Source organism: Amblyomma americanum, chromosome 1, assembly GCF_052857255.1.
Source record: "Amblyomma americanum isolate KBUSLIRL-KWMA chromosome 1, ASM5285725v1, whole genome shotgun sequence".
Lineage (NCBI taxonomy): Eukaryota > Metazoa > Arthropoda > Arachnida > Ixodida > Ixodidae > Amblyomma > Amblyomma americanum.
This window is the reverse complement of record NC_135497.1, coordinates 393,589,474-393,661,562: the sequence shown is the minus strand read 5'-3', so window position 1 is coordinate 393,661,562 and position 72,089 is coordinate 393,589,474. Positions and strand designations below refer to the sequence as shown.

Sequence of the window (72,089 nt, the reverse complement as noted above, 5' to 3'; positions counted from 1 at the left end):
TGTGTGTGTGTGTGTGTGTGCGTGCGTGCGTGCGTGTGCGTTGTGCGTGCGTGTGTGTGTGTGTGCGTGTGTGTGTGTGTGTGTGTGTGTGTGTGTGTGTGTGTGTGTGTGTGTGTGTGTGTGTGTGTGTGTGTGTGTGTGTGTGTGTGTGTGTGTGTGTGTGTGTGTGTGTGTGTGTGTGTGTGTGTGTGTGTGTGGGGGGGGGGGGGGGGCCAGAACGACGTTTGGCCAGCACATGCTTGCACATACTCTGCCCACTCTGTTTAACTATTATCGCGAAAATAAAGTTAATATTGAAAATGTAAATAAGAAAAGAATACATTCATTCCTTCTTTCACAAATGTAATTTTTCTGCTTTTCGTGTTGTGTGTTTCTCCTGTGTTTTTTGGATTTTTTGAGGGTTTGTTGCTATGTAAAATTGCTATTATTCGCTGATCATGTTTGTCATTCATATTGTGCCTTTACCTTTAACAACAAAAAGACTGAACTATGCGTAGTAAGACTAAAATGTCTGTAAATGTACTGGGATGTACTGCCTAAATTGTAAGTGCACCAAATGTTACTACCGACACCTCGCTGTTTTTGCCATGTAATGGGGCCCGAGCGCCGTCAAGTGAATTAACGTTCACTTTTTGTCTCGGGTCCCTCATTTCTTACTGAACTGAAAATAAACATCAAACTTCGAAATTCAAACACTTCACGTATAGCTCCACACTTAGAGAGAGCTGAAGTGTCGGAAAGTAATGAGATTAGAATCGAAAGTAGAAGCGATGTTTCTTCTCTAGCAGAGGCGTTTCTTGGAAGAGGTGACACGCATCTCATACGCGAGAAAACTGAAGGCGCCGCGTCGTGGTTCAGCCGTGTCTTATTGACAGAAAGCCCTAAAGAGCTCGCATGAGGGACAGGTTCTGCATGCAGCCGCTCTGGCGAAAGTGCTTCGACTACAGTGCGCCTGCTTTGATCGGCTTGAAACCAGGTGGCAATTGTTAATATGCGATAAAAATAGTAAATTGTATATTAGCACTTTAAAGGCTTGTGGCAAAAGGATGCGTAATCTCGTTATTACGCCAACACCTCTCGCAATTTTTTTAGAAATGAATTCGACGTGATTACTCCATGTTAAGTGTTCATGAAATAAAGCTCCAAGGCTCTTTGTGCAGGGAACAAGTTCGATTTTCGAAATGACAATGACGAAAGTCACCATTAATTTTGGCACTCTCAATTTTTGCTTGAAATAACATGGCCTAAGTTTTAGTGCTACTAATGGTAAGTGCGTTGAATGTTCCCCATTTATGTCATTTATTTAAGACATGATTGCAGAGCAGTACCAGCTCATTAGTATTAGGAGATGTAAAAAAACAGGCTAGCATCGTCAGCATAAATAATGAACTTAACAGTAACGTCAATGATATTGATGTCAGTGATATAAAGATTAAACCGCGAGGGCCCAAGAACACTTTTTAATTTCCATGATGTTAAAGGTATAAGCGTTGATGATAACCCTCGGGCGGCGATATTGTAGATACGTTTTGAGACGATCTAGAAATATTTCCCTAAATGCCATCAACTTTAAGTTGCTTCAATCATGTTTCATGAAAAATGCTACTGAATGCTTTATAAAAGTCAACGAAAATACCTAGGGTTAAGATCTTGTTTTCTATGCCCTTCGAGAATAGTTCTTTTGGGGTTAAAAGTGCCAACTCTGCCGAGCGACATTTACGGCATCCAAATTGACAATTTGTGAGTATGTTACTCTTGTCACAAAAAGTAGCCATTCTGTCGTTAATTAATTTTATTTGCAATTTGGAAACACTGGAAGTATAGATATTGGTCAATAGTTCAACATGTTTTTGCTATCGCTACATTTATAAGGAGCCCTCACTTTCGCTGCTTGCATTACTTCAGGAAATTTCCCTTCTACAAAGCAGATATTATGCATATGCTCAAGGACAAATGCAATGATATGAATCACGTATTTAGATTGTCCAATTTGTATATCATCGGGACCTCGGGGTCTGCTATTTCAGAATAATAGAAACGTGTCTTAGATTTCATCAGCACAATTTGCTTCTCTTATGCTGGAGTGTTAAACGTGTCTGGGACTTAAATCCCTAAACTTATGTACAGGTAGCACAAAACGTAAATGCAGGTGTTTTTGTCAAACTGCATTTACTCACATTGCGGTTGAAGTTAACTAGTGGGTGAAATGCACGGTGAAATGCGCACAGCATTTCGACACGAGATTTTTACTGTGTGTGTGTGTGTGTGTGTGTGTGTGTGTGTGTGTGTGTGTGTGTGTGTGTGTGTGTGTGTGTGTGTGTGTGTGTGTGTGTGTGTGTGTGTGTGTGTGTGTGTGTGTGTGTGTGTGTGTGTGTGTGTGTGTGCGTGTGTGTGTGTGTGCGTGTGCGTGTGCGTGTGCGTGTGCGTGTGTGTGTGTGTGTGTGTGTGTGTGTGTGTGTGTGTGTGTGTGTGTGTGTGTGTGTGTGTGTGTGTGTGTGTGTTTGTGTGTGTGTGTGTGTGTGTGTGGGGGGGGGGGGGGGGCCAGAACGACGTTTGGCCAGCACATGCTTGCACATTCTCTGCCCACTCTGTTTAACTATTATCGCGAAAATAAAGTTAATATTGAAAATGTAAATAAGAAAAGAATACATTCATTCCTTCTCTCACAAATGTACTTTTTCTGCTTTTCGTTTTGTGTGTTTCTCCTGTGTTTTTTGGATTTTTTGAGGGTTTGTTGCTATGTAAAATTGCTATTATTCGCTGATCATGTTTGTCACTCATATTGTGCGTTTACCTTTAACAACAAAAAGACTGAACTATGCGTAGTAAGACTAAAATGTCTGTAAATGTACTGGGATGTACTGCCTAAATTGTAAGTGCACCAAATGTTACTACCGACACCTCGCTGTTTTTGCCATGTAATGGGGCCCGAGCGCCGTCAAGTGAATTAACGTTCACTTTTTGTCTCGGGTCCCTCATTTCTTACTGAACTGAAAATAAACATCAAACTTCGAAATTCAAACACTTCACGTATAGCTCCACACTAAGAGAGAGCTGACGTGTCGGAAAGTAATGAGATTAGAATCGAAAGTAGAAGCGATGTTTCTTCTCTAGCAGAGGCGTTTCTTGGAAGAGGTGACACGAATCTCATACGCGAGAAAACTGAAGGCGCCGCGTCGTGGTTCAGCCGTGTCTTATTGACAGAAAGCCCTAAAGAGCTCGCATTAGGGACAGGTTCTGCATGCAGCCGCTCTGGCGAAAGTGCTTCGACTACAGTGCGCCTGCATTGATCGGCTTGAAATTCTCCCTCTTCACAGCAGCGGCCCTCCGAGCTGCGAGCTTTTGATCTCGTGAGTATCTGTGGAAGACGACGCAGTCGCTGCCGTCGTTGTTCGTACACCTAAACGCAGAGCAGTGCCGCGTGTTGAACCTTGTGCTCAAACTGAGCTAACCTGTTTTGAACGTCCACAAAGCCCGTAACACATAACGCACGCAGCACGAGAAATAACGCTCGCTGAAAGTTATTTCAGGTAGCTCGATGAATCCCCGGCTCCTCAGTGTGACGTAACGTGAGCCTCTCCGCTGTTCCCTCTCTGCTGTTTTCCTCTCTTGCGCTCGCGCGGGACGCGGGAGATTTAAACGCCATGCTTTTAATTGGTGATTGCGCCTGTGTTTTAGCCAAATTATCAAAAATGCCTTCACAAGCCTGATCTACAACGATTCCACTTCAAAACCCTAGTAGGTTAGTAGATTCGAAAACCACCCCAGCATCCCTTTAAGCGAGAGCAAGAGTTTTCGAAAAATGTACGTCTTTGCTAAATATACGCAAGGAAATTGCCCATGCCCAAATTAACTGAAATAAATGTCGTGCTATAGGGACGAGCAGGCGCTCTAACAGGATGCAAACGAATGCAAAAGAGGTATTTAAGTAATTCGCATATTTCTGACGTATCAGACCATTCTGTTTTGTTATTTAATGCACAACCGTGTGGACACCGTTGCGACGCTCCATTTTTCCGATCCCAACGTTTCGGACGATCCATGTCAAGAGGAAGCCTCCTCTTTAGTGTACACGCCCGCAAGCTGCTCCTTCAAATGTATCGGGGGCCGGCGTAGTATGAATGCTTCGGTGCTTTGTATATCATTTCGTTTCAACCTCAATGGTGAACCAAGAGTGCACCAAGTTTCATTCTTGGAAAGGGCATTTCCTTTTTCCAACTCGCCCTGTTCCTTCTTTTACAGCTAATTGAACTCCGCATGTCAATCCTAGAGCGGCAGGGCTTGGGCGAGCTGAAACGCACAGCGTGCCCATTATGTCCAACATTCTCGGACAAAAATTTTGAATTTTGAAAATTTGTAAGACACTCTTATGGAAATATTTAATGTAATGTTCCATTCTTCTGATGTGTAACAAACTCGTTCTTTTAACTTGTTTCTATCGATCGCATCGAGCAGTTAAGGCTACCTTAGAAAACCAATGGGAAACGCTTTTGACAATGGCAAAAACACTAATAGCAAAAAAAAATTCAACACTGCAGTCGGGTGGTGTGCAGGTATATTGATTGTTATACTGAATTCTTATATTACATGAAAAATGCGTTCATAAACTGGTTCCCGCTTATAGTTTTTTTTTTTTCAGAATTGATGGGTATGTCTGCTTCCTCATCTTCTCGATCTGTTACATATTACCTGCGTCAATCCCACCCGTCGACCGAGCAGGTAAAAAAAGGGTAACCTGCCGGATATACCTCTATGAGCTGCAGTGCCGTATTCTGTGCACTCAGATTCTTCCCGCTATGCCGACACAGTTTCCAACACCACTAATTAGCCATCTGCGCCGAGCCATTAGGCTTGCCTTACCCTCCCTTCGCATCAACCGCGACAACCGCGACCACCGTCGTGCGCGCTGGGTAAGCCGACGACACCGAGCCATGACTAATAATGGCTCCTGCTGACTTTCCCTGCCGCCAGACGCGTACCGATAGGCCAGCGGGGACCCGAACACAGCGAGTTAGTGACCTGCCACTTTCGTCATTTGCCCGGCGATCGGCGCCTTCCGGCACACATTCATCGCGCATCGGGGGCGAACACATCGCGCGTCTGCGTGCAGGGCCCGGCTGAGGCCCCTTCTTCATCTTTCCGAGGAGAACAACCAGCGGGAGGGGGGCGTTCAACCCTTCCGCTCGCGGAGCCCAATCGCCTTGCGGCGCCGGCCACCGTCCGCGGAAGAAGCTGGCAGAATCGGCATCATCGTCCGCGCGCCAAATTGCGGCGGCACGCCCTAACGAGAGTGCCCGTCGCCTGTTGGACTGCGGCGACCATTTATGTTCGGGGTGCAGATGGGAGCGTAGCGTCTCTGCGTTCTGTGCGCGTTCTCAAGAGCATCCCGAGCATACCGGCGGGGCTGTCATGCCTCTTGTTATCTCATAACTTGAAGAGCGCGTGGATTGTCTACGCCGCCCCTCGCCTTCTTGCGTGGCGTCCATAGCTACGTGCTCCTGCGTGCGAGTTCCGAGAGGCTCCAATAAAAAAGGCAGTTCCCGAGCATGCAACTGAAGAACAATGAAATGATTTTAGTCATCTTCTCTTTACGATGTGGCGGAGAGAAATGTGTGGGCGAGAAAAAAAAAGAAGCTACTATATCTCTGCTTTACTGACCTCCAGGAACTCGTCAGCACTCGTGAATTGGTGTAGCGACATAAATAGTACAGCAGTACAAATCCCGTAAATACTTAGCCCAACCAACAAAACTACTTTTTCGTGGAGCAATGTCGGCATGCATAAAGTATTTCAATAGCATTGTCAAAATATCCCATCTACACTGAATGCACTGCGCGAGGGAAACGCCAGTCAGTAGGATATGCAACTTGCAGGAGCATTCTCAAGAGCAGCCTGATGATGCCAATCTCACGACGCACAGCATAGTTCAAGTTCTTGGTTTATGGGTTTATGGGTGTATAACGTCCCAAAGCTATGAGGGACGCCGTAGTGAAGGGCTCCGGGAATTTCGACCACCTGGGGTTCTTTAACGTGCGCTGACATTGCACCGTACACGGGCCTCTAGCATTTCGCCTCCAACGAAATTCGACCGCACGGTCCTTGATCGAACCCGCGTCTTTCGGATCAGCAGACGAGCGCCATGACCACTGAGCCACCGCGGCGCTCGACTGATACGTATGTTTTGCGTTGGTGCATGCGCGTGCTTATCTTTTGTGTAGGTGCATGGGCAAATGGCAATAAAAAAACGGAAATTGCGTCGAAACGTTGTTGTGTTCAGCTTCGCATAAAATCCTGGCCACCAAATTCTTGTAACGCCTGTAAACATGATCGAATTCAGATCACTGGCATGCTGACACGAGTCGCACAAGGTAAAGCAACTGTTTGTTCATTTATTTATAGTGACGTGCCTAATTACACCCGTTGGCCTCTTAGCACTAGAATGCCAAACTGGATGAGTTGGAGTGGGTTCACTGCTGTACTGCAGCGCAAAGAGACGAGACGACGGAGGAAGCTCTCGTGTGCGCTATTCCTTTTGACGCATGATCGGGCTACAGTTAAACCACGAAACTTCTGCACTTATTCCCGTACGTTTTTTTTTTCGCATGCTGAACACGCTTTTGAACAAAAGTTATGGCTGCGTTTTGGAGCTCGCTGTGCTGCTCATCAAAACTAGTGTTTACTGGTGTTGTTACTGGTGTTACTGGTGTTGTGTATCGAGATAACCAGCACAATTACTTGCGGCAGATATATGCCTACCGCGGTATATATCAAATTTGCATGAAGGACAACTTTGCATGAATTTGGCGGCACTGTCGACCGTTAGGCACAGCGAAGCGTTTATGAATGCAAATGTTTGCATTGCTCAAGTATATTAGGTTGATATAATGGATTTTTTGTTCAATTAGGTGCAGCTGTATGTGCTGTGCGCTGGTAAAAGATTAAGAGGATTGCTTGTGCTGCCAGAAAATGCAAGAAATCAGTCAAAAGCATAAAGGCACACAGCACGTAACGAGCTCAAAAGAGTTCAAGGATGTGTGCCTTAGTAAGGCAGTGCTGGAAGTGGCTTCAGATCAGCATGGATGTGAACCAGCTGGAAAAGGCAAAGAGTTTACGAACAGGCACGAAAGTAATAAAACGAAAATAGAAATATTGATGCATTAAACACATTTTGTACAGGAAGTTTTGTTATGCTGTGTACTGCCAGTTTGCCTGGTTAACGTGGAAGAGGCTGAAGGAGAACAACCAACGGATTCTACCAAGCTGGGTGCTGAGCGCAGTTCCAAAGGAGTACCATGCCAAAACTAGTTTTTATACATGCTGCAAGCATTAAATAGAACGCCTAAACTAGACAAAGCAAACAGCACTGGTAGTAGATAGCGTTGTTCACAAAAGCGGGGGCCGCAGCGGAGCTAGCAAGACAGGACGGCCGGCCGACTCTCTCTGAATGGCGTCACTTCCGCCAGTTCTCCCTTTTTCCCGTCCCCCCACCCGGCGCTTCTGGCAGCGAAGAGGGTGTGTCTGAGGCAGATTTTTAAGAAGCGATTGCAGCTCCTTTTTGAGGACAGAATCGAGAAAAAATTCGCACACGAGATTTTCAAGGTCCCTTCTTCCCAACCAATGCATTTCATGCGATTTGAAAACCGTTTCAGCTTCCCTCAATTTAAATTAGGCAAAGAGTGAAAAAGCTGCAGGGGGCACTGAAGCTCCGCCTTAAGGCTATGACGCGATAGCATAATGGACTAATTCCCGTATATGCTGAAGGACATTCTCTACTTTACATTCATAGATTTCTGGGAGTCCTCACATCCCTCCTGGCGCATTGGTGCAGCGGTTAAGCGATGTGCCACTGCCCTGCGGTGACAGGTACTGCGAGCGGTGGACCTTGTGCGGCCCAGGTTGTTTTTCCCGAGCGACCAATAGTAAATTTAACTACCGTCCGCCAAGGTGAGGAGTTTGCTCACTATCAGGTGGCCAGGTTGTGATGACGCCTCAAGGTTGCATGACCTAGGTGGCCCACATGACTCCTAGGTTGCTTGCTCTCTAGGCACCACCTGCCAGAGCCATGCCCGCGATTTTTCGCTCACAACGCCGACGCCGACACCGGATTTTCTGCGCTATGTTGTTAAAATGTTACTAGGCAACAGCGTGCCCTGTTTACTTTTCTCCGCTCCTGTATACCCCCATCAAAAGTTTATGCAGGGCTGCTCTATCAAACAAATCATATTTATTTGCATTCACGATGCAATGCTCGAAATTTAATGCGAAACTTTTAAGGACACAACTAGAGAGCAAGACCAGGGACATAGAACGAGAAACAGACCACACTAAAGGCGGTGTCTTTTCTGCTTCTTTTTCCATGTGTCGGTACATACACGATAGTTATTATGTCCAATCACGCCAAACGCCAACAGGCCTTGCTTTCTGCTTTAAGGGCACTGCGTAATTTGGAAAATTACAGTTAGGCTTCAAGTCTCATTTCAAGGATTCATGGAAAGGAGAAACGGCGACGAAATTAATTTTTGTTTCGCTAATATTGCCTTCCGTAAACTTTTTACGGCGAGTGCACATAGGCTCGGGTGCCTAATGTTTGTTTTTTGTTAACACCCGTTTTCAAAAACAGGAAAAAAATGGACACTACGCTGGCCATCCTTTCTCGTAGAGCAACGAGCATGTAGTGACTTGAGACTGTAGTAATAGCTCACGTCAGTGTGCAACAACGCCGATAAGAACTAAAATGGTGTCGTAAAAGAAGTTTTTCAGGAAAGAAAAAGGAGGCAGAGGGGGGGGGGGGGGGGGGCAAGTTTCGCTTTTCTGCATACTGCGTCTGCTGTCGAAAAGCCCTTAGCAACCCTCGTTAGGCAGGAAGGACCAGTGGGTGAGAGGCGGATGTACAGTGGCGGCAGATTTTTTTTTTTTTCCGGTTCAGGTATGCGGGGGTCCGATAAGCTTGACAGGTTGCCGTATTGACCGCGCTTCGTTGCCGTTGGGGCCACGCTGCGCACCAAGCACTATTATCCTTATCTCCGGCGTCCCTGAAGACTACTCTGAGGAGTTCTCCTGACAGGGGTCTTGGTAAGTTTTGGGTGGCTTGTGGCTTTCAGCGTTTCGTTTACTTTTGCGGGCGAGATAGAAATCGGCCCCGAGACAGCGGACGGGACGCCGTAGTGTCGCTTGGGAAATGCCGGAGACCGCAACTGCAATATATGCGGCAGCACCCTGCCATTGTCTTCTGTGATAATGATTCCCAACATCAACATGCATGTCGTTTGACAAAATGTTTGAGGAACACGTTAGTTTGCGGTCACTTTTAATAAACAAGGTCATAAATACACAACCTAGGAAGGCATAAGGGTTTCTCGTGACCAGAAAAACAGGCAGGACCCACCCTTTTGCTTAAATGGGCTAGAAATTGCGCAGCCAAGGCCGGAGAATCTGAAGTAGGTGGGATGGGAATAAAAGCAGCCACAAGGCAACGCACCTGCTCAGTGCGTTCAAAGGATATAGTGACCGTGTCAGCTGGTGTAATGCCACTATCACAACAAAGAAGGGCAAAAGGAAAAATTGAATACCCAGAAATTTCATAATTTTGCCTTAGCAGACTCATTTCGTCACTTTTGTTTTTGATTATTTCAGGCCAAATGAAAACCGGGGTGACCAATATTTTCTTTCGAGAGACAGGCGGTAAGCATTTTGGCCTGCTTGCCACTCAAAGGGCCGTGCAGCAATTTTTGATGCAGCACCACGACTCTAGACCACAAACAAATATCGGAACTCAATTAGACAAATATGGGGGGCTTATTGTTGGAGACAAGTCATTCCTCCCTCCTCCTTTCTTTTCCGTGCGAACAGGGCACAGTGCGAAGTCAAACGAACGAAAATAAGGTGCTAAGCATTAATGCTTTATTTGAAGTCACGAAAAATTCGCAAGGCAAGTATGCCTCTATAGCTGATGCAAATGGCGGTCTGACGTGCATCCTTGTCGGCGAAAAAGAAGGCTCTAGCAATGACGGCTGAATAAAATAATGTAGACCGATACAAAGCGTGACTGAGGAGCACCTTTTCGAGCCACGCTTTTCACATGCGTTCTCTACTTTAATACAGAGAAACGGGATAAGTTTGCGGCACTGAAAAATCGACGAATATATTTGTGGCGTCTGCGGAACTGAGGAAATGAGCGCAATAGTGCAGTACAGGGGACATTAAATAATGATCGTTGGCGTAGACAGAGAAGGGGTACTGGTTCCAAGACAGCCATCGAGGTCTATCTACCATGCTTCTTAGTCGTTCCTTGGAACCGCTAAACAGTGGGTGCGTTCTCAAAGTTTTAGCAACTACCAGTTGCACGCAAATAGAAGCACGGCCAAGATTTACCAATTTCCCCCCTCTGCTACCAACGTTACGAAACCTGAAACAGGCGCGAATTCAAAGGTGGGGGAGGGGGGTAGTTAAATTAATAATTGGCCCCCCGGGAAGAGCAACCTGGGCCTCACAACGCCTACGACTGGGAACACGTGATATCACAGGGCAGTGGCGCATCGCTTTAACCGCTGCACCACTGCGCCAGGATGGGTATGAGTACTCCCACGGATCTACGAATCTAAAGTAGAGAATGACCCCCTGCATATATGGCAATTAACCTATTAGGCTATCGCGTCCCACTCTTAGGCGGAGCTTAAGTGCCTGGTGCAAATTTTCTGCGGCATCGAGCTTGAAAATTCATTAAGGAAACCACGCGCTCAGATAAATGCTTGTATAGGATATACTGGGGAGTTATTGTTCAGTGCGCTCTAATGAAATATTTCCTATTATGTTACCACCTGTAATAAGTATGCTTCGTTTTATTTTTACATATTACACGCTCATAATGATCTTTTTTTCACCGAAGGGGTGGGGGTTATGACGCTGACATGGGGTTTCGATGCCAACATTCTCGTCTCCTGAGTGTATGTTCTTCCCGGGGATTTCCCTGGGTAGTAGTTTGCGAGAGAACCCTTCGACGGTTCACAATTGGCACCGGGAACAAGAGTCACGCACTTTTCGTGGAAGGAGGGCAAACTGGAGCGCGCAACGACGGGCGTTGCTTGCGCAAGTGCACGCACCGGCAAAGAACGCGGACGCGTCGGTCAGGGCGGCTGATCGGGCTTTCCCGGACGGAGTAAGCTGTCGTAGGCGCGCGTGCTCCCCACGCAACACATTATTCCCCCGGATGCGTCGCACTTTTTCCCAACCACTGACGAAGAAAGGAAAAAAAAAACTCAGGCTTTTTTTTTATGAGGATCCTTTCCTTTCGCAGGAACCACCGCATCTTCGAACTTAGCCGTGCGCATGTAGATCCACATAATTTTGGACAAGCACATTTTGCAACCGGAAGTTGTTTACGCTTCTAGTTTTCTACTATATGTTATCAAAAGTTCACCTCACTGGTTTTTTACGGCAGTCTTAAATACTGGGTGAAAGCGCAGGACTAACTTTAAAAGCAAGATTTGGCACTCATCAGACGGTTAGGCCAGTCCGTCGATATGTTCACTACACTATCTCACAATATTCCAAAGTTGCCTCACAATTAAAAGGGATGTCGAAGAAAGTTGGACTCGGTTACATCTCCACACCGTTATAAACAAATGAAACGAGACACTGAGTGAACATGATCTTCGGTACATTTAGTGGTATGGAGAAACGCATGTTTCAGGAGACCGGTGAAATGCCTGTGAGCGGCTGGCAGAATAGCAGCCAAGGATCTCCTTCTTTACATTCAAAATCCTCCTAAAAAGAACTACAGAGTGCTAAATACACTCCAGGCCACGCGCCTGGAGGATAGTACTTCGTTCAGTCGGTTTAGTTACCTATACCCTTGCGGAACTCTACGGCGCGCATACGGACCTTGCAGCGACCGCAATGTTTGTCACGCAGTGTGCGTTCTTCGTAATACGTGCAGGTGACTAGGGTCGCTCTCATTCTTCCTTCACCACCAATGAGCTTCTCCGCTTCCTTTTTTTAATCGATCTACCCACCTCTGTTACATTACCTCTCTTCTCCTGTCTTCTTTTTCGGCTGCGTTATATTTCACGAGCTCACCGTTGAGTGATGCAGTTACTGCACCCGCGGCAATTCCTCTCCCTTCTTGCATTCATCAACCGCCGCTCTTTCTACTCCCTGATGACTGTTAATAACAGGACACGTCACTGACTACACCACTTCTCACGCAGTAATATTTCGAGGCGATGCAGGTTAATATAGGTGCACTTCTCTCTTTACATCCCACGGAGCACAAAAGCTGCATGTTTTTATTTTTTTGCCACTCTTTATCTTCAAAAATGCTTTAACCTTTGTTTATGTGCCGACATAAATGACAACAAACAGGTCATTTCATCACTCTTCTGCGCATCTTTGGATTTCTGTGTGCCATCGGTCCACAATTATCGAGCTCTCAACATGCTCCGTACTGCCCTTTGTCTTTGCACATCAGCCTATTATTAGCCAGGCTACGTCAAGAGCAAGAAAATGGCATGCTCCAGTTATCTCCTTTGCCAGTGCCTTGTGTCAGTCGATGCCACCTCATGCTGGCAAACCTGCCAAACCAAGTGTTACATCTAAGGCTCTGTCGCCTGCGACTGCTTTTTCCCTCCTTTGTCGTTTGCTCTGTCGCTAGAGACCACTGGTAACGTGCTACTTGAGTTAAATTCTTTTCCCGACTCCGATTCCCCTAAACCTCTTCTATAAGCTCCCCTACTCCTTGGTCGTGTTACAGTTCTCATAACTTTCCCTCAATTATTTTGCCTGCCATCGTTCGCTGCGTAGTCCTTAGTCTCATTCAGAGCTCTGTTTTTTTTTTTACCTTCCAACTTTCACTACTATACGTATGTACCCGCCGGATACGCTGTTCTAATACCTCTCTTTTTAGGGATATCGTAAGCTGGCGATGACAGCTTTGAAGTGTCTGCCAAGCGGATTCCAGCTCATTTTTAATCTTACTAGCCACGGCAGCTCAGTGACTATTCCGCTCGCCTGGTCCCCCTCCCCCCAGGTCCGCGGGATCGAATCTTGCTTTCAGTGCCCGTGCTTTGATGTAGGCGAAATTAAAGCGCCTGTGTGCTGTGCGATGGCAGTGCAGGAAGCACCAGGTCGTGAAATTCAATCCTGAGCCTTTCACTACGGCGGCTCTCCTAGTCCATGAGCAGCTTCGAAGCGTTAAACCCCATATGCCACCGTTATATTTCTTGCAAGAATAACCTTTCCATGCCATGCGTGTCACTTATATAGTCCGCACCAAATGGACAAGAGTGGTGCTCATCGTGCTATGGCTGCCAGCAGCAGGACACATAGTGCGCGATTCTCGACTATAACACACGCCGCTTCTTTCTTTTTTGTTCTGCGACCTGTGGGCAACGCTCGCAAAATTCCGCGTCAGATGAATTTTGTCGAACCTTGAAAGACTCGCACCATTGCACCGCTGTTCTGACGTGTTCATGCAGATGTGACTTGGTGGCGACTTAGCAATGTATAAGTTTAAGCTTCCTGCCGAATCTTGTGTGGAGCATAGAGGTCAGTCGAGCAGATGATCACAGCACTACAAATTAGCTCGCGACATAGTAATCAAGAGGCCAGTTCAGCCGGTACCCGCAGAACCGTTAGGGTAGATCGAGTACGCTTTCCCTAGGTGCGTTGTCTTCTCTATGGCTCACCTACTGCTTTGAATCTCGAATTTGAGTGATCATGCTTCTTGATTTTTCTTAACACGTCGATAGCTGTCAGGTGCTACAGCAAGGAAGCAAAGAAGTCGGGGGGGGGGGGGGGGGGGGGAGACAGGGGACGGTCGTATATTGCCACTATTTAACCCCCCCCCCCCCTTGCTGTAGCTTATGAGAGCTATCAGTGTGTGGTTTTCCGTGTGTGGCCGCATTCATCACAGCCAACTCGACCAGCTTGGGCAACGGCCACTCATGTGAGCCCGGTGGCACGAGAACCATTCCCGCGCGCTCGCTCGGACACTCCTTCGCGCTTGTTTCTTTTATCCCGCTATTGCAGTCGTTTGCGACACCTCACCAGGGCGTCTGCAACGGCGGAGCCAAGAACAACGGCACAAAGACCAAAGAAACGGAAGGATGCTCCCTCGAGGGTGAGGAGGGGCAAGGGCACGCGAAACAAGCGCACGCGCCGGTCGCGGGGACGGCACCACCGCCGGAGGCGGCGTATCGTCGCCGCGGCAGAAGCAGCCCGGCCAGCCAGCCAGCCCAGCGAGCCAGTCGCTTCCTCGGCCCGCTGCAGTGTGGACGTCGCGGCACAAGCAGCGCGGATGCGCGTTCCTTGTACGGCCCTCAAGTCGTGTACTACGTGCTGGCGACTGACAGACGGCGCCCACAGCGAACCATGGTAACGGCACCGACGAGCACGAAGGCGACAGCAGTCCGCTTCACTCCAGGCCCCGTCACCCTCCTCCTGTTGCTTTTGGCGCAGACCGGGCGCGTCGCATCCTATCCAGGTGAGGCGTCGCTGCGCGCGGCGGCGGTGAGAGTTACGGCTGCCTCAGAGCTGTTTGTTACCCACGGCACCCCTAACCGTACAGCTCTTTCTTACCATGTATCGTTTGTTGAAGCAGGCAGAACTACGAAGGCTGGTGAAGTACGTATGTTTACTGACAGCCCATTCTACTGGACGGGAAATGGCTCTGTTTCCCTTCGCAGTAAAATTGGTTGTCGGCGATGAAATGGACTCGGTGCCATCGCGCTCGCTTAACTTGGCTATTTTATTACGAAGTTGATTCTTGGTTCAGCTATTCCTTTTCTTCAGCCTCTGCCTGACACTTGCCAACCGGTGCGAGCGCGTGCGGCCACCGGCCTTCGCGGCCTAATAAAGACGTGCTCAACTAGCTGTCGGCGCCGGGTATCGCGAGCGCACCCAGACAGTACATCAGTCTGACAAACAGCGAGGTAGTATTTGTATGGCTTACACGAGCCTCAGGAAGAACGCAGAAGTTATGTAAGTACATGCGAGACTGCGAGAGGCGATTGACCCGGGGGGGGGGGGGGGGGGGGGGGGGCTTCAGATGGCATTGCAAAAAATGTTTTACCAACTAGCCCCTGTCTGCGGTTTATTGCCAGATGGTTGCGTGCGTCAAAATTCTTTAATGCGCCTGTAATTGAATGCCAGCTGGTAATATATTTGGTCAGAAATTCCCCCATCCTGCAAATTTACCTCATTTTTTAAGTGGAAACCTCAGACTTAAAGAAAGATTAAAAATTAAGCTATCGGCAAAGGGCATGAAGGAGAATCTGACGATTACTAGCAGCAGATAAAAGACCTAAGGTCCGCTTTTACTTTTTCCTACAATTTTTTTTCGTGTTTCTTTTGCGTTCCTTTTGGTTGTCTTCCAAATGTTATATTTCATGACAAATTGCCTTCTTTTTTTTTCTTGCCCTTTTGTGAGCCTAGTAACAAGCGAAAGCGGCGTTCAGAGACACCCTCATGGGTACAGCTTACGTATGGAGCAAACTATCAGCAGAAAACTACGCTTCCTAACGGTCGCTGTGCGCTCCCGGTCACTGCATCCACACTGCCGGTGCTGAAGGTCTTGTTCTCCACGTGCCGCGTCCACTCGCTGCGCGACCTTGCGGTGCGACGCTAGTTTTGCGCAAGCGCGTCAGGGTCAGGGCTGCGACCCACGATGGGCAACAACGGTGGCACTGACGGGCGCATGGTCCCTTCTATCCTTCCACTCATTAAGTTGCTCGACTGTACAGCGCCACAGTAGCGCGCCAGTATAGCGGACCACCGGTTGCGTAGTTTTTGTTACGCCGGTGGGCATGAAGCGACAGCGACGTGTCCTCTCTTTTTCTCGTTCAGTCCTTGGCTCTGTCCGGAACAATTATGAAGTAACAGCTACCTGAGAGTTGTCTATCGCACTGACGAGTTTGCACGGGCCAGCCTTGTGAAGCGGAGGACGCAATGAGCGAAAAGACGCCTCAAATGCGCGAACTGGTGTGCGTGGCTTCACAGTAGGACGCCCCATTTTGCTCCTTACTGTACCTGAGGGGGTGCAGACAAATGGCTGCGTTCTCAAAAGAAACGCCGTAGGGTGAGGCACGGACGGCGCACCCAGAACATTTGCTGCAAACCCAGCGAAATGCTTGTTCTGCTCCATGATGGCATTTCTGCCGAGAATATCGTTTGGGTGGGTGATAATGCCGCATACTCGCCAGTGGCACTTAAAGCTATCGACCTGATTTATCTAACACTACAGCTGCTCCTTCAGTGCTGTCGACGTACACAGAAACGCGGAAAGCAATTACGAACCAGAATGCACATTATTCGGCTTTCCTACGCTCGTCAACGCAGGCGTTTCTGTGAGGAGTCGTTCTTACGCATAGCGCACAAATCCACTCATCGATGCCATGACTTAAACACCGGTAACAGTTTGTTTACTTTGCTTTTTTGTTCACGTTTCAGTCTGTGCTAAATGTGCCCGTTTATTCTTGCGGTAGTACTTTCATATCGCGCGGTGCTAGTTAGCTTCTCGCCGGCGTAAACCTGGCGAGCATTTTTAGAAGGTCGTTTTCATGATTGGGAGCGCACGTTGCCTATTTGCCCAGCATCTGCAGCAGTGAACAAAAAGATATGATATTTAGGTTTCTCGAATTTAACTTTCTTTACCGCACTAAAACATCCGCACCAGGCTAGTGGGAAAACAATATCGGACTTTTTACAAAATAGCAACCAATATTTATCTCCACATTAAGACGCAATTTCTTTCGGCGTCAAATTTACTAAAGGACTGCTTTCTGCGCTGCGTGAAGGTATCGGCTGTAATGTATGTTTTTATTACAAAATTAGGCAACATTTTCAAGAATGCCCTTTCACAATAACCTAATGCCGTGTGCACTTCGCACGCAAACCTTTTCTGTCGATCGCTGCTTGGTACCGCCGCAGCGTGGAGTCCAGGAAGCTGTCAGTGAACGTCTATGTTTTATTTATTATTTAATTTATTTATTTGATACCTCAAAGGCCGTTGTCACGGGGCGCTCTTGCAGCCGCTGGTGGACTTTTTGCTCGACGCTTCTGGCTTTTTTGCCCCTCAGACTACGCACTACGCTTAACTGAAGATGTTCAATTGAAATAATATCAGCAGACCGGCTTGGCCACTCCATGAGGTCCACCGTCCTCTTCATCTATTTTCTAACCAGCGTAGAAGAGTGCTTCTGGTCGTAATTCCGTTGAAACACTTATCCAAATCCCAGAATCTCATATTCCTTCGTGCCTATTGGAGCATAACGTTCTGCAAGAATGCCCTGATAAATCTCTTTGATCATGGTACCTTGAATTCAGTTAGGAGACAAACTGGATCGACGCATACAACGAATCCCATCATTTCCGCTCTTCAGGAATTTCGATTCCTCTAAATTAAAAACACTCTTTTCATGGGTCACTTATACACATCAGGTATTCGTTTACCTACATTTTCCTGTAAATCGTATGTTTTCACAGATGTTCGAGTTTTGACCTGGGCTCCTGTCGTTTAGATCAGCACATTTTACATGACGTCACACAGTTCATAGAGTCACTGTTGGGTCTTATACTAGGGCCAAATCTTCGTATATGTCGATACCTGCCAGTGTAGAGTTTCTTTAGGCTTGCGCGAACAATATTCTTCTCGACAGCTCGGTTGTTCTTTCTGGCGTGTCTACTGAGAATATCCAAAAAACTTAAGCTCCTCTGAATTTATATCTCTTAAAAACTTGAAAAGGCGTGGACCGCGCTGCTCTTAGATCCATTGAAAACTGCTGATGTTTCATCGCATAATTGTGGACGCGGACAGTGGCCATATGAGCAGTCGTTATGACCTTGTGTTACCCTCACTCTCCAACCCACTGCTTATAAAAAGCGAGGCAATACATGTAACCGCAGCATATGCCACTCGAAAATGGCAGCAAGTGAATAATATTTTAGAACAGACGGAAAATGAACGCAATGGGAAGCGCCCATGAAAGGACAAATTTGAAAAACGAACTGAAGGCAAACAGTTACGCCCCCAGCAACTCCTGGCGAAAGTAGAGTGACTGGGACACCCCGGCGCCACTACGTCTACCTTTACAAAGAAAAATTAAATAGAAGAATCTCCGAAAGAACGTTCGTGTGCATGCGACTGTCCTGAGCTTACCGCTGCCTGTTTACGTCGTCAAGGGTACTTTCGCTACTTTCTATCTTTCCCGAGCGCTCTAAAAATTCCTCGGGGTTTTTCCCCTTGGACGTTTGGCAGGGTATCTTGCTAAAGGCGTGTATTCCATTGATGTTCGCGTCATTAATCGCATACACTTTCGCGCGAATATCAGAACGCGACGGTTTACCAGCTACAACGAAGATTATGACCGGCCGAGCACGGTGCGTTATAGTGTGGCCTGCTGTCCACGTTATTTTTAATCCCTTACCAAACAGTATATTAACTCGTAACATTGTGCAATGAAAATTTCCATCCCAGCTGTAAATCAAGTACATGCGTAAATATTTTAGGAAAAATTTCAGATGCCGCTAATCGCTTCTAGCAGCGATAGTGGTTCGGTCAAGGCTAATCCTGCCGTATACTCCAAACTGTAGCATTTGGGTTAGTTTTGAGCCGTCAATGCCTTCTATTCAGACACGGCCCACTGCCTCTTGAATGTAGCTTCCACCTGTTCATTCAAATATTTCACCTTGGTCAGCTTATTGTAAAGCAGCGGAAATTGTAAGCGGCAGCGATTATCGGAAAACTTTTCCACCAGCCTCTTACTCTATTGTGTCTTAACGCTTCGCTTGCCTATCCATTAAAGCGAACAGCATAAGATCTTCAAAGCAGAGCGAAGGGCTACCCAACCATTTTCTAACCGCTCCTTTCCCAAGTTGACCTCTTTCAGTGCATTGCTCCAGAAGTTATCAAAATCTTCCGTATGACCCTCTACCGACCTAAGGCCACAGTTCCACAAAAATCGTGTCCGGCAAGGGCATTAAGTTTTTTTGTTTATTTTAAGCCAGGAGCAATATGCTTTGCTATAGCAGGCAAGCGAGAAACCCGATACGGGGAATTTTGAAAAAGGAAGAAGACTATTTTCCAGGTCACCTCACGCGGAAGCGGTTTTCAGCAGACAACGGTCTTAGGAAGGACAACCAGCCCTAACCTCTTTCACTGCTGGAGCAGTGCGGACCAGAAGGGTTCAGTGAACCCTCGCCAGTACTTCCGCAATCCGGATTGTCGTGGGCGCGTGGATCTCATTTTCCTGCCTCTGCCTTTTTTCATTTGTCATTTTCTGTTTGTCGTACTCACTCTCAGGAGGGGAGAGCACCTTGACCTTGGCTTTTCTCCTCGTGTCCATTTCCGTCTTTGTTCGCGCAGCAGCGATGGTCTCTCCCGCTGCCTTCGCTCCGGGAATTGGCTCCGGTGACTCCTCCCTGGGCCTTCACAGGCTTTTGCACTGCGCTTCTGTCGTCCATCTCTCGTGGGTGACGGGGGCCGGGGAAGCTGGCCGGGCTGCGCGCGCTTTGTGCCGTTCGTGACAGGCAGAACAATCGCCTATGCAGAAGAGTGAGGGGAGGTGTTTTGTTTTCTTTTCTGTTCCATCTGTTTTTTTGTTGTTTACAACGATACTTACTCAGTGGTACACGCCGTTGATGTCATACTGAGCGTTTGTATGAATTCGGCAACGTCGACTCATGTGAATGCTGGCGCGTCCGCCTGACGACTGTCCGGCCTATAGTCATACCCGACCGTAGGGTTTGGGTTGCCTCGCAAGGCCTCTTCCACAGATCGCACTGAACCCGCTCCCTTCCTATAGAGTCACTGGGAAAAAAACTGTTTTCAAGCTTGGGGATATAATTATCTGCAGGGGAGAGCGGAAGCAGGAGCCACTGCGATTGATTCTCTGGACTAGAGTCGCTGGAAAACCTTCCAGTTGACTCGCTAGCACCGCGTCCATGTAAACACGCAGACGCCGAGTTGGGGTGATGTTTCTTAGCCCTACGTCTGACCCAACCGCGGATGTCGGGACTCGGGATGCATGTCATATCCTTAGCTTCCCCTGGTTCACATCGTTCCAAGGGGGCCTAAGCGGACTTGTTAACAAGCCTCACGCGAGTCCGGGAGAAGAAGCTCTCGGCGATGCCCCGTTTCTCGTTACGTGATCGAAGCGAGTCTGGTGCATTGATTCGAAAAGATAACGAGTGGGGGGATGGGAGCGGTTCAGCTATCGTAGTCAGTTCTTGCTTTTGGGCTAAGGTGAAACATGTGTGAGTTTTTTTATCGGTTTCCTCGCTCATTAATTCATTTCATTTGTTAGCACCGCTATAATTGCATGGGCCAGTGAGTCGCCGTTTGCCAACAAGAGTGCATGAACGGCTCGTATATGCCCCTCGCCCTGCGCACAGATGTCCTTCGCAATATTCAACGGAACCCAGTCGAGCACTCATCACCGGTATTGATAAGTGCTTAAAGCATATATCCAAAATTTTAAATAACCGTGTGCTTAAAGCATATATCCAAAATTTTAAATAACCGTGTACCTCCGTTCGTTTAGAGAATAAACTTGGCAGGGGCAATCTTCGGTAGAGCTTGCGAGGAAGGAAACGGAGTGGCAGGCCATGAGCTGGCGCCGGTGCGAATTTTAAACAGGGGGTCTTTACTCCGCCGATGTGGACGACCGTGTTCCAGCACGTGACGAGCATGCAGTGCAGGCTTGTGCCTCCGCGCCAAGAATTTGCCCCCGGCTTCTCATTGCGACACGGACGTAATCCGCCGCCGGATATTTGCGTCATTAGCAGTCTTGGAAAGCGGTGTCCTCAGTCTCCTTCGGTCTCTATCAAGGCAGTGTTGCATGCCCCTGGGAATTCTCGGAGGTGGTGCTTGCGCGTACAGAACACACCCCTATGTTCCATAACATTGTTTAGTACCGAAAGGAGCGTTCGTTCTATCCCCTACATAACTTTTTGAGCTTGTGACGTGTGCCTAAGCAAACTTATTACACAACAGCGTTAAGCTCTCGTTCAGCGGATAAACCTCCGTAGTTTTAGGCGTTGGCGTGTCGAGGAAATCCCGATTGGTCGAGAGGGTCATGACGTCACACACCGAGCTGAGGAATGAGAACGATTAAACCTTCAGTTAAATTGTGGTCAAGAGGTCGTACATAGCATGACTCAAATGTCATTCGAATATGTAAGGATGCAAAGTAAAATAATTATTCTGAAAAAAATTTGGGTAACCATTTGGGAACTGAACCCATGACCCTTGGGTTTTTTTTTTATAAGTGCATATTAGCGCGGAGTACTTGTAAACACCTCAGAGGCTTTATTTTGCCCAAATTGGAGCGTTACTTAGTGAAGAAACATTCGCCAGGCTCTGAGTGCACAGAGAGAACCAGCTCTCTCGCGTGAAAACTATGGCCACCTTAACCACCGGGCATGGCGAGTGGACGTTGGCGAGTTTTTACCACCTCCGAAAACAGGAGCAGATAAGGCAAACTACACCATGCTGCCATTAAATGTAGTACAAAAAGTACACCTCCATAATTTAATAATTAGCGAAATTACTTTCTGCGTGACGCTTTGCGATGTTTTTTTTATGCTCTGCCCAATACACAATTTCGATTCTAGCATGTTTTAGATATGCGTGTGATTGCCCTTTGTTTTGGTAATTGAGCTGTGACAACCTCCCCCTCCCCGTCCCTGCTATAATACCTGCGAGGCAAAGCACATGACGCAAATATGTACGAAGTATCAATGTCCTAAACGCGTTTTCGTTCGGCGTTGACTAAAGCTCCGCTCCTATTGGCCCCTCTTGAAGCCACCTCTGGGATTTCTCGTAGCTCCATGAAACTGTCAAATGTGATCAACACTTGCGACATACGCGAGTAAAGACGAAACCACAAATTGGCATCGACTGCGACGCGGATTTGGCAGCCTAGACGCGAGTGCTGCTTGCGTTATGCAACCCGGCCAACCTCGTGATGATCACTGCAGGCGCGACAGGTGAAGTGGGCGCTTCATGAAAGCCCTCCACGCGCGCCTTCTTGACGCCTAAACTGACGTCAGGGGCTCAAGTACATGCATTGCGTATACATCTGGCACGAATCTACTAACGCACACGCTGCTAACGTTGAGCCATGCGCTGTCTCGAGCAGCGGATTTGCCCAGGACCTTCGATAAAAAAAAAAGAGTGAAGGGAAGGGGTGCGGCGAATTCTTAACGTTGTCATTATTTGGCTCGATAATGTGAAGGCAGACGCAGTGAAACGGAGGTGATAAAATGAAAAGGTTGGCAATTGCTACCAGAAAATTCACGACACCTGTCTCTTCCAGAAAAGAGAAGGAATAATAAGGATGTACCAACATGGATAATGAGAGAAATAGCACTCACAACACGACACATGGAAAGAAGGAGCTTACGGGATGCTGCCTCTACTGCAGCTGCAAAAAGTGCTTGTACATAGCAGCCTTAGAAGCTACTGACGGATGCCCAAGATGTCCAAAGATGAACACTCTGGTCAAAGGAGAGCCACGCCTGACCCGCCATCAAGCGGAGGTAAACAAAAACAATATTCTGAAAGCGAACACAAAACTTTGGCAGTGTCGTCCAGTTCATTCGTGGCTGGCAGGACGACTGAATGGGATGTACTCGCCACAAAGAAGGTGTAGAAAGGCGCCCCGTTCTGCTAACTGCCGGAACGAGCCCGTACGAACTTCATGTCGGCGTGAAAAAAAAAAAAAACATTCAGCGCACAGCGGCAATCTAAGTAATGATGTGATGCGCGCTTTGCTTGCTAAAATAGTCATGTACACTACTCCAGAATAATTTTCAACCTTGCCAGTCTGGCGAAATTCCGGTACGCAGGCTTTTTAGAATTTCATTCCTCATCGATGGGCAGTTTCCGGCGGCCAGGGATCACGCCATTGTTCTCGTAGTCTCCGGCCCCACTGTGCGCTTCTCTTTATTCGCTGTAGATGATTGTGTCGATTGCCCGTCGCTCGAATGCGGTTGCCCTTGGGTCCCGTCGATCCTGTCCATGGGCCAACGCTGCGGCGTTATTGGATTATCGTATCTGTTTTTTTTTCTTTATAATCCATCCCTGCTTCTTTATTTTTTTTGCAAGAGGCGCAAAACTTTCATGATCCCCATTCGTCTGCACCGCGACCCGTATCATTCGGCCTGTTCCTCGTGTCCTTGGACTAACCCCCCTTCAGGGACGCGGCACGGAACGGCTCAAGGAGGCACGCCCGCGTCACGTGACTGGAGCTCGTTGTCCGAGGGGTGCCGCACAATCCGCACACTTACGTCCCGATGGCCACGACAGCAGTAACGCGAAACTCCTGCACGGAGACCGACGAGCTGGACAAAAGAAGGCTCCTCGCTTAGCGCGACGATTCTGCGCGCTATGCCACGCAGCTGCGCCGTATCGATGTCGAACGCGGTTCCGCGGCCCCGCCTCCCACAGCGATCGGTTTCCCCAGGCACGTGAGGCGCGCGAGCGTGGCTTCGCCTACGACGCTCCGGTGAGCAGCGAAGTCACCGCGCTGTCCGTTTGCAACACCAGTGTTTTCCGCACTGCGTGCAGCCTGCCGTAAAGGAACGCCTCCCATTCCGCCGTTTCTTTGTCTTTCCTTTCTCTTCTTTCTTCTTTAACAATATCTCGCCGTCACGCGCTGCAGCCGCAGCGGGGATCCTGTTTATGTCACCACGTGGAGAAAAGAGACGAGTATAACGCTCCATGCGCTGGTTCACTCCCCGTGACACCATGTGTTGACCCACTAGCGCCCAGCTGACCTCTGTGCCCGGAAAACTGCTCCGGGATAAAGTCTGTTTGACGTCATGGAGTGACGAGATCGACGCTGAAAACAAACCGCCGGCGTACGGCTGGCGTTGTCAGATGACGGCGTTGGAAGCGTTCGCCACCCATGTTTTTCGTTCTTTTGCATTTTTTTTGCGCGCGATTGTCTTTGTGTACGTGTGTGTAGGAGAGAGTGTTGGAGCATTAGAATAAATCCAGAAAAAGTAATGGCACAAGCAACAGCACTCATTCTATAGGTGAACTCGGACATATAAGATTAGGCCGCTGCAGCTAGTTCCCACCTTCGAAGGTGTACGCCAGAAAGAACAAGCGGGAAGCTAAAATTTTTTTGAGCATTGCTCACTCAATACGACTTCAGCCATGTGAACGCGCCACCAGCGATTAGAGTGCTTCCCGTGGGGTTGGGAAATCAGCGGCTGTACAAAACTAGCTTCTCCTGTAACAAAATTGTGTTGTTGAAATACAAAGTGGCACACCTATGCAGGGCAGTGACTGCTCGTTTCACTCCCCCCCCCCCCTTTAACTATCCAATACAATTTGTCATTAGCTTGTTTTTTCCACATTTGGCGGATGATGGGTTTTCTTGCTTTGAGCGTCGAAACAAGTTGTTATGGTGTTAACAGGCCTTTTTTTTTCGGCAATATCGCTGGCTGGTAATGCCGCTTAAATATTTTTTTTTCTCCTTCACTCCGCGTCGATCCAATCCCGCTCAAATTCTGAACATGCACAGTTGGCTCCTGGGTGCCTTGGTGGTTGCGGATGGCTACAAAGCACGGTCGGGCGTAGTGCGCCCATCAGCTTATCTTAGTTCTAAAAATTTTAACGTGTCTAGGTTACAGCAAAACCCTCCCACGACGAAATCCGACAACAGAGAGGTTTCAATAACCTATTACTTCATTTTAGTTGCGTTTCTTGTTTCTCGTGCGCATTTAGCGCAAATTTTCAACAGCTTCATATACTTGCATCGTATCCTGATACGTGATTCTCTGTAGCAAGGCCTTATCGCGTGAAACGCACCAGCGTCGGCAGCCAGCCCACTTTTTGTGTCTTTATCTTTCCTCGCAGCGTATAAATAATAAAAAAGCACCCACGCTCCATCGATGACGTCGAATAAATGGAGGCGACCAAGCAGATGAAGGCGCTCCTAAATAACAAGCTTGTCTGACGTGTCGTCACAAGGCGATTTTCTTCGCGCCGCCTAATGCCTCCTGTCACTCATCGGGCTCGTGGGAGGCCGGAATAGGATGCAACACGCCTGTTGCGCGCGCTGCTTGCGTAGGAAAGCCTGTGCGTGTTGCGCCGATGAAGGCCACGACCAAACAGCCTATGCACAGGACGGCTGCATGGAGAAAGTCGTACCGAGAATATCGTCTCGGTTCTGAGTCATTGACATAATACGGGGATATCTCCTGCCTTCTCCAAACGCAGAGCACGATATGCCAAGGTATGCGCAACCAAAGCACCGCAGTCGTTTCTGCACAGATTAAACGCTGAAACTTCAACCTGAAAACAACCAAGCAGATCCACAAAAAAACACCCGGAATTATCGTCATTTTCTTTCAGGTTGAGAAGCACAGCCGATAGAACTCCAGTTATAGCGAAAATTTCGATTCAGCGAGCGCAATTTTCCCAGATTTACTGGCAGCTGGTTATTCGTTCTCCGCGGCGCATAAATTCTTAGCGTCCTTATACAGTAGACGTACTTGACAGTTTTATTCCTTGCAGCGTTTTATAGGGAAAAAACTGAAAACCACAATTCGCTCTTTTTGCTCCGTGTTTCGCACAACTAGATTTGTTAAAGGGGCACAGACACAAAACTTCGAGCGCAAACAAACGATAGAATTTTTTTCAGATGTCTTCAAGCAAGTTTCAGTTGCAGGCGGTGAGAGGAACAAAATTCAATGCGATTTCTAATGTTGTCCAAGGAGCCGCTCGGCATCCGCACCCACAGTAAGTGACGGGGGGGTGCACTTGCCCCAATTATTGCTACGTCACCGAACCCAATGGTTGTTCTCAGCAACAACCAGTGCTTGCCAGATGACGACGTCATCAATAATACAGCTTCAGCGATCGACCGTGGCGTCAAAGTGCTCTCCAGCGCAGACGCCGACCGAGACTGGAACTGCCGGTACAAAATCGTTTTTACTTGTTTATTAACGCTGCGCGCTGGTGTTTTTTCACCCCATTTTCATAATTGATACGCCCGTAGTATGCCTCTTTCGAGGCGAAAAAACGGGCACCCAAAAACTTTGCGTCTAGACCCTTTTAAGGTGTCCGACATACGTATAAACTCGTCGACGGCTCTTCACGGCGTGGCCCACTGCTGGTCGTGGTGGGGAACGCTGAGCGCTCCAATCTCCACAAATGCGTTCTGTGGATGGCTATATGTGGCACGGAAGAGAAGGAAAGAGAACTGGTGCCTAGATATTACTGAAGCGTGCGTTAGCCCAGTTCGCACGTCGCGAGACAACGTGACAGAACACGCTTTCAATCTGCCCAAACTGGCAGGCCGGCGTCTTTTGTGGGGTTTCTCTTGCACGCCTGCTTTCTCTCTCTCTCAGCGTGTGTGAGTGTCCGCGTGTGTCTGTGCGCGTGCACTGCGTATAATTCAGTGTCAGTGCTGATCATTTTTCCGGCTTGCATTGTGTGCACTATATTACTTTTCGCATACCTTTTTTGTTCTTTTCTTCTAGATTAAAATCGCTGCAAATGAACGCTTCGGCTGTCAGTGAACCTACGTACACTACATGTAGTTCTGCCTCCCGCAAGGAGAAAAACTAAACAGAGTAAAAATGTATCGCGTTCAGCCTCAGCAGACATCGGCATCGTTGCCCTGTCTTGCAAGCAGACTCGCCGCGATTGCTGCTTTGGCGGTCATATTTTCAGGTTCCAGCCTTGAAACAGCTGCCGGGCTCCCGATGAACGCGAAATCCCAATCGCATTGGGGCTCAAGTAGTGGTGTCCGTTGAGAAAAAAAAAAGGAAGTTCTAGTGCGCGGTTGGTGTGAAAGAATTTTGGAATTAGACGCTGAGTCATTAATGTCTCTTTGGCCGCGCACTGTTTTGGTACCTTTTTATAGTTTTTTCTTTGACCCAGGCGTGCGTAAGAAAAAGCCATTTCTGTAACGTTTCTTTGGGGATGAATGGCTGCGCCTTGTTTTCGCTGGCGCAAGAGCGATGGCCGTGACTTTCCTCCAGACGGCGTCCGGAGCGCGCGGCGATGCCGTTTCCCTTTGCAACGCCGGGCCCCCTTAAGCGCGCTTGCCTCCACGGCGGCAATACGGCGCACCCAGACACACCCGCTGCGTGTAATGGCGCAACAGCGCACTTGGAAGGGATATCCAAAGACGGTGCTCATCCCGGAAAACGACTTCTGGGGTCGAACTTCTCGGCCTCCAGAGAGCGCCGAGGCTGTCCCAACGTGAAGCTGAGTCACTAGCCTGCGCCATTTCAATCTGTTCCCTCCATTTTTTGCTATTTTCTTGAGAACGACAGACAGCCTCCAGCAGCGTTTAGCCTTACGCCCAGCAAGGAGTCCTTCCTCTCTCCAGAACACCGCAGTTTAGCCGACTAACAAAACAGAAAGGAGCGACGAACAGGAAAACCCGCGTTAATTATTCATAGTTTCCTGTCTTGACATTATTTCTTATATCACACTGCACACACTCACGGCATTCCGTATGTACTTTTCACCCCGACTGTGGTCGTTATTCTTTCGTGGCGAATATATTGCTCGTTATGCGAAGCTTGTTCTATGCAGCGCTTCACTTGTCCCATAATCGCGGGAATTCCCCTGCAGCCACTTCCCAGACCTACGCCGCAGTGTGCGTGCCCGCAAACCTCCATCGTTTTACGCCTGCCTCTCTCATCGCCATCTAATCGGAGCCCAACCACGACGCATTCGGTAAACTACGCGTGCGCGTGGCTCGGCCGCAGCGGCGCGTCTATTTTGCGTTTCATTTTCGTCCTGTGCGCGACGCCCGCGACCAGAGTGGTTACCCGTGGGAAACGCCGTGCCTCGAGCGTGCATGTTGGCCGCCCACTTTGGCGCCTGTAATTTCTGCTTCGTGCGATTCGATTGCGCCTCTGTGAGGGCTATGTGTCGAGGAGGGAGCAGTTATCGAATTACCAGAAATAGAATGATCACCAGGTTGTGACGTTGCACGCTTGTTTCGCATAAAATACACGCCATCCATAATTGGCAGGGAAGGCCGGGGAAGGCCCCGCTTTCGCGCTGCGGGAGAAGGGTGGCGGAGAGAGAGGTGGATAGGAAAAGAGGTACCAAACGGAAATATAATGGGCAGGAAAACGGCGCGGAAAATTTTGAAAGCAGAAGGTAAAAAATCGCGAAAAATACGTTATACCGGACATACTGGATCAAGGTTCAGTCATGAATAGACAATACAGAGCAACTTAAGAATTTACAGTGGAACGAAGTAATCACGTCGATTTTGTGTAAATCACAGTCAAGTGTGCGCCAGAGGCCATGTGAGACGATGAGATCAGAGAATTAGTTGCGACGAAGAGGTCGCCGCTCGCGTATAGGACATAAATGAGATCCCTGAGAGGCAGAAGCATATTTGTCCTGCAGTTCACGTAACGAGGTTAACGATAACGGTGGTCACTCAAATGAACCAATGGAATAACCATACTGATCTTGGCGTCAGTCTGAAACATCGTTCCGTCATTTGTTGCACCACATACAGCACAATGGAGATTTGTCAATGCTCAGTGTTTGTGGAAACAATGGCCGCCAGAATTTCATGCCCCGGATTACGTTCTACAGTTGCTCGCAGCTGATTTCTAAACGCAGATTCCATCCTAATCCTACAGGAGCCGCCGTGGTGGCTAAGTGGTTATGGCACTCGGCTGCTGACCCGAAAGACGCGGGATCGATCCCGGCCGCGGCGGTCGAATTTCGATGGAGGCGAAATTCTAGAGGCCCGTGTGCTGTGCGATGTCAGTGCACGTTAAAGAACCCCAGGTGGTCGAAATTCCCGGAGCCCTTCACAACGGCGTCTCTCATAGCCTGAGCCGCTTTGGGACGTTAAACCCCTATAAACTAAACTAATCCTACAGGCAATAAACAATATCGGCGACAAAACGCCATATCTGCCATGCGACCTCAGACGAGCGCTGCTGAATAAAGTACGTCGGATCAGTGGTGTCATGGTTGCCACACAAAGCTAGTGCATTGCAGCCCTCTCACTTCACGGAAACTACCACTCCGAAGGACTCAAAACCTCTGCAGAATTTTTCTGTTGTTCTTTTTTTTCTTTCCTCACATTTGTTGGGGGACTACACTTCGTGCTCTAGCTTTGTCGGCATATGAGCCACAGCCCCATTTCTGGAATAGACTGCTAGGGGAACGCTTCAAAGTTGTGAATATAAGAGCGCCGAACATGTCCTCTTCAGCACCGTTCGTAATATCAACACTCCCTTCTCGAGCCTTTCTGAGGAAGCAACGGATTGTTTCAGAGGGAAATGTCAATATCTAAAATTTCTCTGGCCCGCGAAAGCGAGCGCCCAGACTACTTCAGAATGCACAGATGTTTGCAATATAAAAAGGAACACACGTGTGAGCGTTCAACCAATTAATCATCCGCATGTATGAACGACAAGTGCTTTCACCTTCGTTTTTTTTTTGATGAACAGTTTTTATATTGGATGAATAATACCCATACGACATTTTCATCTTCAGTGCAAAAATACCTTCAGAACTCCTTATTTTCTGCAAACTAACTGTTCCCTTTCGTATTGAAGCAGCCTGTGCAGAAAGTATGCGTCCTTCGAGAGCGAAAAAATAACTGCATAAATATAAGACTAAGCAGAATTTACCTTCTCCTTCCTGCAGTTTTGTCGTAAAGAACAAAATCGCACGTCCATTAGTGTGTGGACGTCAATTTTTTTTTAACACGCGTTTACTAGAGTAGAGTCGGGAACTAACTTCCTCGGGTTTCTCTGCGGGTAGGTAATCTACTGAGCGTTCGAAACAAAGCGTTTTACAAAGTACACCCAACACACCTCCATCTTTCCTAATTCTGAACAGCGACCGAGAAACATCCCTCCCTTGCAATAAATGCTTTATCCATTCATTCAATTTAAACTCTCCCGCTCTCTCCCCGGTAACAAAGTTATAAAGAACGCAATACGGATTGTTGATTATAATTCAAGCTTTCTTGGACACCACTTTTAATTGTGACGCAACAGTGGACTGCTGTAAGGTCCTGTTATGAGCATATTGTTGGCAATGGTCTAACCTTCCAATGCGTAGCAAAATTTCGTTCTAAACTCTTTCCAGCACTCACACCGAGCTATAGAAAACTAATGGGGTGCATTTTTAACAATAAATAACAGAAACCTACAAGCGTCCCAAGCAGGCACCTGCGGATGTATTGATTGATATGGTACAGTCTCAAGATACGCGAAACAGATGTGCTCATTAAAATGTTCTCTTTGAAAAAAATGCATTTTCCCAGAATTTCTGGGTATGATATCTGGGTACGTACAGGCAGTACATCCGCGTCAAAAGTTCGTGAAAAAAAGACTCTGCCAAAGATATTTAATTTCTTCGCATCTGAAACGTATCGCTTCAGTGCAAATGGTGCGCTGTGTGATTCGTACAAAGGAGATTAGGCCGCATGTAACTGCTCCAAGATGCGCTGAAGCAGGTCAGAGAAATTATTTTAAATAGAACAGCGCGCACTTTGACAGGGACTACGAGGAAGACACGACACAGACGAGCGCTGACTTGCAACTGATGTTTATTGCTTGGAACGAGGCATATAAACAGTTCCAACAAAACGAAGAAAACAAACAACCATTCATAAATTCAAGTCATCCATACGTGCCGCACTGAACAAAGAAGATAACTAAGATCATCATTTCCCCCCGCTAAAAAATGCCGGTTCTTCGGAACCAATCGATAAAGAGGGGCTGCTGACGCAGGCGTCTTTTGGCCAGGCGATGTACGCTGCTTCAATTATTTCACGTGTCTCCTCCATGTCGTGTCTCCCTCGTAGTTCCTGTCAAAGTGCGCGCTGTTCTGTTTAAAATGACTTACCAACTCGCCCAAGCATCCGTTTTAACTGAGAAATTAATTTCTTGGCTAATAGTCTTCCAAAAACATTTCATGCGGTGTACATGCGTGAAGTTTTAAACTAACTGAGTTTTAAATTACACCGGAATCCCGTCACTTCGATAATCTTTATTTATTTGTTACAGCTGTTCTCAGGGGTGGTACCTCAATTTTGAAATACCGCTTGGCCAAAAAGCTTAAGTTGATGAACTGATGTCCTTGACACAATATTTTCAAACTTTACCATGCTGCAGGTATGTTCAATTTGTTCATTTGCCAAGCATGTGCAAGACAAACATATGGCTGCATGATCTGACCTTTATATTGTTATATTGAAGCAAATAAAACGCCATAAAAAGCAGTGCAGTTACTCAACGGTTTCACCAATCCTACGACGCATTCAATTCCGACGAAATAGCTAGTCTGCGGCGAAAAAGCGCTTTAGCGCATGAGTCAACACGATTGCTTCTGAGTGCTGCAAACGTCGACCTTTCTGCTCAAGAATCTGTACAAAAATACCATCGGTTGGTGCTGTCAGTGCAACCTGATAAGGCGAGGATATCTGTTGTGTGAAAGGGTTAATTACCTGGTCATGGGCTTTTCTTTCGTCTGCCTTCCTTTTTTAAAAAAAGAAGGAAGGACGCGGGATATTTCGATCACAAATGATTCTTTTTTTTACTAGCCTTCCCTTTTTTCGTCCACAATTTCAGGATGGAAATGTACTACGCCAATAAAGACGAGGCCACATAGAATACAAGAGCGCTGACTTGCTTAGTGGCAAGTCAACGCTCGTGTGTTCCATGCCTCTTCCTTGTGTCCTCGTCTTTATTTGCGCTGTACATTTGCATCATGGATCACCAACATACCCAGACTGCCACCTCAATGAACAATTTCAGGGTTCTCTTCTGGAAGTTCATGACTCTTCTATGGAGCTCATTCGATTTAATTATTCCTGCTATCAGCGTGAAATCCCCTATCACTGGCCAGAGCAATCAGGGTGGCGTGAGTCATTTTACTCTGCTAGCCATCATCTCGTGTAGGACTTTCACCCTCTGATATTACCGTCTCTCTTCCGTACTAGCCCATATATTACTATCAAAATGAGCCGCAATATAGAGTGATATGGAAATAATGCGTTGGGTCGTCATGCACTTATGTTCTCTTGTGTTCATATTTACCTAAAATGAGCTTACTCTTCAAGTGTTCTATCCCTGATGTTGCTCTTTCCAAGCTGTACAAAATAGTTGTCTTCGTTCGCTTTGTAATTACTTACCTGTGCACATAAGTCATTATCATTTCTTTCAGTGCCATATTGCAGTTAAATCATCCGCTTTTTCTGAAATCTTCAAGGCGCCATAGCGGGTGCTTCATAGTGATGGCACATTGCGTTATTGCTGTTCACGGTTTTACAAAAACCTCACCTTTTTACGATACGTCCTCGAAAGGCACGCCGTGGGTTAAAATGAGTGGTTTATTTTAACTCACAAAGCAATTTTCCTGCCGCCGTAAAATGCGCGCAGCGTTTCGGAACCTGCACCAGCCTTCAGCTCATCAGACACCGCATTCACGCAGCACTTCACACCTAAGTACCCTCGTTGTAGTTGGTCGGCATCCATACACGTCTTTCGGTTCCTCCACAAATAACTATACCTTTGCTAAGACACCGGCCGGCCGGTCACGTGAAGCTTTGTGAATTAGGTCACTGATTTTCAGTCGCTCGTTCCGCAGAAATGGGCATTTGACCTCAGAAACCTGGACCTCACCTCAGCCTCAAAAAAAAAAAAAAAATTTGCCGACCTCACTCAACCTCAACCTCATCAATTGAGGTTGAGGTCTCCTTAGACGCCCTCACCTCACTTTTCCTGAGGCCACTGCTGACCTCACTCAATTTGACCTCAACCTCAAATTGTGAGGTTGAGGTCGGCTGCTCAACCTCAGAAAACAAACCTAAAACAAAACAAAAAGCGATGAATAAGTTTTTCAGCTAAAAACTGTTCTGAGAATCCTGTGAGACAGGAAAGCCAAAATGGTGATCGTATTATTTAATAAGGTGTGTGCAGACACTATTGATGTGCACGCAATAGCAGAAGCTCATTATCTGAAATGAACCCTCAGAGCTGCGGGCAGGGGTGTCCCATACGCGGTTACCACCAGTACGTCGGTGAGTACTTCATATGTGCCAATATTTGGCAACCTGCTTCTCGTATACTTGTTCGTATTGGAAGCCTCTCGCTCGTTCACGCACGAACCGGCAATTCACAAACACAGACCTTCTACACCATCTACCAGAAATTGGGAGGAGGGGCGGCGGGGGGAGAGAGGTGTTCACTATACTCTTTTCAGGCTTGAGAATAGTTACCAAATATAACAAAACTGGTCGTCGGCGTACTTTCAAATGTGACGGTTATGCAGACGCATATCAGTATATTTCGATTTTCTAGCTCTGTCCGGCATAGCGAGAATGCTCTTTTCAGTCCTCTGTATGTTGCCTTCGAAAACACTTAACAAGCTGCGACTGTAGCACACCAACAGAGGCACGTTGTATTTATGTCTGTGTAGAGGCGAGCGGCTTCTTTTATTAATGCGAAAGCATTAGATAGCTCACATTCCGCAAAAAAGTGTCCTCAAGAAACGGCACCATGTGACGTCATGAGCCGACGAGTCACGCGACGAAGATGATGACATCGCATAATTCATTAATGCTAATTAATATAATCAGCTAACACTACGACTAATCAGTATAAGTTGTGATGACATATGAGTGTGACGTCATACCAGGTCACGTGACAGCGATGTATTGTGCCACCAAACCTAGTCACTGACGATGCTGTAATATGACATCACACCAACTCACGTGACAACGATGTAATTTCTCGTCATACCAGGCCCCCATCCACCCCCTTTCACCCCCTTTTCAAGATCCATATGAATCCCACGTTACTACGCATGCGCGCATGACGTGCATTACAAAGAGTGCCCACAACCCGGTCCACATTAATGACATTCGGATTGTCCAGCAGGTAAACGCTCCAGTTCTCGTGCATGACATACTGCAAAGATCATGCAACGACACATGCCTTTGACTCTCGAGATGATGGCGATGATGTTGATGCTAACAGTGTATCCTTATGAGCCCGGGGAAGTCTGATATACCGCTACCAAATTAAAATTTCCCAAAATATTGATTAAATATTGTACATTACCCAGCAACCGAAGACAATTATTGTGCGGGAAAATAGGAATACCTGCAGCTAATAATTAGGGATGATGATGTTGATGTTCCTGGGAGGTCAAGACCCTCCCCAGTTTCCGCCACTTCCCTCCAGGTGGCGATGGTAATGGTTTCGAAATCCTGGGAATTCTCCGATGACTCGGTGATCCCGCGGCATATTGAAAGAAAGGGCTAGATTACGTCTTCCAGTACTGTGCCAACTGTTAAAATCACACGGGTCCAAACAACTGGCCTAGGGTGGGTAGCGTGAACCGCTATCTCTGTCAAGAGCTCCATGGCTCTCCGCTCAAATTTCCCCGCAGCGAAATCTTTTCCGGTACCCTCACCGCCGCTCACCCCCCCCCCCCCCTCCCCGGGAAAAAATACTGCCTAAATACTCATACGCTTCAACAGAATTCTGGGTACCATTTCGTCAACCAGTCTGAGACAAGCTGCTTTAAGTCAGTCACTTGTTTTCCTTCAAATCTGAACTAATCAATGGTACGGCAGCATCCTCGACGTTTTTTACCCGCGAGCACGTCGTGAGCATTCTGCGAAGCCGTTTAATGTGAACGATGGGTCTCTGCAAAATTGTTAAAGGAAAGATAACGTTTAGTGCCTGGTCGTCTGCAAGACAGGCCGCCAACGTAACTGATCTCATAGGAGAAAAGAAAACAAAAGAGAATGATTAGAAACAAACAAAAATCGCACACTAAAAACAGAAGCGAACAACAGTGTGCCCCATTAAACGTCATATTGGATGGTTTGAAAGAGCGACTCAGCAGCAGAGCGCGAGCATATAATCAGTTCTATTCACACATCTCCATTTAAAAAAAGAAAAAGAATCAGCTACCACATCACTATACATTCATTATAGTTTTGCATTTTTACGCCGCTGTAACGCCGCTATGCTGTCGCGTTCGCCTCGTGTTGTGATGTTTCGGCATAATAAGCGAATTTCCGAGAAGGAACAAGGAACCGGAGACCAAAAGAGAGGTTATTCGGAAGGATAAAAAACTGAAATTTTATTTGCATCTGCTTGCATTACAGAACAGGAATATACAGAATTAATGTGAGATTCGAAAGGGGAAGTCACCGATCAAAAGCTTCGATGGTGTTATACAGGTTTTTCTGGTTTCGTGCTTTTTTAATCAAATCAATCAGGTTTAATCAAATAAGCAGGTGTCCTTGTTAGGAACAGCCTGAATCATATTCTCTCGCCTGTGCTGACTACTCCAGTGTCTGTTAAGTCAGCTAGTAATGTACAGCAGGATCCCCTTTATTCGACTGCAAGGCAAGAGCCATGACGTAAGCGCCGGCAACGAGCATGAACACGAAGCAGTCTTGCTTGGGGCCATCCGCGCTGCGACGTACTTATTGCGTGCTTGTTGGACTGAACTTATTTGTTTATGGCATCAAACAAAGCTACCGCGGGTCAGCGTGAGTTACGTGCTTTGCGCGCTCCCGGGAGTTTGAGCCGACCGGCAGTCAGCTACGGGTGCTACGCCAGCTGGCCAAGGGCGAGGGAGAGTGGCGTGCTGTGACAGCAGCACTCCTTCCAGGAAGACCAGAGGGGTGCGTCCTCCTCTCGACTCGGGCTGAGCGGACATTACGGCGCAGCACCGAAAGCCAAGAGCGGACTGCGGCACCCGGTTGTCTAGACAGGGGAAACCGAACGCCAAGCGTCATTGCATGAACACTGCGGTGATGCGCTGCAACTCCGCTTCGGAAGCGGCACTCGTCGGAGTATAAGACGTGGCAAGTGCAAAAAGTCTCGACCTCAAAATTTCGACCTCACTGAATGGCGACCTCACTCAACCTCAAACTCAGGCGTGGGCTTGAGGTCTGATTTGCTGACCTCACTCACAAAATTTCGAGCCATCGTCGACCTCACCTCAACCTCACCTCACGACGTGAGGTTGAGGTAATTTTGAGGTTGAGGTCGAAACCTCATGAGGTTGCCAATCTCTGCTTGTTCGTCTATATGGCAATGCGCGGCATTCCGTTACACGTGGAATAAAGCCTCGAGCGCTAATGAAAGTCGACATGTGAGGTGCATTGCGGTATTTCCCCTGCACTCTCCGCTCGAGTCAGCCTCGTCGCGGCCGAGTGGTTTCTTCGCGATTGCGCCGACTAAGCGAGGAAGTAAAACCGCGTCTCGCCGCTTATCAGGCACTACCGCCAGCAGAACAAAACAAATGTTCTTCACAAACTGCGATCACTGTGATTAATTGCTGGGAAGCAGGAAGCTGTCGGTGGCGTATGCCGACGCGTACACACGCAACCCGAGAACCGGCGGCAGCGCCGGCAGGCGCAGGAGAATGCGCGCAGACCCCACCCCCTCCTTTTCTCTTTCTCAGTCTGATAACCAAAGAAAGCCGCCGCCACGTGAAGCGTGAAGGGCGAGATAGCGGGGTCATTAGCATCTGTCAGGCATTGTTTTTATGCTCGCACATCTTCTGTTTCGAAAGAAGCACATTGAAGGTATCAATTGAAGCGAACCTTCGGAAGCTAATTACGGCAGCACTGGCAGGGTCTCCGTCTCAGCCCGACGCCTGCGTCAGAGAAGAAAAAATGCGGTCTCAAAAAAAAAATCCACAAATTGAGAGCCCCATAGGGTTTCGGTAATGTCAGTGTTGGGACTTCAGATAAGGAACGAAAGGGGCATAATGACTTACGGGGACAAATTTTTAAGAGCGAAAACGCGTTTGTTGAAAGGCTAAGAACTATTTAGTTTGTTTTTTTTCGCGCAAAAGGTATATATACCTGAGGTCCTGTAGATATCATAAAAGCAAGAGAGTCGGCTGTTAGACATGGCACCGAAGTTCACCGGTTCATCATTCAGTGCTGAGATTCAGAGTATTGGCTACCAATCATGGCCACTATCCAGGAAACTTACTTTGTAACAGCAAATTTCATCCGGCACGCGCTTCTTGCCAGTTCTCGATAACCAGAAAATTTGTCTGGAGTTACCGTTCATGGAATGGTAGCTCGTCTACGTATAAACGTTATTCATTAGTTATTTACGCTGAATAGACCACGCTCAAACTGCGAAATCGTGAGGTATGCCAAGGAACAACGCACTGAACAAATAAAGGACTCAAGTCTGATGCGCTCGTGTGTGCGAATAGTACTATAAAAAAAACTAATCGAATTCGAGTCAAATAGCGATGGAACCGAATCAAATATACATAGAATACTTCTAATATTCGCTACTTGCACGAATATTCGTACGAAACGATAATCGTGCAAGACAGCGAAGCCCTGCGGTAAGGCGCCGCGGTACGGCGTTATAACTTATGGAGTTACAGGCGCCAAACTGGTCTCCTCTAGGAAGAACGCAACATGGGGTCAGTATATTAATTATATGGCTGCTATGTTAACGTATAAGAAAATTACCTTTTGCTAATGATGAAGACAGCAAATAATCTAGCGCACAATTTCAACAGATGAGAGTGCCAGCGCTACGTATGAACGATGGCCTCTTAGATCGAGTATCAAAGAACAGTTAGCTGAACGTGCCCCAGCCCTGGCGCGTCGCCCAATCGTGGAGGCCATGTATGAGCATTAGCAACGTCGCGACTTGAATGGACCGCGTTATGGCGCTGAGCCCTCGAACCCACGCAGACCGATCTCAGCACCGTGTTGTGCAGCGTCTTAGTGGGCCCTGTTTTTGAAAGAGTCGGCAAAGAAAACTGCTGCGTGCGTTACTTGAACCTCGTGCCAAGTATTTTAACGTATTCGAAACTTTCTAATATATTCGACTCACTTCGAATAATTTTGAACAAGCACGCACTGTTTGATTCGATTTACGAATCGAACAGGAGAAATACCGGATTTCCTATTCGAAAATTTCGCAATTTTGTAGCACACGCTGTAGCTTTCCCCTGGCCTGGTGCTCTGCTCATCAGGGGTGAAATGCTTGGAAAACGGCCCTTTGACCCTACCTTTAGCATATCGAAAATATCTTGCACCAAGGCACTCTTTGGCCATAGATGCCCTTGTGCCATATAAATCCATCATTCGAACATTTCGAATATTCGCACGCTCCCACTGATGGGAATGGATGGATGCCGTCGATTACGAAAATTATTGGCACAAAAAAAGCTCTATTCATCGAAATATCGATTGTTATATCACGACACACGCATGCGTTAGCAGTCGGAATAAATCGACTGATGAGCTCTGCGCAACCTGCAAGCGCGAGCTCTTGTGCCCTTAAACGCAGACGACTGGTCCCATCTCGTGATACAGTTATCTGTGAATAAATCAAAGCTTTGGACGAAAGCATGAGTACACTTAGATCTATTTTATTTCTGGAGGTTCTGAGGCGATCGCAATGCCGTCTATAACACAAAAGAAACTAAAGAGACCGATCGACTGAAACTCTCATCGAATCATTTCATCATCCTTATAAGTTTGTCTAACCAAGGATATGAGTTCGATGCGATTTATATTGCGTAGACCAATGCCACAGCACAATAATCCTTAATTAAAAAAACGTTTTCCTTATAAAAAGATATAGAAAAGCAACACCATAATCACTGCTTGCTTAGTAGATAGCAGAATAGTCCAACAGTGTACCAGCTCGACTGCCTGCCTGCCAAAGCTTAGTGATCGTTTCTCGCAAGACGCGTTGCATGATTAATGGCGAATAATTTCGCTGTAGAAGCGCCTGGCTTTTGGCTCCTTGAATATCACAGTACTTGTTTGCTGCGCATCAAGCTCCGGCCACTTCAACGTATTCTATACCAAGTTCGCTTCACACCACCGCAAGTTGGCGCAAATGAGCACAGCACAAGACATGAGCCAAGATTTGCCTGGCTGCTTTTCTCAATGCACAAAAACTTCTACCTCAGCCTGGTGCTACGAACAGACCTGTCATGTGCTCATATGACTTCTTGCAGGAACGTTAACGGGAGGTAATGACATCTCCAACAGTTTCGAATCGTATTTGAACTCAGACTGGCAGCGCTTAGCGGCGGTTGTGCAGTTCACAACCTAAATTCACCCTGAACGACAAGCGATGGCATCAAGTATATTATAGTTGGTGACATAGGCACGAACAGGCCTCGAAGACGGCTGCTTTTATTTCGACATCGTGGCACCTGAGCAGCTGAACCGAGGCTCCCAACGACGCATCAGAGCAATTTTACTATCGTATACGCCCGTTGCCGTCGACGTCACGGCTTCAGGGCCCTGGTGGTGGTCGCAATCTCTTAGCGACAAAACAGGCTGTACTTGCTAAACTTTTTGCTTGGAACACCTTAGCACACGGTCTAATAGCAATGTTTCTGTGTTTGCTTCTTCGTCTCATGAGCTGATTGAGAAAGAAGCAGATGAGACACCGTGAAATTAACAATATAGTGTCAGCCAACGTAGTTGTAAAGTTCTTTTTTTTGACTTTTGGTCACAGCTGCACACATCCTTTTCAGAAATTGGAAGATAGCGCCGAAACTAGCAAAAACCAAGCGAGACGGAAGCGTAAATTTCACGCGTCGCTTATGTGCTCGAAGAAGAAACATTTAGCGGTAGCTGAACAACGTACCCGCACTGCACGTTGATGTTTGGCCGTTTCCAACGCTGTGCCCTTTTTTATTTAAATCTCTCCCCTTTTGTACCGCCCTTCAGGGTTTCAAGAGAGTCAAAGCAAAGACAGCGTTTGCACTTGCCGTGTAATGCACGAAACTCTGCGATAGCTGTTACAAACTGCTCTCGCGTGCGCCGTATGCATTCTGTGAGACGTAGACGTCCTCACACGAGGCAGCACTTCGCCTCCACTTCGACTGGTCGTACATCACCACCCTTTGTATAGCTAGCAGTTGCTGTTTCCTCGCCACATCTAGTAAAGGTGGATCGAGGGTTTGCGCTCTCAATAGCGCGTGCGAAGCGCAGAAGCAGCGTAGAGCGGTCCGCCTACTTTCATGTCGATCGACTTGAGAGAAATGACGCGTCCTACGCGTAATCACGGGTGTCATGTGGATTGCACTTGCGCGACATTATCGCGCACGTGGTGACCGCCGCTCGCAACTATATGCTCCCGGTGTACAATGGTGTGTGCAGCTGAGCAAGTGGTTTTCATCCAACGTCCTAATAACAGCTACCTATTTCATAAAGTTGACGGGTGATTCCTTTCTATGCACTGCAGGCAAGGTGGTGTTCGAGGAAGAAGAGGTGAACAAGTGTTCGCTGTCGGAGCCACACTGCGTGACAGTGGCTCAGTGTCCGCAGGCACAGAGGAACATCCGCCGCGGAACGCATCCCACCATCTGCGACTGGAAAGGAGCCACTTCGTTGGTTTGCTGCGCGCAGCCCACAGGAGTGCCCCCGGTAACCCCGGACCAACCTCGTACGTACCTTTTAGTTTCCATGCCAGGGAAGAGTCGTGCGCATTAAATGGGGCAATGCGCTCTGTCCCAACGTGCACTCTACCTCCCTTCAGAAAACGGAAGTTCGACAATACCATTTGTTGGGCGAGTTGGTGCTCACGATAATCCATAACAGCGCGACAGACGGGACAAAATACCATTTGTTGGGCAAGTTGGTGCTCACGATAATCCATAACAGCGCGACAGATGGGACAGAATACCATTTGTTGGGCGAGTTGGTGCTCACGATAATCCATAACAGCGCGACAGATGGGACAGCGCTCTGTCTTGTGTCCTCTCGTCTCTGTCCTGTCTGTCGCGCTGTTATGGATTATAGAAAACAGAAGGTGCGCCCACTTTTTCTGCAGAAAGCTGATAGAATGAGACGGGAGCGTCGCCTAGCTCCAATTTATACCCGCCAATCGTGCTCACAGCACAGCTTTCGGTGGTTGTGCAGCGGAATCTACGACCGCGAGACGTCAAATTATCCACCAACGTCGCGGGGCACTACTTTCCGTTACAAACACACACAAAAAAATCTTCATTATAACAAAATAACAGAAACTATTCGTAGCCCTCCTGTCCCTGACAAATCTTTCGCCACCCCTAAATTGCAAGTTCTCAGACGCATCCACTTAAATACGATCCCCGCTCTTGCCCGTTCTTTCCTCTATGGTCTCCGAGCCTCGCCTGCATACACAAGTAGCCTCGAACCCTATGCTGATATGGAACATTGCCTGTTCCCTAATCCGTTGTCATTCAATCCTCCAATTACCCCTACCCTTTCCCTCAACGTGGAGGGCCTGGCTAACCTTGGATCAGCTGACGGACCAGCTGGCTTTGGTGACCCTGGCGCAAGATATCCTCGATGCTTAATGCTGTGCCGTAATAAAGTTGTTTCTCTCTCTCTCTCTCTGACACTGCTGAAAGGCAACAAGCCACTGATGGGAGAAGCGGTTCAAAAGAACTTATACCCAGTTAAGGTGTATCCAGATGACGGACCACTGACCCGTTTGGGCCCGCGGACTAGCGGTCACGTGGGGTATAGCTTCCGGTCTGCGAGGTCCGCGCATTGTCCGTGGGCCGAATAGCGCGTGAAATGCGAGAACATTTTTTTTATGGCGGCGGACTACGGACTTCTTAGCCTACTCGCACACATCAAGTCTGGCAACAACACCACACTGGTCTTTCCCGGCTCGGTGCTCCCGGCAGTCGAGGCGACACCAGCGAAAGTAGGTTTGCGTCCACTGTTAACATGTCAACGTGGTCGGACGACGCTACGTTCTACTTTTTAGGCTTAGTACAGCTTTATGATTCGTTGACACTTTGGCATTCGGCGGCGAGAGCGAGCGAAATTAGTCGCAACGTCGGCGCTCGCGACGTACACAGATATGGCTAGCAAAGAACGCTGTCTACGTGCGATAAGCGTATGCACTCTCATGTACGCTAAACGCAGGTATTTTTCGGCACGTTACAGCATTTCTCACATTTCCCACTTTTAGTTCGGCGTATGCAAACACAGACGGGAGGATACGCCCAGCCTTGTGGCACCATCTAGTTGTTAGGACGGGTAACTATTTCTGCCAACAAACGTACGCTCCGATTAAGCCTAGAAGGGGCACAATCGTCACTCTAAATAAAAATAAAGCAAATCTTTCACTCATACGTCTTCTTATAGGCGAGGTAAGACCAAGCTTGAAATGGGTGCGCCATTTATTGCCTGTGAACGCGACAAACGAGGCAGTAACAATGATGAATCCAGTCCGAAGCGAGCGGTCCTGCTTCGAAGCGCGCCGCCATGTTCGTTGCCGTGGGAATGCAACTTCCTCATTGCCGCGGCAGAAATCTGTCCCGAACCGATTAGGCTTTCCGGTGGGTATTTAGGCGGAATCTGCCGCGGTGGTGGATTCCGCTTCCTCTTGCCGCCGAATGCTTAAACATGAGAAGAGTGTTGCTGCAAGCGGATCACATAGATTTGGCCCACCTTGTCACCTGCTCTTTTGGTCCGTCGTGTGGATGCTGTCGCCGGCCAGGACCGGTCGGGCCACGCGCGGTCGACCCCACGTGACCGGTCCGCGGGCCAGCGGGCCAGTCCGTGGCCCGCCGCCTGGATACACCTTTACACGGCCGACTTAACCACGGTTATGCTTAGCTGTTAAGTTCAGTAACCACGGTTATGCTTAACCGTGGTTACTGAACCCGACTGCGTTACCGCGAATCGCGGTATTCCGAACTACTGTTCACGTTTACGGCAGCCAACGGCCCCTTGGGTGCAACTAACAAAGTTACCCACGATGGCAAGACGGGCGAGTTGGTGATACATACTTAAGCAAAAATAGCGCAAAAGACGAGGACAAGGAAAGAAAACAACAGGACCAGCGCTAACTCACAACTGAAGGTTTATTCACAGGAAGCAAGGACTATAAAGAGCGCAAACAAACAAGATAACAAAGCAAACAAACGTGTAGCTACGTGGTATCGAGCAAACGAACTTCACTGTCATGCAGGCAAAACCGGCGGGCTGCTAACGCACAATCTAGTTTTTTTCTTTATGTAGAAAGCTTCCATAATCTCCCTAGTTAACTGAGTTGGGTGACTGTACAATACAACACTGTGATGCAAAGTAGGGATGCAAGATTTACAGTCTCTAACATGATCGACTAGATTAGTAGGTTTATTAGCGTCCAATGTATTAGCATACTCAGTTAGGCGCGTGTTAATACAACGACCCGTCTGGCCAATGTATACTTGTCCACAGGAAAAAGGAATTTGATAAACAACTCCATCAGAGCATGGAACATGCTTAGTTTTATGTTTAATTCCACAGGTACTTTGGGATTCATTTTGTTTTTCAGCCTGTCTTGCCACCATAGCACACAACCTTTCAAGTCTTTTAGGACCCGAAAAGACAACCCCTATTTTATACCTGTTCGCCACTTTTTTCAGGTTATGCGAAAGGCGGTGTACATACGGGAGAACTGCAACCTTATTCCTTTCCTTCTCTCTGTCTGACCCAGACACACCAGCCGAAGGCTTAAGTTTTTTGTCTATCTTGCTGCAGCCCAACAAGATGGCATCATTCGGGTAACCTGCTTCTCTTAATCTTTTAGCCTGTTCGTTGAAGCTCTTATCAATCAAATGGTCACAAGATTTCGACAAAGCAGAAAACAACGATGAGACAACAATTCCGGTTTTTACTGTTTTAGAATGATGTGACTTGTAGTTCAACAACGGCTTGCCGGCCCTTGGCAAGTATTCCTAACAAATATGTCCCGTCTGAACTTCCAGGCTCAAATCTAAATCTGCAGCTTGTTATCGGACCAGTAGCCGAGCGCCCTAAACACTGAGCCAAAAGATATATGAGACAGATACTGTGTCATTTCCTTTCCACAAAAACCAATTATTATTATTATTATTATTATTATTATTATTATTATTATTATTATTATTATTATTATTATTATTATTATTATTATTATTATTATTATTATTATTATTATCGGCCGTGACCTGTGGTGAATTGCAGACCATGAGCATTTTCTTTAAACAGTTTCAGAACATTAGTCATAAGTCTAGAAAAGTTAGTTTTATCAATATAGATTAAGAAGTCGTCAACGTAACGGAAAATCCGCGACGCTATACCGGCCAAGTTTGCCGCACCTGCGTAAAGAGGAAAAGGTGACACTCGCCCGGTCAATTTCGCGTCTTGTGCACGATGACTACCGACCGAAGTGTATTGATGATTGTGCTGCTATTTTGGCCAGGACAACAAGTGATTACAAATATAGGCAGGGGTACGACTCGTTGGTTAAGCTTCTAGTATCGAACCAGTTGAGACTACTGATAGCAGAGAAGGAGGGCTGTTTTGTGGTCCTGCCTGAAACAATGTTCTCGGCTTAGGCGATGCTAGCTGTCCAGAAGAAATTTGTCGCCATCCGGGAAAAACTGGAGCAAGTAAAAACCGCGGCCCTGCTCTTAATTGAAGAACTGAACCTCGACCGACTCAGATCAGGAGTGAAAAAAGCGAAAGGCCTTTGTTTAAAAGTCATTTTCTCTTTCAAGACACATAAAGTAGGCTTTCCATTTCGTGCGATTGTGACGGAGAAGGGTACTTGGCAACATGAAGTCTCCGGGTACCTGCAGAAGCATTTGGCTTCCCTGGCTATTAATGACCCTTTTAGGGTTCGCAACTCTGAGAGCATTGTAAAATTTCTTCAGCATGATAATCCAGGGTCCTGTAACATATTTAGCGTCGACGTGGTTTATTTGTTTTACTCTCTCCCTCCCAATGAAATGATGAGTGCGGTGGAAAAATGTATCACAGTAGACAACGATGAAGAAGAATTTATAAGGGCTTGTGGCATATCAGTAGCTAGCTTCCTTGAATTACTATCATTTTATGTAAAGGCTACATTTATTGAATGGGAAGGTAAACTTTTCACGCAAAAAGCGGGTGTTTGGTTTTGGTTTAGGGTGGCACCGGTGTTAAGTGACATCTTTTTATCCTTCGTAGATCGGGGTATTCAAGCAAACTTTGCCGGGATAGCGTCGCGGATATTCCGTTACGTTGACGACTTCTTAATCTTTGTTGATAAAACTAACTTTTCTAGACATATGACTGATGTTCTGAAAGTGTTTAAAGAAACTACTCATGGTCTGCAATTCATCACAGAGGTCACGGCCGATAACAAGCTGCAGTTTTTAGATTTGAGCCTGGAAGTTCAGACGGGACATATTTGTTGGGAATACATGCCAAGGGCCGGCAAGCCGTTGTTGAACTACAAGTCACATCATTCTAAAACAGTAAAAATTGGAATTGTTGTCTCATCGTTGTTTTCTGCTTTGCAAAAATCTTGTGACCATTTGATTGATAAGAGCTTCAACGAACAGGCTAAAAGATTAAGAGAAGCAGATTACTCGAATGATGCCATCTTGTTGGGCTGCAGCAAGATAGCCAAAAAACTTAAGACTTCGGCTGGTGTATCTGGGTCAGACAGAGGGAAGGAAAGGAATAAGGTTGCAGTTCTCCCGTATGTACACCGCCTTTCGCATAACCTGAAAAAACTGGCGAACAGGTATAAAATAGGGGTTGTCTTTTCAGCTCCTAAAAGACTTAAAAGGTTGTGTGCTATGGTGGCAAGACAGGCTTAAAAACAAAATGAATCCCAAAGTACCTGTAGAATTAAACATAAAACTAAGTATGTTCCATGCTCTGATTGAGTTCTTTATAAAATTCATTTTTCCTGCGGACAAGTATACATTGGCCAGACGGGTCGTTGTATTAACACGCGCCTAACTGAGCATGCTAATACATTGGACGCTAATAAACCTACTAATCTAGTCGATCATGTTAGAGACTGTAAATCTTGCATCCCTACTTTTCAGCACAGTGTTGTATTGTACAGTCACCCAACTCAGTTAACTAGGGAGATTATGGAGGCTTTCTACATAAAGAAAAAAACTAGATTGTGCGTTAGCAGCCCGCCGGTTTTGCCTGCATGACAGTGAAGTTCGTTTCCTCGATACCACGTAGCTACACGTTTGTTTGCTTTGTTATCTTGTTTGTTTGCGCTCTATATAGTCCTTTCTTCCTGTGAATAAACCTTCAGTTGTGAGTTAGCGCTGGTCCTGTTGTTTTCTTTCCTTGCCCTCGTCTTTTGCGCTATTTTCGCTTAACGAAGTTACGCTGTGATCGGTGAAGTGAAGCTGCATTTCCAGATATCTCCGTTGATTGAAATGCAATGTTTTTAGAATGCCGTCCGACGGCGCGGCAACAGCGAGCGGAAGTGCCGTCCGGTGGCGCAGCACTGCATCCATCGCCGCGCTTCTCGCAAGCCGTCCGCGCGAAGCCAGCGCCTGCTTTGCGGCGGATCCCCGGCGTTACGTCGCAAGAACTTGCTAAGATAATCGTTGTTCTCGTAAATAATAAGCCCCGCGATCGCTCACCCGTACCGTGTTGTTCGCAGCAGTGAGAACTGTTTTACAGGCAAGTTTCTGCTCAGAACGTCAAGAAGCTCCCGCAGGGGCGGAAGCTTCGTTGCTCAGGCTCCCCTGAAATCATTTTTTTTATTATGAGACAATGGAGTCGACAAATAAGGCAGCGCCATAAGTAGATCATTTATTATAGCGCTGGTCAATTCGTAAGTGCCGTCCGCTGCAGTTTCCATACGAAACAAACTAGGCCTAGCCACGTCCAGGGAGGAACGCACTTCCAGAGCGCCGTCGTCTGCCGCGCTCGCGGGAGGCACCATGGCGGTAAGCTTGCGGCATCCTGGGCTGCGAGCGTTGCGAACTTGTCGTTTACATTCTTAGTGGCAGGGACCGGACCTGTTTGCTCGCGTCGGAAGGTACTCGAAGGCTTTATGAAAGCGGTGCCATAGGACAGCACCACTCTATGGGCTGCTCGTTTTGACGTGTTGCTCAAGAAACGTGATATCGTGAGAAAAATGTGCGTTGGTGAAGGGGCCCAGCTCGTGCGCTTTTCTCAGTTGGACGCCGGCGGCCACCCTCCGTCTGCAGATGCCGCCATTTTCTCGGTTAACGACGCAAACCGATGTCGCCAAGCTCGCTTCGCGGTAACCATGTTTAGCTGCGCTACTGAGGTTTGGTCCACCGCGTAACATGGGCGAACCGCGGTTTCGCGCAACCGCTATTAACGTTGTCTTTGTAATAGGGGTATTAGTTTTCATATTTTCTACCTACGTTTCTTTTCGTTAGCACGTCCTTCAGGCACAAGACAAGCCTTGTTCTTCCGCCCTTCTTTTCCCAGATCCTCCGACAGAGGTACCGCCCCCGATTCCTCCCGTGGAACCACCTGTTGGGCCACCTGTAGAACCTCCCGTGCAACCTCCTTCAGTTGTTCCGCCAATCAGTCCCCCTGATTCTCAGCCACCGCCACCCACAGACCAGGGGACTGGAACGAACGTGCCAGAGGTTCCAGGTACTGGAGGAACATCGTCTGTGGACAACGCCGGTTCTTCCGGAGCCAAACCAGACGGAGCCTCGGAAGGCCGCGACCCGGCAGCAGGAGACGAAGACTGCGAATGCGACGACGGTGGGCTCTTATTGCTGCTGGTCCTGCACGTATATCTCGCAAAGAAAAGAAAAAGAATTAACAGAAAAAAAAAAGGGGGGGGGGTGGCGTAGAGTGAAATTTGGCAGCAAAATTGGCGTCAGTGGCAGTTGCACTCCTTATGTTGTACCTACAGCGGTCTGTTTCGGAGGTAATAAGTGCCAGAAGCTGCTTGAACAGGGAACTTTTTAAATTGGTAGACGGCTAGAATACTCAACAGAACACAATGGTACCAAAAAGGGAATAATTTTGCTGAAGATTGGATGCAAATGTGAGTTGCTTCCATAGCGTACATGATATGTATAGCGCATATATGCAACAGGAGCGCTAGTTATTAGAATAGGAAAATAAATGAACCATTAACAGTGATGTCACGTGGCCCATCATTTACCATTACGCGGCCCTGCTGGTAGCGGCAGGCTGCCACGTCAAATGGTTACCTACACCTGAGAAATTGCGCGGCAGAGGAACACTTCCGATGCGACGAACTTACTTTGCGCCTCTCGTGCATTTCAAGTCTCACGATGCGATTGACGAAAGTGCTCGTAGAACCGGTTGCCCTGCAGGTAAGCCCCACCGAGCTGATGCGTCTGCTCCCCACTAATGTCGCTCGTTGACAGCAAAGCGTCGTTCCACGCTGCGCACTGTGGTTGGGTGGGTGGTGGGCACGGCACTCATGTAGGCGATGCAGGTGTCTTTCTTTTTCTTTCCAGCGCTTGCCGGCGGGACGAAAATTCGCACATAGTTAGGTAGCCCATGTCTAGCCCGCACCAACGAACCATTTGAGGGGCTTAAATCGGGTGAAACGCGCTTTCCGCCATTGACATTTTAGTAGAGTAGCTTGCTAGCTGCAACTAGCTTGAGTACGTGAAGGACAGCTTGGCTGAAAAACTTGAAAAATAGCATTCCTACACTAAACAGCCAGCGAATTGGCCAAAGCTGTCTAGACAAGGCAGTGACGCAATTATTCCGGTCGCGACTTCATCACGCTAACGCCGGACAGGGCCAGTTAATATTCCGATGCCATTTCCATTTCATTGCGTTGTTGTTATTATTTATTTTTCCTACTCTTTGCTATTGGCTCAGGTGACTCCATGTCGTGCGTTTCCTCTTCGTCACCGGCTCAAGCCTAGTGATGGCGGGGTCGTTGCGTAGTCCTAGCCAAACACAAAGACCGAAACAGAATGGAATAGAATCGACAAGGACCCGTTACATTATACCAGAGTGCTGTAGACTCATGCACTCAACGTTTCGCATGAGGTCGCGCTTACAGCTCTAGGAGCACGCGCCGCCCTGCTGCACGCACGTGTGGCAAACTTCCGTCTTGCGCACAGCGTTCATTTTGAAAGAACCTCGCGACGCTGCCTTGCGCAGTCTAGTTAGTGTCAGACGCACCACCGTTTCTCGTGGGTCTTAACCCTACTTCCGCCGCGGCCCGCAGCGCTCCCGGTCAGGACTTGCGGATTGCGACCCGAGGCGACCGAGTCCCGACAGCGACCGGCGCGGCTTCTCTTGGATGAGCCCGTCTACTCTCTGGACGCCCGCAGGGTTCGAAGACCTGGAGTGAGCCGGCGGCGGCGGCCGCTCAACGCGGTGTCGCTGCTCCCGCGCCAGCAGCTCATCGGCCAGCCACAGCAGCCGCAGCAGCAGCAGCAGCAGCAGCAGCAGTCGCCATCCGACAGTTCCTGGCCCTGGATGGTAAGTCCTCTCTTCGCTGCACCTCTTCGCCGCGCTTTTAAAAGTGCGCGTATCGGGTTAGCCGCGCGATATTGGCATCGCTAAATTGTAGTTCTCAGCAGAAAACGTTAGCGGTGAAGGTGTTTTTTTAAGCGGGTCATGCGTCGTGCTAGCCAACATGAAGCTCAGGTCTTCTAGGAGATGCATAAAAGAGCACTTGTAAACGATTAATGCGTTTGCATTAGAAAAGTCCGTGAAAGCGGAAATGTCGACCGCCGTCAGTCAGTAGCCAGTGGCAGATGGCCCAGCTGCCAACGTGCCCATCGTGGCAGGTTATTCTAACTAGTATAGTATTCTACCGACTAGTGTTCTGCCTATAGTATAGTGCCTATACGTATTTAACATGTTAACTCGCGTGGCCGCCGCGGTGGCTCTGTGGTTACGGTGCTCGGCTTCCGGCCCGAAAGACGCGGGTTAGATCCAGGCCGCGGCGGTCGAATTTCGATAGAGGCGAAATTCTAGAGGCCCGTGTACTGTGTGATGTCAGTGCACGTTAAAGAACCCCAGGTGGTCGATATTTCCGGAGCCCTTCACTACGGCGTCTCTCATAGCCTTAGTCGCTTTGGGACGTTAAACCCCCATAAACCAAACCAAACCATAATAACTTGCTTATAACGAACCTTCGTGTGTCACCTCGTATATAACGAAATTTAGTGTGTTAACCTCGGATATACCGGACCTAGGGCTTCGGATATAACGAACTTTCGTGTCTGGACCTCGGACGTTATGAACTTAGTGTCTTGACCTCGGATATAACCAGCGTTTCGCTGCTAACGCATTCAAACGATCCACCGATGATCACCTGAGAGTTTTTGTCCTTGCTTTCTTACCGTTACTTGTGGAAAGAGTAGTTTTCCGATTCCGCACTGGACACCCCATATTTGGGTGTTGGCCGCATCATCCCGTACACAGGATGCCGCACTGCAGCGAGTGAGAGACGTTTCTGAGGTTCTGGTGAATGGGGTTTCGACGTGCCGAAAGCTTGCGGCATAGCGACGAGAATAGAAGCGTATTTTAAATTCTCCTCTTCGAGCTTGAGTTTTCACAAAATGGTCGCGTTCCGAAAGATGCGTTCTCCCGAAAAGGAAATATTTAGCATTTGGCTCGAGATATACCAGACCGTGCAACCTGTTTTAAAGTATTTCTCATCCCTTCGCGGCGTACGGCTTTCCCCTCTGGGGATGGTTAGGATTTCAACATGTGATAACTAGACGTGTTTTATGCGGAAGGTAGGAAATATAGATGAGAAAACGTACCTCATGGTGGCGGGTTCGATTCCGACCGTGGCGGCTGTATTTCGATGGTGTGAATGTCCATGTTGAGTGCGATATTAGCGGATTTTAAAGGACCCCAGTTGATCTAAAAAAATCCGGAGCCCCCCACTGCGGCGTCCCTTATCTCCCATATGTCGCTTCGGGACGTTAAACCTCATATTTACAATATACAATTTTTTGCATGAAAAAACCAAGTGTTGTCTGCGTTACAAAGTTTTTAAAACGGGCATGTCACTCCAATCACGCAGGAAACTGGTTGGCTGGAATAAATTTACTGGGGTAAAAACGGGACATGCGATCACCTCACATTTGAGAGTAGTGATCGATTTGCGGCGATTCCACTTGCCATTTGCAAGGGGAATAGTAGACTAGGGTATAGTTCAGGCATATTAGGATATTCTGAGCGCTTATTACATCACAATAAAATGTTACCTAACGCAGCTTATTTTCTGTAACTAGCACCACAGGGAAAAGACAAAAGCAAATCTGTTAAAAATAATGGATTTTAGTCAGTAGGTTTAAAACCTCGGACTTGCTACTGTTCTCAAGAGAGAGGGTTCTGCAGAGATAAATTCTTTAGAAGGAGCAGCAGGCAGGGCAAAAATGTGTGAAAAAAAATAGTGTACCTAAGCTTACCGGTTATGACGTTTCGCAAACCTGTTTTGACGTTTCAAATGAGACTGTCCGGTTGAGTGTTTGTACGCTCAGGTGCATACACTCTGCCTTCTTCCGATGGCGGTCTCGGTTCGACAGCGTTCCCTGCACACTTCACGGACTCGAAGACGCGCTTGCACGAAGCAAATAAGACTATGTAGTTCTCAGTTTAACCTTCTTCGCAGTCGAGACCCTCCCCTGGATTTGAGTAAAGGAAATGCGCATAACTTACTCATTTTGTCAGTGGACAGCTGAACCACGCAGTGACGAAAAAAAAAAGACTGGAAGGCTGAAACGCGGCTGCTGCGCCGGTACGGAAATAACGTTGCTTGCTGGCGGAGTGCAGGGCTAGATAAGAGAGCGCTGTGCACGACCAGAGACTCGTGCCTGATTCAGAGCGCTTTTCTGCATCATGGACCACCCCTGTCAATCTCTCCCGGCACAGTCCAGGGCCCGCTTGCTTGAAGCGTTATTCAGCCTTATTCGCAGTTTTTACCACGTTCCTAGAAGTGATCTAGACCATCCGCTGGATTTGAGGACGGCAGAGACGCATTACTGCTTCACTTTGCCGGTGGACACCTCAACCCCGCCGGGATAGATTGGATTGGAAAACATCTGTTTCGTGAGATTGCAGATGCAATCGGTCAACTCTAGATGGCCTCCAGCCCATGGCTAGCGGCGACCGTAGAGGCCCACTCGGTGGCCAAGGGTGCTCCGTGAGAGAAAAACACGAACGCTAGCTGGGAACTAGTTTTAGTATTTGTTCGTGTTTCTCTCTCACTACACTGTTAAGGACTCCACCGGCAAAGTGAGCCATTTATGCGTCTTTCCTTTCCTCAAATCCAGTGGAGCGTCTAGACTGCGAATAAGGCAAGACTGGGAATCTTATTCGCAATCTAAGCACTCTCTTCGTAACCGCAAAGGTGGCCCAGTGGTTGAGCATCCGCCTCGCATGCGGGAGGTGCAAGGTTCGATCACCAGTGCTGTCTGGTACCCACCGGTGATAACACGGGTACAAGCTTTCTCCTGGTCTGGTGCGCGGCTTATTTAGGGTGAAATGCTTGGGAAATGGGTCTTTGACCTCACCTTGAGAAGTCGAAAATACCTTTTGCCATGGCGCTCCTTGGCCAGAGATGCCCTTGCGCCATAAAAATCTATCATCATCGTCATCACTCTCTTCGTTTTGAAGAAAGGAAAGGTGCATTTTTGGCTCACTGTGTAAGTAGACACTTGAACCGGGCAGTCAGAAAATTCAAAAGGAGCCCGTGTAACGTTACACGTAACGCATCACTGCTGCCGTTGTACTCCCTAACTGGCTGATAACAAAGCTATTAAACCTTTCGCTGTGAAATAATATGCGTCTTTCCGCGCAGGCTTCTGTGGTCGACCAAGTGAACCCGGCTAGACGATGCGCTGGTGTGTTGTTAGACCAGCAACACATACTCACAGCAGCCCAATGCTTCGGGCCAGACAACGGGTGAGTTGAAAACGCTTAAAAGTGAGAACCCATTCTCACGGGAGTGGGCTTCTTGGTTAGATAAACTTATAAAATAGATACTAACTCGCAATACTGCGCATAAAAAAAGACGTCGCAGCGCTCTTCGACAAACAGCTACAACTATGCGAGTGCACACGTGCGACTCTCGTTTCTATGAAGATGTGTCTTCTTTGAACAAGGCGTGGCGTAATTTGAATGCCGAACAGGAATACCGAGAGGCATTCGGAAGCATGTTCAACTGCAAAACTACAAAAATGAACACAGGCTGATGAGTAATGCGGAGAGCTATGCGACATTGCGGCCTCCCGACAGCACCTGGGCCACTATTTATTTATCTGGCTCTCCCGACGTTGCTTCTGCGACAATCCTCCGCAGAAGCAACAGGTGCCGGTAGAACCTCTCCGGGCTTTTAGCAAGCATAAAACTGTCCGAATATCTGTCGCTTGTTTTTTTTCATTCCTTTTCTACACTTAGTCGCACAGTCAAAGGCCGCGGTTTGCGAAAAGCGTTAGGATGCGCACGAGGTAAAGGGGTGTCGTGTTTGAGAGCTTATCAACGTCGGATCAGAATAATGTGTTACTGAGCACAACTTACATTTCGAAAATTTGGTAAATGATGTGAGGGACTTGGCAGCGCAAAAGAGACAGATGATATTCACTAAATCACGAAACATAGTGCTGGAGCCGACCACCAGTATTGTGTTTTGTATTTCTTCGCCAATCCCGTCCATACTACCTACTGCGCTGCAAATTCTCTAACATCGTGTTGCGCAGACTTTCCAAGAACCATTAATTCCGCAAGAATTTGTTTCGAGAGGAGTGCTCTGTCTCACCACAGAGCTTGCTTCAAAAAGCTCGAGATTCGGATGTATGACGGCTCCAACACGTTCGCTGCCTCTATGCCACTATCGTTCTTAACCTAGTGGATAAGATCTGCGGGCATATGTGAACGCCATCGCAGGAGGAACAGCGCCGTGATGCTGAACACTCCGGGCCTGCCAGTGACGCTCCGACGCGTGGTGAGCGCCGAAGCACACCCCATGTTCCGCGTGCCGGACGGTTACCACGACCTGGCCTTGGTGAGGTTCGAACCTGCACTCGCTGCCGGAGAGCTGGCGCCCATCTGCCTGCCCACGGTTCTCAACGCCAGGCGCGTGCTCAACGGCAGCGTCCTAGACGCCGTCAGCTGGACCAACCGGCAGAGAGGTGAGCTGCGTTCGGTCGACCAACACGACTGGCTGCTATTTTTTTTTTCGTTAGGGCATCAACACACTCAGTGGCATTAAAACCTATTCTTTCCATAGTCGCTTTTTAAATCGACGCACTGGGCCATCCTTGAACCGTTCAAAGTCTCACCGGTGCGTACATAGGCAGATAGGTACACAGGTGCACAGGTACAAAGAGGTCACAAGGTTTGCGAAAAATTTTGTATTAAGCAGTCTCAAAACGTTTTATGCCGTCGTTTTTTTAAATAGGCGCCTAAAACCTTCAACACAGCACCAATATCCCTGGCAGTTCACCTTTTCCATCCGGCACTTGCAGACAACCCACGTTTCCTGTCTCCGTCGTGGCCGACAGTTCCCGTGCCAACCCGTTCCCGTGCCACTGCGTTGCGATTGCTGCTCTCATGCTTGCTTGGTTTGCGCGCAGATTTCCACCCGGGCTCCATGGGTGAGAAGCGCTACCGGGTGATCTCCTCGTCCAGCTGCAACAACACGTACGCCGGCGTTGATCTGTCACCGTACCCGCAGGGCATCAACCACGAAGACTTCATCTGCACCCAGCTGACCACCAACATCGGCGAGGAATGCGTGGTGAGTGTGCGTCCGCTCACGTGCTCTCCAGAGTTGGGAACTGTCAATAATCTAACAACAGAGGCTGCCACCGGTTTGCTGCAGGTCTTTGCTCGGTCTGGCTGGCTTCATTACATGTTTCCTTTTTTCATTTCTAGTTTCTGCACTTCTGTGCACCGTTTCCCGCGTACGAAACCTCATGGGCTGGATAGCTTCTCTTTAGGTTACCACTGTAAAGACAACTCAAAGTTAAAGAACCCGACATGCTGAAAATGAAAGCATTGTTATAGTCGGACACAATTTAAAAACGAAGCGACAGAAACCCCTCAAAGAAGCCCCTCCAGCCAACGGCGTCGACCAATTCTCCCCTTTGACCGATTTTCCCCTTTGACCGATCCCCTTGGGCCCGCTAGCGCGAAATCGCTGGGTGTGGCAGATGAGTGGGGAATAACCACGGCTTAACCGGGTTAACCACGGTGTCAGGAAAATCAGTAGATGCCATTGGCTGGAGGGCATCTTCTGAGGGGCATCTGCGGTTTCGTTCTTAAGTTGTATCCGACTATAATAGATGAGCTTGGCCCTTCAAGATGCATAGTAACAATGTGTAGAGTTTTGTCAGTTGGTGCATAACGTCAGATTACGTCAGCAGGAAAAGGATGGAGCAAAAATTACGGAGGGTACTTAAGACCACTTACATGCTGTGAATGCCAAAGATGCACGCGGGGTGTTCGGCTGCGGCGATGGCGTGTTACTCTAATGCAATGGCCAGCGAAGCTGATCCGTTCGCGCCGCCCGAATGCAAGTTGATGAAAACGACGATACGCAAACCCAGCTCTAGATACTGGCAGAGGACAACAACAACAACAACAAGGACTAGCAGTTTAGCGCTCAGGGTTTTGTGCTGGGTGATGGCGCAGTTTTAACGATTTCACGGAAATAACCCTACGTTCCACCAGTGGCATGGCAAATAGTTGATATAACAAGCGTCGATAAGCTCGTGCCATGCGAACCTGACAAACAGTGGGTAGAAAGAGATCCTCCACATCTCGCAAGATGAACCTCTCAATGGAATATTTAACTAGTGTTACCAAAAAATAGCTTTACAGAGATCTTGTTGAAATAGCCCTGCCTGTTCCTGTGTATGGGTCACAGTGCTCTTTTAGACCGGGGCAAAATGTATTGAAACGTTTAAAGCGAATGGCTGTAGAGCCTGCTGTGCAAACCTTCTTGTTTAAACTGCATTTTGGGGTTCTCCCCGTAATTCCATGAATGGCGGAAAAGGAATTTTTTGTACCATGAGATGTGGGTTGTCTTTTGTGCAGAAAGCCCGAGACTGTTGAACATGTATTTGTGGATTTCTGGGATGGGGTTTTCTTTTTGGAAGTTTTACAGCGAACTTTGATTAAATATCTCCCTTTAGATCCCTATTGAATACGCGTTTGGCAGTCTATAATGATGAGGGTGTGTCGTATGATATGATGATGAGATTGGGTTTACATGTCATGTGGAAACTCCGAATGTATGTTCGGCATGCCGATGTTCATGTCAGAGATATTCGTCGGTATTATGTTGATTCTGTTCGCGAAATCATAGAGGTTTTGAAAACTGAGCCATGTGTACCTGAGTGGATGAGTGCCCTGGAGAAAATGAAAAACTTGAATCATTTATACTTAGGCCGATTGTCAGCAAACAGGATCACTTCTCCGATTCGTCCAGTCTCTATTTTGTTTTGTGAATTAATGCAATAAAGTAATAAACAGGCGACGATTGCATTGTGCCCTAATGAAAGCGCCAGCGACGCTGACCTGATCGCACCGGCCTGGGTTCGAAACAACCCACTTCGGAAAAAGTTTTATTCAATAAATTTTATTTTTTTCTTTCCTGATGATGTAGGTATTGCCGATGACATCATGAGGTCACCTGGGTTTTGTGTTTCTTTCTCGTGGACGGAACGCCGGATTTTGTGACTGATAGGCCGCATAATGCCTTCGTGTTAACGAGAGAGAGAAAGACCTAGGATAACTACAGGGCTGATTTTCCAGCAGTCGTCCACTGTCTTCTTTTCTATTCGGGTTCCGTCCTTTTCCTGCTAGCTAATACCCAAAACTAGATGCAGATGCTGCCAAATTAAACTGACATTCGGCGTAGACTAATCTCACGGCTATTTTTCTTGCTATTGATTCTTCTTCTCTTTGCGGTGCAGGGCATCCCGGGAAGCCCTCTCATGATACAGGAGGGAAAGAACTGGGCCGTCATCGGGCTGTACAGCTTCGGTGTATCGTGCAGCGGCACGGCGCAGTACCCGACAGTGTTCACGCGCGTGTCCCCCTACATCACCTGGATATACGAGAAGCTCGGCGTGCGCTAATGAGCGCGCCCGACGCCCACGCTCGGACCACCAGGATGAGCAGGCATCGTCCGGTGGCCTTCCACAGTGGCGTGTTTTCGGGCGACACTTGCTGAGCACGCATGATCACACGCTATAAGTGAGGCAAGACACGTCGCCAACTGTTCGGCGATCGACATAACCAAAGGGCGCGTCGCAACTCGCGGGCCCGTAGTAATTTATTCACTGACTTTTGTGAGCGGATCTACGACTCCAAGTCGAGGAAATTTGCTAGGATACACAGAGCAAACATGCGACTAGATTCCAGCCGGCAATAGCAAATAAGTTTGGAGAGAAAAAACTTTATTGAAAAACCAGTCAGTGAACGCCAGGAGAGAAGTCCATCTTGCAAGCCAGTGTTCTCACTATATAGGCCTCAATCTACTACCGCTTGTTTGCACCCAAGGCTTTCGCTCTCTCCTGCGCATCGCTAGCATGCCGGAAAAAGAGAAGCGAAAGAGAGCAGAGGCGAGCCATGTTAGAGGAAATGTTAAAGCAAACAGCCAAAGCTTGTGTCCCATTGTGGAATCTCTGCACTTAGTGGGGATTGTCTTTATTTGTTTCTAAGTTGAGGGAAACTACTGAACGCGTAAAATGTTTCCGTCCAAACTTATTTAAATTTTTCGGTGACTAGGGAGGTCTTAAATAAGCTTGGACGAAAACATTTTACGCCTTCAGTACTCGCCCTGAACTTAGAAACTAATAAAGACAATGCCCACTCAGTGCAGAGATTCCGCAATGGGACTGAAACTTTGGCTGTTTTTTTAACATTTCCTCTAACATGGCTCGCCCCTTCTCTGTTTTCGCTTTTCCTTTTCCGGCACTCTAGCGGTGCGCAGGAGAGAACGCAAGCCTTGGGTACAAACAAGCGGTAGTAGTTTGAGGCCTATGTAGTGAGAACACTGGCTTGCAAACGCAACCTCAGAATGGCTCGCCAGTGATGAGTTGTTCTCAAATGTCCTGCTCGGTAGCTTTCTCACTAGCACGCAGTATTCCTGGGAAGCTCCCCATTGACTACAATTAATAGGGTGTTATGCTGATGCGGACTTCTAGATGAAAACTGAGCACACCGCGTAGTACTTTGAACCAGAATGGACCTGTTAGCTTGGTGCTCGAGTGATGACTCAGCAGATGTGGCTCACTGCCGCAGAAAATGAAGACATAGGTTCCACACCTACTCGCGACGGCCGCATTGCGATGGTGGCGAAAAGCCAGGCCGCCCGTGTGTGGCAATTTAAGGTACTCTATGTGGCCTTATTCAATCTGTAGCCTTTACTGCAGCTTCGTGAAGCCAGTTATGCCAACAGCTGGTGCGGGCAGAGCATTATTGTTTTCCTTTTTTATGGCCGTTCCTAACGAATATAGCTTCGTGTAGTAAAAATGGATTACGCGTTTTTTTTTGTGTATTTACACAACTCAGGACCCAAGTAAAGGTACTCATCGTGACTAAATCTAATATGTAAAAAAAATCCGCAATTATGCCTAAGCCACTTCTAGCGTGTGAATGCACTCAGCGTGATGCCCGCGTGGCAGTGTGAAATCGCGTGTAGTGGTTTCCTCCAAGGGCCCCGACGCATCGCCACCGTGTACGTGATGGCTCGGGCCGCTGACCCTCTGGCGTGACTGCGTAATGTCCAGTGGCGTAGTGAGAGGTCAGGACAACCAATGAAATCGAATGATTAACGACGGAGTGAACTGTCTTGCTGCTGCTGCTGCTGCTGCTGCTGCTGCTGCTGCTGCTGCTGCTGCTTCTGCTGCTGTTGGCAGTGGCAATGAAAGTGCACTGTTGGTGCTGCTGGCGGTTTCTTATTTATTGTCTGTGTAAATAAAATGGACCTGCGCTTTCGGCCAGTTTATTTCGTCTACTTTGGAACCTTGGAGAAACCGAGTGCTCTTTGACAAGTATTCTCCGTTTCCAGCTCCCAAGCAAAAAGGTAACTAAGAGAACGTACTTTTGCCAATCATTGGTAGTCAGTTGCATGGCACTTACAAAGTAGGTTGAACAGTTATTCTAAAATTACTGTCACTAATAACAATAAAAAAAACTCACAGAGCGGTTACGAGAGTGTAACGCAAATGTTTGCGCGTTAGCTGTGGTGTAAGAGCAAAGGATTTTTATGTTATTGTGGCCTAAACTACTAGATACCTCTCGAATGCTCGACCAGATGCACTGCAACTCGCGTTGCCTTGTGAACCATGCCCCTTACGCACAGTATGGCGCGCTATCTTATCATAGATACGGTGCCGCAGCAGCGTCCTGGCTCGCTGCCAAGTTCGCCATGCGAGCCACCGCCGCTCCGCTCTCCCGATCCGTTCCAGCAATCGCAGTGTGGCACGACGTACTCATCTCCCTACTCCTCTACACTGAATGCTTCATGTAATTGTTAATATCAAATCAAAAATATTAAAAACCGTTTCAATGGTAGTGCAGCTCTTGATTCCGCCACTATGAGGCAGAATATTTTTATTCCCACCATAATCTCAATACACGTTTTTGTCAGTCGTCAATCCCTGCAAGGCCTCATGGGCCGGGTATTCAGCAGCCTGATTGCTCAGAGCACCTGATAAACAAAAAAGAGAAAGCAACATCTGGAGTGCAGACAATCTGAGGAAATCACGTCAGGTAGCCGTTGACAAGCCCAACCTCCTTGATCTCGCTTTAGGAGAGATGACTTCTCACATTATCACGGAATCAACGCCATCAAGCCAGATGACCTAAAACACCTTCACAGACAGAATACCAAACGTTGCTCCGCCAACTGTATGCGCTTTATTCGAATAGCAATCCGTGAAAACATGGGGCGGATTTTATGATTTCCAGCAGCTGGCTAAGTCATCTGCAGGACAAAGGCTTCCTCCACTGTCATTCAAAATCCCCTGTCCTGGTAGCATCCCACTGGTAGCATACGGTTGTTTTCCTTTCTGATCACTTATATTTTAGCGATAATATAATTAAACTAATAATCTCCATTTATTAACACCCAAAATATTTTAAAAATCCCCTACGTGTCTTGGTTTCGGTGACTGTTAGCTTAAGTCATGTCTCATAATGAGCACCTCTTTAGTTTCCTTGTCTGCAAGCTAGCTACCTAGCTAGCTAGGTAGGTGGGTAGGCGGGCAGGCAGGCGGGCGGGCGGGCAGGCAGGCAGGCAGGCAGGCAGGCAGGCAGGCAGGCAGGCAGGCAGGCAGGCAGGTAGGTAGGTAGGTAGGTAGGTAGACCGACGAACCGACGGACAGACGGACGGACGGACGGATGGACGGATGGATGGATACTTATCATCATCATCACCAGCCTGACTACGCCCACTGCAGGGAAAAGGCCTCTCTCATGTCTCCAATTCACCCTGTCCTTTGCCAGCTGCGCCCACCATATGCCCTTAACCTTCTTACTCTCATCCGCCCATCTAGCCTTCTCCTGCCGCCTCCTACGCTTACCTTCACTTTGAATCCACTCCGTTACCCTTAACGGCCAGTGGTTACCTGGCCTTTGCATTACATGCCCTGCCCAAGCCCATTTCGTCCCCCTGGCTTTGACTAGTTTGTCATTCACTGGCGTTTGTTCCCTCACCCACTCTGCCCGCTTCCGGCCTGTTGAGGTCACACCTATAATTTTTCTTTCCATAGCTCGCTGCGTTGTTCTTAACTTGAGCTGAACCCTTTTCGTTAGCCTCCACGCTCCTGCCCTGTTGGTGAGTACTGGTAAGATGCAGCTGTTGTATACTTTTATCTTGAGGTATATTGCTAAACTGCCATTCATAACCTGAGAGAACCTGCTATATGCGCTCCACTTCATTCCTTTTCATCTAGTTATTTCCCTCTCATGATCCGGATCCGCGGTCACTAACTGCCCCAAGCAGAAACATTCCTTTGCCACTTCCAGCACCTCGCTACCACTTGTGAACTGCTGTTCCCTTGCTTGACTGTTAACATTACTTTGGTTTTCTGCCTATTATTTTTGGACCCGGTGTTCTGCCCTGCCTAACTGATTGATCATGATTTGCAGTTCACCTCTTGAGTGACTCATCAAGGCAATGCAATCAGCGAATCGCCGATTATTTACGTACTCTCATTAAGCTCTTATCCCAAACTGTTCACAATTAAGTCCTCGGAGTACCTCCTGTAAACAAGTGGCGAATAGCATTGGCGAGATCATTTCGCCTTGCCTGACGCCTTTCCTTATTGGAATTTTATTGCAGAATTTATGGAAGACTATGGTAGCTGTGCACTTGCTATCAACACCTTTCAGTATTTTCACATAAGGCTCTTCTACACCCTGATTCCGCAATGCCTGCAGACTTTCCGAGGTTTACACTGAGTCAAATGCTTTCTCGTAATCAATAAAGGCTATATATTGTGGTCGGAAACATTCTGCGCATTTCTCTATCAAACGAAAGATAGTGTGAATATGATCTATTGTGGAATATCTCTCACAGTGTTTGCTACACTGCACCTTTCCGACGACCTCCACATCGCTTGAGAACGAGGTCGCCCAGCTTAAAGTCCACGTCTCTGTGCGCGCGATCAGATGAGTCCTTTCACTTTCCCTGGCGTTCTCGCGGCTGCTGTTCGCCTCCTCAATGGCATTTGCCAAACGCTCGCGCAATCCCCTTGCGTAGTCGTCAACATCTGCCGTGACTGCGGGCACATCCTCCGACCCTCTGCTCAGAATTGCGTCCGTAGGCGTGTTCAGCTCTCTGTCAAACATGAGAAAGGTGTAACATTCGCGGTTCTGGTCGCACTCTTCGTTGTAATCTACAGATAAGATTGCCCCGCTTGCCACGATATATTCATTTCTTTTGCCACTCCCTGATTGGCTGCTTAGCGCTCAAAAAGCGCGTCGTCGAACGAATAAAGGTCATTGTCTTCCTGGCGCGGCGTGGGTCGTCTGTTTCTTGGGCCGGTCATCCTGCCGCCCTCGGCGTATAGCCGTCGAATACGTAACTAAGGCCAGCCTGAAGCTGGTCGAGCTATTCACACTCGTGCGCACAGCGGAGATAGCGTCCAAGTGCGCATCCCAATCATTGTGCGATTTCGCATATGCGCCCAGGAGCGGCTTGATATCTCGATTTCGGCCCCCGCTCACGCTATACTGGGGATTGTGGCACGTAGTTTTCTGCTGCCGGACCCGCATTGCTGCACACGTATCACGGAAAACCTTCGAAGTGAAGTACGCGGCATTAACAGTGACCAGCCGCTCGGGGAAGCCATAGCGGCAGAACACTTCACACAGCTCTGCCAGGATTTCCCAAGCAGTCGCTTTTCGCAGCGGGTACAATTCAGCGATCCCACTGAAATGACATGTGATTATCGGCACGTATTTGTACCCTCGTTTGCTGCGTGGCAGCAGCCCCATCAGATCGCACGCCAGGGTCTCCCAAGGTTTGGTGCTTATGATGAGCTGGACTAAGCCACGCCTGCCTTTCAACCTCCAGGCTTTCTCTCCTGGCAGACGTGGCATGTTCGTGCGTACCTACATACGTCAGCCTTCATTCCGGCCGGGTAGCCAACCGACAAAGCTTCTGCCATGCCTTCGGAGCGCTCCCGTGACCGTCGCCGTCGTGACAGTGCCGCATAGCGGCGCGCCGGTGTTTTCGCGGGATAACGGCTTTAAAACACTCATCTGAGGCCTCTTTGCTTGGCACATATTTTAGCAAAGCGTCATCATGGTCCAGCAGGAATTTCTCAAACTCACTGGCCGCAATACCAGCGGTCGAGGGGATCCCCGCTTCAACGAGATGCACGTGATCTCGGAGCTTCGAAAACGGGGCACTCCCCGCTGCGAGCTCCTTCCGCAGAGGGAAAGACAGCTGCCACTCTGCCTCCTCATCCTGTCCTGCCGGTTAGGTGTCAGTGACTGGCGCCCGTGACAGCGCATCCGTGACTACATTTGCAGTTCCTTTGCGGTAGCGCACTTCGAACTCGAAGCGTTGAATTGTCAGGGCCCACCGCGCAATTCCTCCCACTGGGCTCACGCAGGCTTTTCAGCCAAGTTAAGGCGACGTGGTCGGTCTCGAGCGTGAACTTTGATCCCTCTACCGAGATGGAGATATCAAACCGCTCGTGCATTTGCGAGATCACATAATGACTGTAATCCACAAGCGCCGGGTGGCGCAAAGGCGAGCTAAATCCAGGGAAGTTCCTAAGCGTATTTCTGTAATACCCACGGCCAGCAAAAGCGCTGAAGGATCGGAAAATGCCACACATGTGAGATTAAGTACAAGGCTACTGCGTGGGCATCGCTATAATGCGCGAACCATGTGTTCATGTGGTTTCTCACAAGGTGTGACCCTGAAACACCGTGGTATCATTTGTTCCACTAAACGATTTCATTGTAGAACGCCTGCACCGGCCTGACCCGCAAAATTGCGGAAGCGTCACTGATGGAAGGTTACTGTTGTGTTAGGCTCTATCAAAGACAGAGCTGGATTTCTTAGCGTAGGTGGCACGTGGTAATATTGTAGATCCCTTTTCCTTCTTTTCCTTTTGCAAACCAGATGTGTATATATGCTCCGGAACCGCAATAAACCTTTTGTTGAAAGCAGCTCTTCACTCTGCTACCACCTGCACGGTTGTCAGGTGGCGTGTTACTCTGCTAGCCACCCTCCGGGACATTCCGGTGGCAGCCAGCTTCCGGTTGTCCAATCATCGGCTCTCGCTGTGGCAGGTGGCGCTTCGCTCTGCTACCACCTGCCACGGTTGTCAGGTGGCGTGTTGCTCTGCTAGCCACCCTCCGGGACCTTCTGGTGGCAGCCACCGGTCGTCCAATCATCGGCTCTCGCCGTGGCAGGTGGCGCTTCGCTCTGCTACCACCTGCCACAGTTGTCAGGTGGTATGTTGCTCTGCTAGCCACCCTCCGGGACCTTCCGGTGGCAGCCACCGGTCGTCCAATCATCGGCTCTCGCAGTGGCAGGTGGCGCTTCGCTCTGCCACCACTGACAGGTGGCGTGAGGTACGGCGCGGAATGCAGGAATGGGTGCCAAAGAGCCGCGCTCCAAAGATACAAGCGTCATAAGGGGTTAGGGAGCATCTGCGAATATATATTGTCGCCGACAAACGTAGGGCGACACAAAAGGGGTCTTTTAATCTGAAGGCTAAGAAGACCAGCAGCGCGCGTCCGAGCGGGAACGTCGTCTTCTTCGCTTCCACACGAGCCCAGCCATGTCGTTCGGCCGCATGGCGGCGCTCGCAGAATGTGAGCAGTGTGGCATAGCCCCCCTCCTTTCAAGAGGCATCGCCTGGATGCCTCCGGCAAGGGGAAAAACAGAATTGAGGCACCGAAAGTGCGAAGGTGCGTGTGGCACTGAATGTGAACTCCGACAATGGCTAACGGGCGTAATACGGTTTCATGCGGGACACGTGGACGACTTCAGACTTGGGCGGTCGAGAAAAGCGGACGACTCCTTGAGGGAACACTTCATATTTCACCTCGCTAAGTTGACGTAGCACTTCGTAGAGGCCGAAGTAGCGGCGCAGAAGCTTTTCAGAGCGCCCGCGCAAATGTATAGGGCTCCATACCCAGACGTGCTCGCCGGGTTGGTAAATCATCTCGCTGTGGCGGATGTTGTAACGCCAGGCGTCACTTTCCTGCTGGTGTCGAATCTGTTGTCTAGCAAGGTGGCGAGCGGCTTCTGCATCACGAATGATTTGGTCAGCGCCGGTGACAGACGAAGGGGCACAATTTGGGAGCAGCTGGCGTTCATCATGGTCAGGGCGTCCCGGCCATACACCAAACTGAAGGGAGTGAAGCGCGTCGTTTCTTGGAGGGCGGTGTTGTACGCAAACGTGACGGAAGGGAGTATTTCGTCCCAGTTGCGATGGTCAGCGTCTACATACATAGACATCGTATCTGCAATGGTCTTGTTCAGCCTCTCAGTCAGACCATTCGTTTGAGGATGGCAAACAGTCGTTTTTCTATGACTGGTGCCACTGAGACGCAGGACCTCATGTGTAAGAGCCGAGGTAAACGCGGTTCTCCGGTCAGTTAATACAACCGCGGGGGCTCCGTGGCGAAGCACAATGTGGTGAACAAAGAACTGTGCAATTTCAGCCGCGGTGCCACGGGAAAGAGCCTTGGTTTCACAGTAGCGGCTGAGGTAGTCCGTGGCAACCACAATATACCGGTTACCCATGGAGGACACTGGGAATGGGCCCAGTAAGTCCATGCCGACTTGCTGAAATGGGATTTGCGGTGGATCAATTGGCTTCAGAAGGCCGGCCGGTTTTGTCGGCGGTATCTTCCGTCGTTGACACTCACGACTGGTTCTAACGTAGCGTTGGACAACCGCAGCAAGCCGAGGCCAGTAGTTCCTGTGGCGGAGGCGTCCCAGTGTTCTGGAAAAACCAATGTGGCCAGAAGAAAGGTCGTCATGGCATGCAGCTGAACTTCCTGACGAAGCGCGCTTGGGACAACGAGGAGATACGCAGTTTCGGTCGGGCCGTAGTTTTTCTTGTAGAGGACTCCATCTATTAAGCAAAACGACGAAAGTCCGCGAGAGAAGAGTCTGGGCGGAGACGGAGCGGTTCCTTCGAGGTACTCAATTAGAGGCAGTAGTTCGCAGTCGGACCTCTGATGGCGGACAAGGTCGGATGTGGTGACAGCGCCGAGGAAAGCAGAATCGTCGTCGGGCTCATCTGGTGGGCACTGAAGAGGAGCTCGGGAGAGACAGTCTGCATCACTATGTTGCTGACCCGACTTATACACGATAGTGATGTCGAACTCTTGCAACCGAAGACTCCACCGTGCAAGGCGCCCCGATGGATCTTTGAGGTTCGCAAGCCAACACAAGGAGTGATGATCACTGACGACTCGAAACGGGCGGCCGTACAGGTAGGGACGAAATTGGTGATTGCTCACACAACAGCGAGACACTCCTTTTCCGTGGTGGAATAATTCATTTCAGCACGGGACAAAGCGCGACTTGCGTATGCGAGCACGCGTTCCACACCGTCTTGCCACTGCACAAGCATCGCACCGAGGCCAACATTGCTGGCATCTGTGTGCAGTTCCGTGGCGGCTTTCTCGTCGAAGTGGCCAAGGATAGGCGTAGATTGGTGACGGGCCTTAAGTTCTGTGAAAGCTGTTTCCTGATCCTGGCCCCAGAAGAAGGGTTCGGAGTCTTTTGTCAGGCGAGTCAGCGGCTCTGCGAGCTTGGAGAAGTTCTCAACGAACCTCCGATAATAGGCGCAAAGCCCCAGAAAACGCCGCAAGCTTCGTTTATCTGTTGGTTTGGGTAATGCAGCAACGGCGGCCGTCTTTTATGGGTCAGGGCTAACGCCCTGAGCGCTTACAATATGGCCAAGAAACTTGAGCTCCCTAAATGCGAAGTGGCACTTTTCGGGCTTCAGAGACAGACCTGCGGTACGAATGGCCTCGAAAACAGCACGCAAACGTTTCAGATGCTCCTCGAACGTGTCGGAGAAAATCATGACGTCGTCGAGATACACAAGGCAGGACTTCCACTTCAGGTCAGTTAGTACGGTGTCCATCATACGTTGGAACGTTGCAGGGGCTGAACACAAGCCGAAAGGAAGCACCTTAAATTCGTACAATCCGTCAGGAGTAACGAAGGTGGTCTTTTCTCGGTCACGTTCGTCGACCTCGATTTGCCAATAACCACTACGCAGGTCGAGTGACGAAAAGTAGGCAGCATGGCGGAGGCGATCTACTGATTCATCAATGCGCGGCAGTGGATATACATCCTTTTTGGTAACGTTGTTGAGACGTCGATAATCCACGCAGAACCGTAGGCTGCCATCTTTCTTTGCGACGAGAACAACAGGTGATGCCCAGGGACTCATCGATGGTTGTATGACGTCGTCGCGGAGCATTTCGGCAACTTGGCGGCGGATGGCATCACGTTCCTTCGACGAAACACGATAAGGACGCTGACATAGTGGTCTCTGGTCACTATCGACGATAATGCGGTGCTTAGTTATTCGCGTCTGAAGAACCTTAGAGGTTGACGCAAAACAGTCGCGGAAAGAGTCAATAAGGCTTTCCACGCGGCGTTTCTGATTGGTCAGAAGGTCAGCGTTCACGTCGATCGTAATGGCTGGTGCAGTGTCCTGTACCGCTGTTCCGGGGTTCGTTGTGGATAAGGCACATTGGGCGGCATGCTCGCCAAGTTCTTCAAAATGGGCAATCACTGTGTTTTTCGTCAAATGTTGGGGTTCGCTACTAAAGTTGGTCACTAAGAGCTCGGTACGCGCGTGAACAAGGTCGACAAGGGCGCGAGCAACGCAAACTTGCCGAGACAGTAGAGAGTTATAGCATATCGTTACCGTGTTTACGTTACCGTTTACCGTGTTACCGGATGCCGGACTTTCCGGTTAGCATTGCAAAACGCGGAATACGTTTTAGAGTAGTGTCGCTCCGGTATCAAGTTATCGTAGCGTAAAAAGAGCGATGATGATAGCTTATGTTGTGATGACAATCGCAAGCATAAATACGCGCGTATTGCAAGAACTTATATGTAGTGAGATCCTGAGTAGATAGCAATAATATTTATCTCGACTTATTAAGTACATACTACGTGATAGGCTCAACGGCTTTTCAAATGCGCTCGTGAAGCTAGCCAGCTGAAGCCGTAGCCAGCAACCAGCACCTAGTCAATCCCGTAGGCATATCCGACTTTTGTAGTTTTCGTTTTTTCGTTGTAGGTGGTTGAGTGTGCCGGTTTAGCCGTACGACTGCAAGTTATGGCGCGTTACAGTGTTTTGACTGACCCCCTCTTGCTTGGGACTCTCTCATGGAGGGAAATCGAAGACATGTATTTATACGTATCTTTCCTTGAGCCGGAGCCGCGCCGAGATCTGGCAGCGCGTGGCCTCTTGAACATTGACCGCATGGAGGACTCAGATTTTGAGCGGCACTTCCGCTTTAAGAAGGCCGATTTTGGTTATCTGGCTGATTGCCTCAAAATACCCAGCGATCTTGTAAGTGCACAGCGTGTCACTGTGCCTGGCCGTGAAGCGCTGTGCATGACACTGCGGCGGCTTGGGTACCCCAACCGCCTCTTCGATCTTGAGGTACTTTTTAACCGCCACTCACCTGTGATCTCAAGTGTGGTCAACACGGTGTTTGCATATATTGAGCACCATTTCGATCACCTGCTGGAGGACCTGACCAGGCGTTCAAGGCTCAATCTGAACACCCTTACTGCTGGTCTTATTGCAAGACCATAGCAGGGGCAATTAGTACAGTGCAAAAAAGAAAACAAATATAAACATATTATTCAAAGGCAGCAAACATGGCATAAAAGCAAAGGTAGGGAAAAGTGAATTGGCCATAGCAAAAGGATATACAGAACAGATCTTCGACAATGGTAGACACAATTTAAGAATGGACTCAAAATCGCATACATGACAAGTTAGAAGGGGTTGTCTTCTTGCCTAGATTTGCGGTCACGGTTGCTGCATCGCCACTGTGCATTACGACAAATGCTCTATCTGTGACACGAATGATGATAACGATTGGGTGCAGGTGATGTTACGATCTAAGCGATTCCATTCACTAATGGAGAGAGGGAAAAAGGAATGCTTAAACGTGTCATTATGGCACACATACTCGGTTAGTGTGTTCATATGTTTGTGCCGTGAAGGTGGCGATTGTGAGTACGTCACGTATTTTTGCACATCTATCCTGTACTGCTCGTGTAATAATTGAAACAAAAATTTTAAGCGCGCTTGTTTTGCTCTTGCGGATAGTGTTTGGAGACTGGATGAAGCTGCAAGCAATGTTGGGGAATCTGTGCGCTTGTATTTATTGTGAATTATTCGTAGGGCTTTACGTTGTATAGCCTCAAGTTTTGTGATGTTAGTTATTGATTGGGGGAACCAGAATGTGTTCGCGTATTCTAAGACTGGCCTTACAAGGGTTTTGTAGGCCAGGAGTTTAGAAGATACTGGTGCGTACCGCAAGCGTCTCCTGATAAAGAAAAGTTTCCGTAATGCAGTAGACGTGATATTAGCAATGTGAGAGTCCCACCTCAGGTCAGAAGACAGCGTAATACCTAGATATTTATGGTGTTTAGTTTTCGTTAATGGAACGCCGTTTACAGAGTAAGAAAAGCAAAACGGGAATTTTTTTCTTGTTACTGTCATACAAACGGATTTTTTAGTGTTTATTGTCATTTGCCACGTGTTACTTCATTCTGTTATTTTTTTTAGAGAACTGTTTAACGACAGATGGTCTTCGCGATTGTTAATTGTTTTGTAAAGAATGCAGTCATCTGCGAAGAGCTTAATGCTGCAATCAATGTCATTAGTTATGTCATTGATGAAGAGCAAAAATAACAATGGACCAAGGACTGATCCCTGAGGAACGCCCGACGTTACTGGAACTGTTTTGGATGAAACATACTCAAAAACCACGAACTGAGACCGATTTGACAAAAAATCTTCTAACCAAGATAGTAATTCGCCTTCCCCGATAACAGTTTTTAGTTTTCCTAGCAACTTATTGTGTGATACAGAGTCAAATGCCTTTGAGAAATCGAGCATTATTATGTCTGTCTGGCTACAGTTATTAATATTAAGTGCTAGATCGTGTACAACCTCTGTCAGTTGAGTAACGGTTGATAACCCGCGTCTGAATCCATGCTGATGGGGTGTCAATATACTATTGCGCTCCAGGAATGAGGTTATGTGCTTCGAAATTATGTGCTCCAAAATTTTACATGATGTACTTGTAAGAGAGACTGGCCTATAGTTTGAGGGTGAGGTAGTGTCCCCTGATTTATGAATAGGTATGATCTTTGCCATTTTCCAGTCTCTGGGCAGCCTTGATGATGAAATAGACTTGCGAAAAAAGTACCAAGGTACTTGCTACACCATTCGGCATATCTTTTTAAAAACTCATTTGGAATATCATCCGGACCTGTTGATTTTTTTGGATCTAGGTTCAGCAGAAGATTGAAAATCCCGTCATCGGTAATTCTGAGAGGTTCAATATTTAGCAGGGGCGAATTGCATGAGTCGGAGATGATGCCGTTATCTTTAGTAAAGACTGAAAAGAAGAAATCGTTGTACATATTAGCAGTATTGTCCTTATCTTCTACAGAGACCGGACTGTACCGTTTTGTGGCCGCGAAAATGGCTCCAAAACCTGTGTGGATTATTTCTCAAAAAACTTGGGAAAGTTACATTGAAGTAGTAGTCTCTCGCTTGTTTCGTGACCTGCTTGAGCTTTTCAACGGCACTGCTTAATTTAGATTTCCTCAAATGACTACCACCTTTGGTCTTGATAGCTTTGCGTAACCTCTTTGCTTGACGCTGCGCGTGAATGACGTCTCTAGTGATCCAAGGATTATTTTTAGCGATGCGTTTGATCTTGAGCGGGACAAAGTTAGTCATACAGTACTGTACAGCGCGTTTAAAGATAAGCCATGTAGCGTCTATGTTTGTAGATCTGTCTGATGCGCTCTCGGCAAAGCTGTCGAATTCATGGGCGAGATAAGTTAGGATCGCTGCGTCGTCTGCCTTTGCAAAGTTTTTTATGGTGGTGGTTGGACAGTGGCATGTCACGGTGCACTGTAGCGGTAATTCACAAACTGGGATTTTATGGTCTGAGATGCCTTCGATGACGTGGTTTGCAACACGATGGACGGGGAAATGTTCACTGATTAAAATCAAATCAAGAATATTTTTTGTTGAGCCTTGTACGCGTGTAGGATCGTGAACGATTTGATGGAGGTTAAAGTTTATCATCAAATTAATTACAGCGTCGGATATAACTGAAGTGTGATGCATGGTAGTCCAGTCGACATCTGGTAGGTTAAAATCGCCTATTAGAATGATTCGTGAGTTACAACAGTATTGCTGGAGGAAATCTTGAATTACCGATATGCATTCGTGTCCAGAAGAAGGGCTTCTGTAGAAGCTGCCAATTATAATGTTGGTGTTGTTGCAAATAACTTTGCAGAAAACAGCTTCAGCGCCGGTCACTTCAGGAAGCATGACAAATGGGATGCGCTTTTGTATCATAAGTGCCACGCCACCACCGCGGGAGGCGCGATCCTTTCGGACAAGTTCGTAGTTCGGTGGAGCAATTTCATCGTCGCTGACATCTTGGGAGAGCCAGGTTTCAGTAATCGCAACTATATCTGGTTCGTACTCAAGCAGAACATTCTCTAGGGATTCGACTTTATTTATAACGCTTCTCGCATTGATGTTGATAACCGTCAATTCTTTCACCGTGCTCCCCGTCGAGTCATTGGTGGGCTTAGATCGGTAGAGTTTTTTTCCAGAGGTGGTTGGTTGGTCTTCCCATCATGTTCTCTCAGAGGTACTCGATTATTCTTCTCATAGACCCAGACATATGCACGGCTGTTGATGAATAACTTGTCGAAGGCCAAGGACACCTTTTCTTTTCTTTCGCGTTCTTCTTTCGCGCTCGCCCAAAGATTTTTCCTGATTTCACGAATTCTGGGGGGAAAAATCTTCGTCAATACAGAATCTTGTGTCCTTTAGCTTCCGACCGTTCTTCAATATAGCTGTCTTCTGTCTCGAATCTAATAGTTTAAAGATAACCGGGCGGATCTTGTTGCTCTCTGGTCGTCCTAATCTATGAATTCGTTCGATGGCGACCTGGTCAAGCCCCAGAGTATCTTGAATAATTTTTTTGTTAACAGCCTGCTCTAGAGTTTCGCTGTTCTCTTCATCCTCCTCTTCTAGGCCATACACTATTAGATTCGATCTTCTGCTCCGGTTTTCCAAATCGTCAATCGGTCTTTCTAATGTATCAATAATTTTAGTCATGCGGGAAACTTCATTCTGGCAAGACGTAATCTTGGTTTCTAACACTGACAATGCATCCAGTTTCTTATCTATTTCTGTGAGTCGTTTCTCTTTTATGTCTTTTATGTCGCAAGCAATGTCCTTTAGTTGTTTTGCAATCTGCGCAAGTTCAGGGCCCGGGATAGGTTCCACATCACCTTCTAAGAGCAACAATTTTCCAAGAAACACTGCAGTATCATGCACTATACTCTGAAGCTGCGGGCACGGCAGCACTAGTAGAAAGCGGTCATCTGAACGGTAACAATTTCCAAATTCTTTTCTTACCTGCACAATGAAGGCAAAATGATTATTCCACCGCATGCCGGTAGTGCCGCCGTGCCCAGTGACAGCGTGATGTTCGGGGAGGCAGTATATACTGTTGATCTGCGGTGGCGCTGGTAGCGATCCGTGCGTGCAGTGGTCCGCGCATGTGCCCGGTGACGATCGG

General features: G+C 48.1%; 1 protein-coding gene and 1 pseudogene across 1 annotated transcript; both read left to right on the top strand.

The window, feature by feature from the left end:
• Positions 1-14,151: 14,151 nt before the first annotated feature.
• Positions 14,152-58,745, top strand: LOC144115723 (uncharacterized). The gene is made up of 8 exons (XM_077650203.1): positions 14,152-14,479; positions 40,234-40,434; positions 47,223-47,507; positions 48,967-49,223; positions 52,564-52,667; positions 53,649-53,893; positions 54,338-54,501; positions 56,684-58,745. The coding sequence occupies exons 1-8, from the start codon at positions 14,368-14,370 to the stop codon at positions 56,846-56,848; spliced, it is 1,533 nt and encodes a 510-aa protein (XP_077506329.1). The 5' UTR covers positions 14,152-14,367; the 3' UTR covers positions 56,849-58,745.
• Positions 58,746-67,564: 8,819 nt separating this feature from the next.
• The window catches only part of LOC144123345 (uncharacterized), a 7,601-nt pseudogene continuing 3,076 nt past the window's right edge, over positions 67,565-72,089 (top strand).

Bases quoted from the DNA above. Each gene is read 5' to 3' on its own strand.
- LOC144115723 (XM_077650203.1), top strand. From the start codon at position 14,368: ATGGTAACGGCACCGACGAGCACGAAGGCGACAGCAGTCCGCTTCACT. The intron at 14,480-40,233 runs GTGAGGCGTCGC...TATGCACTGCAG, and splicing joins GCGCGTCGCATCCTATCCAG to GCAAGGTGGTGTTCGAGGAA. The intron at 40,435-47,222 runs GTACGTACCTTT...TTCTTTTCCCAG, and splicing joins GGTAACCCCGGACCAACCTC to ATCCTCCGACAGAGGTACCG.